This window comes from Euprymna scolopes, chromosome 1 (genome assembly GCF_053919585.1).
Source record: "Euprymna scolopes isolate OS-2025 chromosome 1, ASM5391958v1, whole genome shotgun sequence".
Taxonomy (NCBI): Eukaryota; Metazoa; Mollusca; class Cephalopoda; order Sepiida; family Sepiolidae; genus Euprymna; species Euprymna scolopes.
Window position 1 is genome coordinate 110,124,992 of NC_136482.1, and position 72,089 is coordinate 110,197,080.

The window sequence follows — 72,089 nt, forward strand, 5'->3', positions numbered from 1 at the left end:
GCAAACGGTATGAACATAATACAATTATTGCGGTCTGCACAATTCAAAGGAGTACTAAATTAGTTTCGATTCAAAGGGAAAAAAGTCTTTCTTCTTCTTTTTTCTATTCCCATTCTTTCCTGCTTTTGTGTATTGCTAGTGAAAAAGGTCGTGGCCTAAATGACTTAAAAGTAAATGAAATCTGCATTCAGATGTAACGAACAAAATAATAGGCAATCATTTTCGATAAATAAAAGAGACAGACATTTTTCTCTTTGTTTAATAGGACCTACCATTTATTTTGCTGTTGATGATAGTGATGCTGGTGATGATGATAGTGATGACCATCATCATTATCACCACCATCAGCAACATTATAATCAATGTGATTATTAATCTGCCATTAATCATCAATCCAGAATTGTACGTACGGAAAAAACTAGTACTATATTGAATTGTCAATGGAGTAGATAGATGTAAGATTAGACTATAAAGAACGTTATCGAACGAAAACAAGAGAAGAGATGAATCGAAAAAAGAAGAAAAGTTATAGGCGGAAGAAATAAGAAAAAAAATGAGAAAAAATGCATATATATATATACACGGTCATCCACATACAGTACTGTTTCGCAGCTCATCAGTGCGGCTAGACAGGCAACTACCTCAAGCCAGGATTGAAACCCGACCGTTTATACGGCAGTCAAGGCTTCTAACCATTACGCTATTGGCGGCTGCTTGAACGAGTAGTGAGTTTAACGATGTTTTGATATCGTCCGAAATACCTCCGCTCGATTTGTTTACACAAAGAGCGTCGCTTAAATGCTAATGGTAATTCGTTTTTCACTTCTCAATATGCTCAACTCAAGGTGAGGAGCACTATAGTCACCCACATACAGTACTGTTTCGCTGTTTCACAGCTCATCAGTGCGGCTAGACAGGCAACTACCTCAAGCCAGGATTGAAACCCGACCGTTTATACGGCAGTCAAGGCTTCTAACCATTACGCTATTGGCGGCTGCTTGAACGAGTAGTGAGTTTAACGATGTTTTGATATCGTCCGATATATATATATATATATATATATATATATATATATATATATATATATATATATATATATATATACATATACATATATATATACATATATATATATATATATATATATATATATATATATATATATATATATATATATATATATATATATATATATATATATAGGAAGCATTATTTTTCTGTCATATAAATAAAATTGACGTTTTTTGTCTATTAATTCTATTTTCGATCCTTTCCAACTTCCGAATAACAGTCTTCACGTCTGGCAGAAACTAGCTGATGTAATCACCATATTTATCATAAGTCCGAGTGCTTTCCAATCCTTCAGGATTCATTGTCAGAGATAAATTAATCTAACTGGTTTTGAACAATTTATAAAGGTTTTTTTCTTCTTCTTCTCTTCGTTGGTTAATTATTTTATTTGTCCTTTTTCCATTTTTGTAAAGGTATTAAAACGAACAACGCTACAAACACTTCAGGACGTTATTACTATTGCTAAAGTATATTTTTTTAATAGTTTTTTGTTTTAGATTTTATTAGTAATGCCTCTAGTTTTTCAAATTTCCGCTTACCATTAGTTTATTCAAGTATAGATGTGTTGTCAACTAAAATTTTTCTAAATTGGGGCAGGGGACAGAGAGGTTGGTTAGTCAAGCGGTTAAATATAGCGCTGTTTTTGGAGCAATGCATGGTTAATCTCCTCGACAAAGTGGTGATAGTCAAACCTATATATATATATATATATATATATATATATATATATATATATATATATATATATATATATATATATATATGCTTCCACTTTTATTGTCAGAGAAACAGTCTCCCAAATGGCATTTGAACTCATATACTAAGTTAATCCTATCAAGCATCTCAGTCGAAAGGGAGGTGTTATTAGTTATAATCAAGTTAAAGGTTTTAAATTTATCATAGTAAATGATTAATTTTATTTTTTAGGGTCTATAGGTTGCACATTTCATCAATAATATTTCTAATACTTTTCCTTCTATTCTATAATTATAGTGTAGTTGATTTTTGTAATAAAGTCTTATATGTGTAGTAGGTGTAGGCGTGGATCCTGTATTATCAAAGTTAATATTTTTTAATTTCCCAAAATAACTCTGTGCTTAATTTTACTCATTAGCTACATAAAAACAACATAATTCCATATCTAAATGTAGATTGCAACAACAATGAATTCTCTACTTCGACCTCTAAAAAACGAATAATAAAAATCCTTCTACATTATTTAATTGAGTGCCCCTATCGGTATTAAATTATTTTAATTAATAACTTACTAACCCGATATACTATTCCTGAACTATTTTACAACAGGAATTCAACAATATTAAACAAACATTAGTAAATAATGGATATCCCAACCATGTTATTGGTGCCAATGCTTCTGATCCGACATCATGCAATGGTTTTTCTCTTCCCTGCAGTCTCTCTCCCACAGAAGAGACGTTGCAATCCTGTCTTTGTTTCATCGTTATTTCCATGGCAAGCGCTCGTCTGAGCTCCAATCTCTGGCCTCCTCGCCAATCTTTCGCGATAAACACCCGTCTAACTGAAACCACTGTCATTAATTTTCCCCACTCTTTATCTCTGTCTAAATCAAAGCGTAGATTCCATGAGCAAAGCTTCTTTCTTAGAAGTGCAAAAATGTAGAACTCTCTTCCGTTTGTCTGTTTCCCACCTGATTACAACGGATGTCTTCAAGTCCAACATAAACAAATTCCTGATGAACCGCTCCCTTAAGTAAGACACTTTATCAAATCTCCAATACTAACGATTACTACGATACTATGCCATTGATTACTGTACACGCAATAACCCTTATCCCCGAGTGGCTTCCGGGCCTTGATAAGTGGTAACCTCCATGTAAAAAATATACACGTTGTGAACCAGAGTGTTGTATTGCAGGAAGAATACAACTTTACTGATCTTGTACCACCTCTTAATTTTGATAGCTTCTCCTTATTTCCTAAAAAGTTAAGCATAATAGCCACCTGAAATTGTGGTACCTTTTGCTATGAAATCTGTCATCATTATTCCGTCTTGGCCTCAGAAAACGGTGAGTATGATCTTGCTAGTAGAGCGTTACACCTTTGCCTTCTTGAAATGCTTTCACTTTATTGACTGGGCTTTGGTCTCTGGATAGACTCATTTTCTTGGCACATCTCGAAATTTATTTTCGCGCACTCAATGTCTTATCGTTTTGGAATGATGTCACCAACCTGGGAATCCATTTGGTAACCACCTATGCGATGCAAATGGTCATGAATGATAGTTTCCACAGACCATGTACTTATCCTAACGTCTTGAGCTATTTAACGAATAGGTGTGCGTCAATCTTCCTAAATGGAACCCTCAACTTGACAAACAGATGCCTCCTAAATGGCAGAAGGTCGTGACCGGGTCTTAGAACTGTTTCCAAAGATTTCCGAACACATTTGAATTCACGATATCAACGTTTAACAATGGGGCATTATTGCCATACGCTTCTTTAATTTCAGCAAAAGTCTCCTGTGATGTCCGTCATTTGAAATACAAAAACTGGATCACTGCGCGACACTCAACAAGATTCATTTCACACCTTACTCAGTTCAAATACTTCCGAATCGAAAACCGTAATTAGTTCAAAGCCGTAATTTTCAACATTATCGATACAGATATAGACATAAAAGATTTCAATCAGATCAGATAGCTGAAAGTGGGTCAGGAGCATTACTTATTAACGCTCCTCATGTATGTATATATATACATATATATATATATATATATATATATATATATATTATAAATGATTGTTTCATGCTTTGTCAATGATCTGGCTGAAAGACACAACAAAGAACAAATTTTAGAATACGTCTCTACACACAACACAAACAACCCAGAACTATTCACACAGATAACAAAAAACCTATACAGTTCTGGGTTGTTTGTGTTGTGTGTAGAGACGTATGCTAAAATTTGTTCTTTGTTGTGTTCTTTTGGGGTTCTTAGTTGGTCTATTGGATTTTTTTCAGCCAGTTCAATACCTTTCTGTATTAGTGGTAGTGGATATCCTCTTTTCCGCAGTGTTATTTGTAGTTCATTCAGTCTAGTTGAACGGAGGTGTCTGTCTGTTACTATGGTGCAGATAAAAAAAACCTTATCCTCCTCAATCAGAACGACAAACTAAACAACATACTTAAAACAACAAAAATAATAAAAAGCAAACGCCAACCCAAAAACTTAAAACACATCCTAACTTCCTCAAAACTCGTCCCACATACGACAAAAGGAATTACAAAATGCAACAAACCGCGATGTGGAGTATGTGACATAATAATAGAAGGTAACACATACACATTCAAAAACTCAACACAAACATTCAAAATAAAAAAGGATCTAAATTGCACCTCCAGAAATGTAGTATATGCACTAAGATGCACAACATGCAACAAATCCTACATAGGCGCCACCAAAAATTTCAGCAATAGAGTGGCCTTACATAAGAGCAACATCAAAATTGCAGATAACAGACACCTCTATGTTTCAAAACATGTACACACAGGCAGTGGAAATAGCTTCAAAATAATGCCAATCTTCCAAACAGACAATTATTTTTATTTACTTACACAGGAAAAAAAAACTTCATCACCAGACTCACTCCTGAACTGAACAGAACCTAATATCATCACACAGAAACATGAAATGCAAGGTACACTCGCATGCACATCCATACACATGCATATATACACACCCACACATAAATCAGAACCGACACATTAAAACACACACACGTGCGCGCATACAACCACACACAGACATAACACCCCTATCTCTAATACAACACACTGAACAATACCAACCCTACTTAACCTCGAAACCAACAACACTAGGAAACACCTAGAACCATGGTATAATATCTGTTCCAAGACCTCGCACCCTCCTCAGTCAGTGGAGGAGAACCCCCTTATGACTGAAACAACTATCATCCCTTCTATCATCCCCCTCCCATACCTATACCCCCTCCAATTGCCCCCCCCTCTGGGGAAGAATTTTTCCCCACACTAGGAACTGATCCTGGGTCTGGCCATACCCACATGGGGAGACAAATAAATAGAAACTTAAAAAAATCCCCTATACATATTTTAAATACACCCCTCTTTCTAAACAAACATAATATAAGGAATACCCGAAAAGACTAAAACGAAAAATCACAATACTAAATTCCAAGAATCCAAAAAATAAATATCAAAATAGAATGAAAGCACCCCTACCCTTATTTCAGAAGAGCTGGTCCCCCCCTCCTCGCACATACACATTAGTAACGACCTCGGACCACAGTCACCTTCCTAAGGAAACAAATAACCTCATAATACTATAAAACAGTATACACATTCTAAAACCAATAAAAGTAAACACACACACGCGCACACACACGCGCACACACACACACAAACACACACACAAACACACACAAACACACACACACACACACACCCTATCCCACCCTAAAGGAAAAGAAAAAAACACTAGCAGAAAGAGAAAGTGACTACAGCCAGGTCAGCGGCCTTGACAAGCCCAATAAAAGAGTAATAAAAATTGAACATGCCAATGAATAATAAACACTTACAAGCCTCCACCCCTTGGAAACACTTCAAATGAACTACGAAAATTGCCAGTTTTACATTTCCAACACATTTGAAAATAATTTCTGACGAGGACGCTTCACAGAACGTCTGATACGCGCGTAAAAACGATTTCAATGGCTTAAAAACATTATTACAATGATCCAAACATAATTGTCAATGAAAAACCAAGACACGGAATAATAAAATAATGTTAAAAAATACACATTGATGGTGACTACTTCCTTTATTTAAATATATATATATATGTATATATATATATATGTATATATATATATATATATATATATATATATATATATATATATATATATATATAAATATATATATAATGCGAGAGGAAGAAGAAGAGAATGGGATATTTTTTCAATTTTTCGGAAGGTCCATCTTGTCGAAGTGCTTACAGGGTTCGAATCTTGGCTTATCCTAATCTCATTTTCACCTAATACTCTTCTTGTTTGCATGGAAAGGGGACAGCCTTTCCCGGTAACAAAAAGAAGGGAGAAAAAAGGAAGTAGTAGAAATGACTACAATCAAATACAAGTGAAAAATGACAATGAAGATATCAGAAATCCATCTTTCAGGCAATATTAAAATTGAGCAGACGGTTGAAATATATATATATATATATATATATATATATATATATATATATATATATATATATATATATATATATATATACAGTTGTGCGCAAAAGTATTCGACCCCTACAAAAATTGTCTTATTTCTTTCAATGGATACTTCAATAATCTTTAAAACCTTCTTTAACGACTAAGTTCGAACAAAATGTATAGTTTTCAACAAAAAATAATAAAAAGTAATTAGTGCTTGATAATATAAATAAATTTATTTACAAAAATAAAAATATGGATGTTGCAAAAGTATTCGACCCCTTTTCATTAATACTTGGTTGAAGCTCCTTTGACCTTGATTACTGCAAGTAAACGTTTCCTATAACATCTAACGAGACTTCTACATCTGTCCACTGGAATTTTAAGCCACTCTTCTTGACAGTACGGTTTTAATTCAATCAAATTAGATAGTTTTCTTTTATATACCGCAATTTTTAAATCATGCCATAAGTGCTCAATTTAGGTCTGGAGACTGGGAAGGCCATTCTAGAACTTTCACCTTATTATTCTTTAACCATGCCTTAGTGCTCTTTGAAGTGTGCTTAGGATCGTTGTCCTGTTGAAAGGTATACCTCCTTCCATGCCCCAACTGGTTCGCAGACGGAACAAGATTTTCTTTCAGTATGGACTGATATTTTACTGAATCCATTCTTCCATCGATTATGGTTAATCTTCCAGTTCCATTTATACTGAAACAGCCCCACACCATGATTGATCCACCTCCATGCTTAACGGTTGGAACGGTATTCTTCACATTATAAGCAGTAATTTCTTTTCACAAAACATAGCATTGCCGGTTGCGTCCAAATAGTTCCACTTTCGTTTCGTCTGACCAAATTATATTATTCCAGTTATCAATAGGCATTTCTAGGAACTTTTTTGCAAAATTTAATCGAGCCTTTTGATGAGCTTTGGAAAGTAAAGGCTTCCTTCTGGCAATACGTCCATGCAATCCGGCACGATTTAATGCCCTACGAATAGTTGACAAGTGTACATCTGAGCCAGCATTCTTCAAATCGTTCTGCACGTCCTTTAGGTTAGATTTAGAGTCTATTGAAACTTGTCTAACAATTTTCCTAGCCCCACGTGTCGTAATTTTTCTTGGACGACCTGATCTTGGAAGACTTGATACAATCCCTTTTACTTTCCATTTTTTGATAATGGACATAATAGTCGACCGTGGTATAGAAAAACGTTTGGAAAATTTTTTATAACCTTCTCCAGACTGGTAGGCATTGATTACTTTCTTTTTAATGTCTTCAGAGTACTCTTTGTTCTTTGTCATAGTTGCAGATTTGTTGACGTTAAAAAAGATTTTTTTTACTTGAAACAATTATTCAATCATTCAATATGGCATTGAAGTTCAATTTGAACTGATTTTAGATTCAGTAGAGTCATAAATATTATTTATAGGAAATAAATACAAGGTCAGACTAAAATAATAAACTTAATTACGCTTTTATTTAAACTTTAAATTAAAGGGGTCGAATATTTTTGCAACATCCATATTTATATTTTTTGTAAATAAATTGATATATATTATTAATCTCGAATTAATTTTCCTCATTTATTGTTGAAAAATATACAATTTATTCATAATTAGCCGTTAAAAGGCGTTATGAAGATTTTTGAAGTATAGATTCAACGAATATTTTTGCGCACAACTATATATAATGTACTAATTTGACCCAATGAGTGACGAATCGTGTTGTTCCTATTTATCATTTGATTTTCTTTTTTTTTTAATTCTCTTTTAACTAATGTCGTGACAGATCTATTGAACTCGACCTTGATTTTCTTCGGGTCATTTCTTTGGTGCCATTGTTGTCTGGAATTATTTTGTTTTGTAATATTTAAACAGTTTTTTGTCGGCTTTTCATTTATTCTTATTGACTAATTTTAAATTGACCTTCCAGTTCTAACACGTCGATATCTTATTTTATTTACATTTAAAATGTTAAATTCAATTCATTTTCTGTTGCTTCGACTGTGTTACATATTAATTTGGAGTTATATATTTTTGCATTTAAGCGTAAAAATGGTTTGCAAATGCGTAAGTGTGATGGACAAGAATCGCCACCAAATTCACCAATGACGTAATATGATTATAGTGGATTGGTAAATTGAATATTGCAAAACAGAAAGACTGATGCTAAGAGATCACATCTCTCCAGAAGTGTCCACAGCCAGTGATTTTTTTCATTCTTTTAGTAGTGTGTCACCATTTAACAAGACGATGATAGGTTGTTAATGAGACAAAATGGTTATCTTATCAAACGGACACTATGGAAGTATTAACATAGACTGCTGGTATGAAGTGCGTTTGATTACTTACATGGCATTTGAGGGAAATAATTTATTGATATTTGATTTGAATTATACCATTTATATATATATATATATATATATATATATATATATATATATATATTTGTATCACGAACGTTTTCGATTCTTCATCGAGTCATCATTAGTTCAAAAAGCAAATGAGCAAAAACGTTAGAGTAAAATTCAGAGTTTCAAAAGGTAGCTGTAAAACAGGCGCTTTTAGTCGGTTAGACGTCGAGAGAACGTTTGCACACTGTTCCAAGAAAGACATAAACAATTTAAGTTTCGTGATATCAGAATTAGCGTCATATGATAAAATTGCATTACGTTAAGCAATTTAGAATATTATTACTTGTGTTCATAATCAATATTATTAATTGTAGGTTGAGTTTTTTTATGTATATAGCATCATATCTATTTAATTGGATAATTGTTTGCGTCCACGCATATTGATATATATTGTAAGTAGTCTACAAGCGATAGATTCTATTTAACCCATAGATTGAATTCTAACAGTTCTAATAATCTTGATCAGCGTAGACTGAGAATAATAGCAATTAATGAGGCTACTGTACACACGTAATTCGATCAGATTAGGACTTTACCGTTGGATTCGGTTCACAGTCCTATTCTGAACATAATTGGAGAGCTAGCGTGTGACTGGAAATAAATATAGAATATACAGCTTGATATAATCAATATGAATACGTTCGGATCCCAATTTACAAGAAAATTATTGATTTGTTATTTATTTTAGTAATGTGTAAACATTTATCCAGATTAAGAGCCATTTGAGGATAAGTGCTAACGAGACAGAATTATTATCTTATCGAAAGGACACTATGGTAGTACTAGTATAGATTGATGGTATGGACTGCGTTTGGTTATTTACTTATAGAGCGTTTTAGGACAATAATTTATTGACATTTGATTTGAAGCAATTATCGAGGACGTAGTTTTAGGAGTAATGTGTTTCACGAACGAAAAGCATTTGCAATGAAGCTTTATCCATGAAAATCCCGCCTGAAGCTAGGAATATAGAAGGAGAAGAAAATGTTTTTTTAAGAGTAATTAAATGCTGAGTACTTTTATATCTTACAGTAATTAAATGCTGAGTACTTTTATATCTTACAGGCATCTGTATTTGTTTGATTTGCAATATTTTGTGGCTCAAGGCAGGGAGGGGCGCTATGATTGGGCACAAAAATAGGCAAGAAAAATGGACTCGTCAGCATTCTTTCGTATGAGCGACTCAATCGATCGGCAATAAACCAACCCCCTCTCGAACGTAGGGGTAATGTCTGAATGGTTGCACCTCCTAGTGATGTCTCATTCCAACAAATAATGATGGTGTAAGTCAGCTCCTAGGTTGCTATAATATCTCAAGCGGAACCTCAGCTTATTGTCACCCTGCAACGGATCCAGGGTTTGCAGAATTATTTATCGATAAAGCTTAATTTCAGTGTCTATCATTCGTTAGTTTCGATGTAAAAATGATAATCAAAGAATTATTTTTTTCCTCTGCCTCAATTTAATGTTGGTTGGTTGTTTTTGTTTTACGGCATATCAACCCTTTTCAGGTTATTTAATGCCGAATCTAGTTATTTTGAGGAATAATTTTTAATGGAGTATATTTTTTTTTAAGTCGGATTCTATTTAACCCATAGTTGGGACCCTAACAGGTACTACCACTCCGGGTCAGAGTGGACCTGGGAGCAATGGCAATTAAAGGGTGGCTCCACACTCCCAAAGGCCCGCAAGGTGGGGCCTCACCATCGGATATAGTTTTAGGTCATATCCAGGACCGTGCCTCAATTTAAATATGTTTAGTGAAATGTTCGTGCAAATGTACGACAACTACCGACCCGCCAGTGTCTTAGAATGGAACGAAATAATGGGCACAAAATTGCCTCGCAATTAGTATACGCTCAATACAGCCATAATGTTTTGCGTCGTTTTGCCAGCATGTGTCTAATGATATAAAACAGCGATATGACATTCTTCGCTATGTTGTTGGACATCTCAACGGCAGCAGCCATAGAATATCAAACCATCAGTTGGCAATGATTCGATCGCTTTGTCTCTTCTGTTGTGTCTGCTCTAGAGGACTCGGAGCGGCCGCAGTTGACGTGCTGTTCCTTCTTTCATGTCATTTGAACTTCTCTTCTGAACGTTGCCAAAAGATATATTCAATCATATTAAAATCTATTGATGTTGGCAAAACCCCATGATTTCTGTCTTCATCTATTTGTTTAAAATATTCGGTTAAAATGGGAATTATTTTGCATAAGTCGAAATATTACCTGTCTCTGGTAAAATTAATTCCCCTAACAAAACAGTTTTGCACCACATTTTTTCTCCTTGCGAAAATCAAGATATAATATTACTAAACCTTATCTCTTGAATCCTTAATCCAATCTTAACCGAAATTCATTACATGATTTTGATTCTAGAAAATGTCTAAGATATAAGGCTATGAGATAGAATTAGTGTTTACTTGGTACGTATAAAAGGAATAGGCGATCCTCAAAATGTATAAACATTTTAATCCCTCCCTTCACTTAAAAATACACCACAATTCAGAAAATCAACCAACTTTAATGAAATTTTCAGTGTTTATTAATTAACGATCACCGAATATAATGAATCCGTTATTCTTTGTTAATGTCTGTGAAAGCGTATCATTTTATGTAAACAAAAAACACCTTCACTAAAGTTAAAGTTTTAAGTACTAAAAACCGTTTAAATTTAATTAACCAATTTTACTGAAATTTTCAGGATTTATAAATTAATGATCACCGAATATAATTTAAAGTTTTAAGTACTAAAAAAACGTATCAATTTATTTTTGCTTTTTTTTTGTTTAAGATAAAGCATCGTAGATATTAACAATTAAAATGTTTTTGTTTTTTAATATTTCAGAAACATTATGAAAAACGCGCGTAAATCCGTGTTAATAAAATCAACTCGAAGAAAACTAATTTCTCGAACTAATGATATTATCATTGAATTAAGCATTGTTTATTCAATATTCTCGCTAAAATATAACATAATTGCAAAAGATATTTCATGTGATTTTAATGATAAAAATTTTCGAAACAATTTCCAATGTAATCCCTATACACTCGTGAACAAAAAAAAAATGGGCCATGATTAAAATTGGAACAAAAAAAATGGGCCATGATTGAAATTGGAAAGAAAACAATTTTTAAAATTTTTATCGCTTGTTTGCTAATAATTAGCTGTTATTTAGTATTTTTCAGATTATTAGTATTAAAGATAAGTCCAAGAAAAGTAAGACGACATCTTGACGAAAAAATTAAAAATCGAATTGCAGGATTACGACAGGCAAATTTGACTAACAAGCAGATTTTCGACATTTTGAAAGGTGGCAACATCTCTTTCAGCTGTGAAGAGAATTGGGCAAAGGTTCGAAATTGAAGGCACAGTGAACAGAAAAGTTGGTTCTGGTCGCCCCAGAGCATCCACAATGAAGGACGATCACAGGCTTAAAATGACCGTTTTGAAGGATCGCAAAAAAACTTATGTTGACCATAGCAAACAACAAAAGGAAATTCTCTTTCTAGAGTGACAATATCCAGAAGGATGAAGGAAATGGGATTTTCATCAAAAAGATGTGCAAAAAAACCTTTGTTAACTAAGAAGAACATCAGCGACAGAAAGACATTTGCATCATGTTATGGTACGAAAGATGCAGATTGGTTTAGAAATGTTTTCTGGTCGGACGAATCAAGATTTTGCTTGCCAGTGATGCCCCTGAACGTTGTATCCGAAGATCCGGAGAAAGATTTTCACCGAATTGCATAAAAACCACAGTAAAACATGGAAACGGAGGAATAATGGTATGGGGGACCTTTTCTGCTGCAGGAGTTGGGGAAATTATCACATGTGATGCGTCAATTAATGCCAAAGAATACATTCAAATATTAGAAAGAGGTCTATTATCAAGCATCCAGAAGTTAGAAATGAACAATGAAATTATTTTTCAACATGATAATGCCCCTGCACACACAGCAAAAGTCACAAAGAAGTGGCTTACTGATAATTCAATTGATGTGATGTTTTGGCCTGGCCAAAGCCCAGATTTAAACCCAATGGAAAATATTTGGGCTATAATATCTCGTGCATTAGTTAGAAAAACTTTTTCCAACAAAGAAAAATTATGGGAAGCAGTACAAAGAGAATGGAATAACATCTCCTCTTCACAGTGCTCCAAGTTGGTTGAGAACATGATAAAAAGAATTGATCTTTTAAAAAGATCTAAGAGCAATTCCATTCCATACTAAGTTTTTATTAAAGTAAATATCTTGCTCGTTATATTTTTTACTCATTTTCGTTTATTATTTAATTGCATTTTGTGTAATGCAGTTTTTTGTGCAATAAATTGTAAATTTCTTTCCTGGCCCATTTTTTTGTTCATGAGTGTATATATATAAAATGAACTCATTTTTCCCCTCTGATTTTAACCTTAATAGGATTAAAAATCAAGACATTTCATGCAAATGTAATATGCACAAACTGTAGCACAATATCTGAGGTGTGTTATAGGCCTATTACCTATCCACTTGCTCGATAATCGTAGATTCCTATATTCTATCTGCTGAGAGTTCACGGCCAAAATCGGTTAAGATCAATGGAAGTGGTAAAATCTTTTCTCTCTAATAAATTCCTCCTTCGCACGCCACCACTTAACACCGTTGCGGAATCGTCCACAATAGTTACGAATGAACACAAGTTTGGGGTTTCTTTATTTCGTAATTCCTTAAAAAAATTGGAATGGAATTTTAATTCTACTGGGTGAAACGCATATGGCGTTAACCGAATCGAAGGGTTATTTATGCCATTTTTTTTCGCTTCATTTCGTTTTGTAGTTGGAATGGACTGGGTCAAACGCACCATGGAGTTAACCGAATCGAAGGGTCATAATGCCATTTTTTTAGCGTTTCGCTTTTCGCTGTTTTTTTGTTTTTTGTTTTTCCAAACACGCCCATCATTTTTCCCTGATTTATGCTTTCTGTTTTTCCGATTTCTTTTTTAAATAAGTTTTACGTTTGTTCGCTGTTTTTTTTTTTTTTTTTTTTTTTAGTTTTTTTAAAGACGTTTAACATCGTTTTAAGTTTTATATTTAAACAGGGTTATTCTTTACTTTAACCCCCCCCCCCTTTACAAACACACCTCAAAAAAACACGGGCAACGCCGAGGTACCCCCGCTAGTATTATAATATTTTTGTAATACGCATGATAGTGTAAGCATCAGTGTACGAATTTTTTAACAATCTTGAAAATAAAAGTAAAATTTAAAAAAATGAAATCCAGGATAACTACGATAAAATAACTTAAAAATGGCATTATTTTAATAACCATTAATTTAGACAAATATGGATGAGTTACATTGTAAGAAAAATACAGACAGGATTTGCTTTCAACTCGCCGTATTCTATTTGATTAATAGTAATAAAGTGTTTGGGTTTTTTTTTTTTTCAATGAATAAATTGCCAGTGTAATCAGTGATTTTAATTGACTTTATCACACTTAAAACGCACTTTATTATTAAAAATTTCTATCAGAATATAGCATTGATTGGGAACAGGAAAAATGCTAAGAATATTTGCATCAATCGATACACGCGAAAAATTTATAGCATAAACAAATAGACAGACATTCAGATAAACAAAAAAGAAAATTTATATTTATATTTGCCCTATATCGACCCCATAACAGCGGAGTTATTATCTTTAAGACTATATCTGAGAAAATTGACCTCATCCTGTCTGCTCATCCTTCAAACAAGACAGATAATGAGGGGAGGTTCTGTCACGATTTCTTCATTACTTATTACCTAACTCAGATTGTTCACGACCCCCCGTGTGCCCGACACTGATGATTAGTATGCAAGACCCCTAAACCTTTTTCTTTCAACTTGCCCTGAGCTATGTTCATCTTCCGTTCTGTCACCCACTGGGTTCTTCCGACCACTCGGTTGTTTCCGTTGAGATAAAAACAAAATGTAATAAGTCCTCCGACATACCTCTCCATCGTACAGTATATCGATACTCTATGGTTGATTGGGTTAGCTTTTGTACATTTATATCAGATCTACCTCTACGTTCCATGTTTAAAAAGAACGTGTCCTCCATAGTATCAGACTTGACGAAATGGTAACTGTCGGTATAGATAAATTCATACCCTCCAAAACTTCTAGCAAAAGTTAACAGCCAGTCGTGGTTTTCTCTAGAATGTGCTGCTGCTATTGTGCACAGAAATCACTATTTCCGTTGCTTCCAACGTAATATATGTACTGAGACTAAAGTTGCCTTCAGGACTGCTAACAACCACTGTAAAAGATTAATAAAGAACGCGAGAGAGTTGTATGCTCAGTTCGTCAAATCCAAAGTAGCTGAGCAGCGGCTTGGTTCCCACCAATTTTGGCAAATAACAAACAGGAACTGAATAGAAGTGTATGCTCTATTCCAACGATCATCAATGGACCTAAGGTAATCTCGTCAGCATCGGACAAGGTCAAACTCTCTGCCAATAACTTTGAAGCTAATTCTACCCTATGCAATCAGAGCCGCCAATTCCCCGTATTTCCTCCTATGGCTGAAAATACGTTATGCGACATGCAAATATCTGTGCGTAATGTTTCCAAGCTAATCAAAAACCTCGATTCCAGGAAAGCGATTGGCCTTGATGTCATTCTTATTATAGTGCTCAAAAGCTTCAACCAAAACTAGCTCTCATACTTACAAAGCTATTTAAGTGTTGACTGAATGAGAATTGCTTCCCAACGCTTTCGAAAACCACATCAGTATTTAAAAATTTAGGTGATCGCTCATCTTCCTCTCAATACAGACCAATCAGTCGCCTGTGCGTCATGAGTTATTTGCTGGAATCTGTGTAAAAAGCAAAAAATAACCTCCTTAGTGGCATGCAACATGGTTTCCGTTCTGTTAGATCTACAGCAGTTGTGGTAACAGTTATATCTCATAGGATAAGCAAATCTGTCGACGGAGGCTTCCGTTATATGGCAATTGCCCTTGACATATCAAAGACCTTTGATAGGGTATGGCATAAAGGTCTAGTGAACAAAATCTCCAGCTACGGTATAACTGAAAATGCATTTTCAATTATAAAATCATTTTTCTCTTACAGATTCATAAAGGTAGTGGTTGATGGGCAGAAATCAGAAGCTCACACTATTAATGCTGGAGTTCTTCAGAGGTCCATCCTGGACCCAACTCGTTTCATGATCCACATAAATGATCTCCCAAATCATATCCTGAGATCATGTGTAGACATTTATGCTGACAACACCACCATCTATGGCAACACTTCAAAGGCCACAACGACCAAGTTCTCTCTGATTCTCTCTCATCTGATCTTGATCATGTGAAGCAATCAGGAAAGAGATAGCTGGTTAACGCATCTAAAACCAAGCTTCTATGTTTACATCAACGTTCTGGTCCCCATCTGGCATCAATCAAAATTAATGACTCTCGTCTTTGAAAGGCTCCATGTTTGACAAGTTTCTAGTTCTGACCTTTACTCATGATCTGAGATAGAACACGCAAATCAAATATGTTGCCAAGGCTGATGGGAAAGTGGTGGGATTCTTCTACAGCTCCAGTAGATATCTCACTGCTGATGCAATTCTCTACCTGTATAAGAGCCAAGTACGTCCAAGGATTGAGTACTGTTATCACATCTGGGCAGGAGCTACTAGAAACAGCTTACCCTGCATTGACAGAGTTCAAAATAGATTTCGTAGTCTATTGAGGGATGCCCTTTCCTCTTCCCTGCAAGCTCTTTCCCACAGAAGAGATGTTGCGAGTCTGTCTCTGCTTTATCGTTATTTTCATGGCAAGTGTTCGTCTGAATTCTAATCTATGGTCGTCTCTGTCCTGACTTTCACGAAAAATACTCGAAACCACCATCAATAATTTCCCTCACTCTTTATCTGTGCCTAAACCTAAATGTGGATTCCATGAACAAAGTTTTTTTTTTCTTAGAACTGCCCGCCTGTGGAACTCTTTCCCGTTTTCCTGCTTTTCAGCTGACTACAATATAGTTGTCTTAAGTCCAACGTGAACAAAGTCTTGATGAACCAACCGCTTAAGTAATCCAATTTACAAAATTTCTACTACTAACGATTAATATGACATGTTCCCTTTGACCACTATACACTCATTATGACTCGAGTGAACTCCGGACCTTGAGAAGTGGTGACTCATTTGTAAAAAAAAAAAGTAAAGACGAGAAAACTCAAGGTGAAGATAGAACTTATGCAGCTACGTACACTGCTGCCGTTATTCACTGGTGACAACAGACACAGGTAAACACGTATTTGAAACATACGTAAAAGTTTTCGCAGAGATTCAAATCGCACTCTATCCATTAAGGCGAGCCAACCATATTCTCATCAAATCACATTTAGAAAAAAAAAAAAACTTTGCAAAAATCAAAAGTTAATTTTATGTATTTTCTTTTTTGTCTTGTGTGAATTAACAATAAAAAAAACAACGGACTAAACGTCTACCGAATTTTGAAACCCCTTAAAAGTTAAGCATAATAGACTCCTGTAATTATGGTACCCTTGGCCATGAAATTTGTCATCACTTCGTTTTAGCACCAGAAAACTTTGAGCATTACTTTGCCTTCTTAAAATGCTTCTAATGTATTTACTAGGTTTTGATTTTTGGATCATAGAAATAGACCCAGTTTTTATCTTGTGTAATCAGTTTTTTGAAAAACTTGGACTTATCTTCTTGACGCATCTCGAAATTGATCTCCGAGCACTCAACACGTTCTCGCTTCTGAAATGCTGTCAGCAACCTGGAAATCCATCTATGTTATATAATTGCTATAGTACAAACCTTTTTGATCATACCGTGATACTTTACAAAAATGCCAGGGTGTTAGACTAAAATCATATGTATATGCATTTGTTGCTGCTGGTTTAATATTATTAGACAGTGCTAATATTCCGGTGAGTTGGAGAAAGGTATATTATACATTAGATACTCAGGTTGGTCTAGTGGAGAGCCTGTAACCCTAAATCTTGCCTAGATCTATAGAGGAGAACATTTTAGGCTTCAAAAACCACTTAATATCTCATATTAAATTTGCCAGACAACTAATATGTATTTAATATGTAATTCTATATTCAAGTAATTTTTAAATGTTATATCTAAATAAATGTTATCTCATTCGGCATACGTAATATTAAGTTGTTTTATTCCTTTTTTTTTTACACAGTGATCACCACTTATCAAGGCCCGGAAGCCACTCAAGGATAAGGGTTATTGCAAGTACATTACGTTAGTGAGGAGATTTGCTGAAATGTTTACTTAAGGGGGCGGTTCATTAGGAATTTGTTAACATTGAAGACATCCAAGTTGTAGTCCGGAGGGAAGCAGGCAGACGGAACAGAGTTCCACAGGCGTGCAGTTCTAACAAAGAAGCTTTGTTCATGGAATCCGCGTTTTGATTTAGGCACAGATATAGAGTGGGGGAAATTTTTCACAGTGGATTCAGCTAGACGGGTGTTTTTCGTGAAAGATTGGCGAGGGGGGACCAGAGATTGGAGTTCAGACGAGCATCTGCCATGGAAATAACGATAAAACAAGGACAGGCTCGCAACGTCTCTTCTGTGGGAGAGAGGTTGCAGGGTAGAGAAAAGGGCATCCCCCACTAAGCCACGAAGTCTATTTTGTACTCTGTCAAGGCAGGATAGGCTGTTTTTAGCAGCTCCTGCCCAGATATGGCAACAGTATTCCATCCTTGGACGTACTTGGCTTTTATATAGATAGAGAATTGCATCCGTAGTGAGATATCTTCTGGAGCGGTAGAAGGATCCCACCATCTTTCCTATATTATTATTATCAATAATATAGAAGAAATACTATTGCTTTGCTTTCTAATTTGGTTGGATTCTGATACCTTACCTTACGATTTTATGATCCTGATATCTTGAAGCGAAGTAGCTGGAAGTTGGTAGCAATGTTTTCTATGTAATTATAATCCAGAAATCTCTACTAAAATTGCATATCTTTCCTCGTTGCTATGTCACGTTTGTGGAGCATGTTACTAGTAGACTATCCAGTGAATAGTTATTAACAATAATGGTATGAAAGTAGTTAGCATTAAGTATTAAACACATTGTGTTGGATTATACTAAGCAGAATGATATCACATTCGTGTAGTTGTGTGCTTGTGTTTATTTCAGGGTACCATAAAGTCTTGAAAATGTATGTCTGTATATATATATATATATATATATATATATATATATATATATATATATATATATATATATAGTTATATTTTTTAGGAAAAAGAATTTCAGAAGAGTGCTATATTATAAGGAAAAAAAAATTAAATAAGAGTGTTATTTTTATTTTCAGAAGTTTAGATAAGATAAGCCATAGGTATGGTCGTTTTCAAATCTAATAATAGGGAACCGTTTTAGGCCCAAAATCAAGCTCTCTGTGTTTAAGCTATTAGGTTTGACAACGACGGTACTGATGACTTATCTAAGCTTGTGAATATATATATATATATATATATATATATATATATATATATATATATATATACCATCCGTAATTCTCGAATTCACTATCCGAAATTTTCGTCAAAGTTTCAAACATTTTTCATCTCTCTGTTTTAATGATGTCATTCAGTGTGCGAAGCTATCCTACATTTTCCGTTTGCGGTCTATTTTGAAAAGGTACGATCAAGTAAGACAACAAAGAAATAAAGGTCCACAGAGCTTTATTACTATGCAAGACCACGATTGCCATTATTTGCTCCGCTGATTTCTTTCGAAAATCATAAACTATGATATATTTCTTAAGAAATTTTCCTTAAATAACTAAAATAGTAACTCTTTTTATTCCTATATTATTATCTCTCTATATAATAAAATGACTGCAGAAATTCCCTTCTCGACCAAAGTATCATAGGTTTGCAACAACAGATGCCACATAAATATTCAATATATCTACACTAATAGCTACTATATTATGTAGCTTTGAACAGCATGTTAGACACATTCAGTCGTGATAATAATATGCTGTATTGTATCCTGTGAGCAACATCATAACGATCGCAACATTTTTAAAGGAAGGTGTCGATATTTTCCTCTCTAAATTATTAGTCCTACCACTGTCACTGGAATAAATTCTACAAGTTCCACAGATTATGTTATTACACCGGCTTTAACCGGCTATTACATACATATACCTAACATAATATTTTTTGTTTCTGATTTATAAATAATAAAGGCTCCCTCGACAAAATCCGTCCATTCTGATTGGCTGCGCTCAAACAATTCTCACTTCATAAACGAACGCTTAGTAATATTACAACATGGCGTCACTAACAGACATATTAAGATTTTAAATATTTGCATTAACATTTCTCCAAAATAAAAAAAAGCAAAAAACAAATTAAAAATATACGGAAGTGTATTTGTAAATTATTTGGTAAATATCCAGATATGCTACAACAGAACACCGACAACTCTAATTTTTTTTATACGTAATTGAGGTCGCTGACAACGCTGATAGTCAAACTTGGGGCAACTTTACCGTTTGCATGGTATTAACCCCTGAACCCACGAACTACTTTCCACCACGCGCCCTAACACCACACCCCCCCTCGCGCCCCCAATGTAAACAGTAAAATCTTCGAAAAATGTTAAATGGTGTTCTAATTGGTAAATGTCGGTGCGTTACTTACGGAAAAACGGTTAACTAAACTGGAGAAGCACCTATTAAGCCACATGAGTTCTATAATTGAATCCACCTTCCGCAAAAAAAGAACGAAAACCATAAAAATATTTGGTGCTTATGTTTTTGTAAACTGCATTAAAAACTACGTGAGACAAAAAAAAAGGTCCCCCAATTTGTTGCACTTTTCTTTAATTGTAAGTCATTAAAAAATGTCAATCCGTAATTTTTTTATTGATACGCCATGTGAGAAGGCAGTTTGCTAGGTGAAGCAAGCCGTCGTTTATGCTGCAGTGCGCGCGTAGCGTAAACGGAAGCTGCAAAATGGTGGAAAGTAGTTCGTGGGTTCAGGGGTTAATACCATGCAAACGGTAAATTTGCCCCAAGTTTGACTATCAGATTCGTTGTCAGCAACCTTAATTACCTATTTAAAAAAAAAAAACAAATTAGAGTCGTCGATGTTCTGTTGTAGCGTATCTGGATATTTACCAATTAATTTTTTTCCATGCGATTTGACGACATTTACAAGTTAGAAATACGGAAGTTTTTTTTGGGGGGGGGGTTGTGGGCAGTGCACGAAATGTTCTGAACTTATTATTTGCCAGCTATTTTATTTCCGCAACTTATTTCTTTTAATAAATTTCAGTAATATTTTTTATCAAGACAAATCGTAATAAAAAACGCGATTGTTTGAAGATAAACTCTTCAATAAACAATTATATATGAAATACGTCAATTTAAAACATCACAAACCTACACAAGCACACAAATTATAGATATAATGACGTATAATAATGTTATATATAGGTTTCATTATTATTATTATTATTATTATTATTATTATTATTATTATTATTATTATTATTATTGTTCGTTGTTAAGTCTTATTAAAAGTGCTTCTTAGAGAGAGAGAGAGAGAGAGAGAGAGAGAGAGGGATGTTGTAAGAGAGATTGTTCGTTTCATGATGCGATTCATATATATTATTTAAAAATGTTCATTCTTAGATGTGTTGAAGAAGGAAGCTCTTAAAGTGAGGAGACAGTGTTGAGACATTGTGTAGACAGTCTTAGTGTAGATATGAGATATAGAGTTCACATTGTAGATATGAGATGTCTATGTAAAGACATTTTATAACACAGATATATAGACAATAATAACAATTTTCACTTTACCTTTTGGTAGAATCACAACACAAAGACGACGTTTATAAAAAACACATGATGGGTTTATTTCTTCTCACGACCGACCGTGGATTTCATCATCAAGAATTCAAAGCTTCACATTCTAAGTTTCAAAAGTGACCGTCTCGGTTCTAGACGTTCGAATTCCAAACTGCAGACTAACGTCTGCCGTTCTCAAACTCCCTCTGAGTTTCTCCCCCCAGTTCTCCTAAGTTTCTAACTATATCTAGAACTTCCCATTTTTCCATAACGTCATACACATGTTAAAACATGTGTCTTCTTTCACGTGTTCTGGACATGCGTGTCCAAAACTTTTTCCTTTGTTTACAAAAGGAATTATGAACGTATATACCATTCACTGGACAAAGCGGGGGGGGCAGAGCGGTACCTCTAGATATATCTAAGGCTTTTGACAGCGTATGGCATGAGGGTCTCCTCAGGAAAATTAGATCATACGGTATCACTGGTAGAATACTTAACATAATTAAATCCTTCTTAGATAAGAGAAAAATCCAGGTTGTCCTCGACGGTCGTGCATCTAAACAATATGATATAAATGCGGGGGTGCCACGGGGTTCTATCCTTGGACCTCTATTGTTCCTGATATTCATAAATGACCTCCCCGACAAAACTGCCTCTGAGATGGGTATATATGCTGATGACACTACACTCTTTGGCAGGCACGACAGGAAGACGAATGAACACATTTCTAAAGAAATGGCAGAAACACTAGAGGATGACCTCCAATCTGTGGTTGAATGGGGACAAAAGTGGTTGGTCGCGTTCAATGCTGCCAAGACTAAACTAGTTTCATTCAATAATTACAAGAAACCCTCTCTACCACCTATAGCAATGACCAACGACTCTTTATCTGAGAGTACACCTTTCAAACTGCTTGGCCTAACGTTCACAGGAAACATGAACTGGAACAATTACATTGAAGGAATTGCCAGGGCCGCTGCAAGAAAGGTGGGCTCTCTCTACCGTGCTAGAAAACTACTAACACCCGAAAGTATCCTGTACCTCTTTAAGGCAACCATTCGCCCATATATGGAGTATTGCTGTCACATCTGGGCTGGTGCATCTGCTACTAGTCTCTCGCTCCTTGACAAGGTTCAAAAGAGAATCGCAAACCTGATAGGCCCTGAACTGGCATCTAAGCTTCAGCCTCTGTCCCATCGACGAAATGTTGCATCCCTCTGCCTTTTCTACAAGTATTTTAGTGGCGAATGCTCTGACGAACTGCAATCACTTGTGCCTCCACGATGTGAGCACCCTCGACAAACCCGACAGGCTGCTAAATCCCACCCCCACACTGTAGAGATCCCTAGATGTAAAAGATCTTTTTACTCCAATAGTTTCTTCCCCAGAACCGCTAGACTCTGGAATTCCAACAGTACTGACGTGCAGAAGTTCAAGTGTAACGTGAACTGACATCTTCCTGCCCAAATCCCTACATAGTACCCCAGTAGTTGTTGCCCCTGATAGTAGCCCCCCTACAACAAAGTGGCAATTTGCCTTGTTTGGGGTGAAAATGTAATTAAAAAAATAAATAAAAAAAGTAACCTATATTTCCAATATGTTAAAAACATGTTTATTAAATTATCTTGTAGCTGCATTCTTTCAATTGAATTTTCATAACAAAATTGACAGTGCACATTCTTTTCTTGAAACTATTTTATCTCTAAGCTAAACAATGGTTTGTTTTACATTCCATTTTCTAATTCTCTCTCGTAATCTATTTCTAAACCTAATTTACGAGGTTCGAATTTCGTCTATTCTATTTCATTTTCATTTTAACTAAATCTCTCTATTTTTATACTTACATGAAAAGGGGACAGCCCTTATCATGTAACAATAATTCTGAACTAAATTGAAGAGGTTAGCTACTACATACTTGCGTTTTTATTTTTATTATGCCGAAAAAAAACGTTTATTGAACAAAAAAATCCGAACTTATTTTTTTCAAGCAATTACATTTAGCTTATGAATATTTGCGTTTTTTTTTTTGCATTAAGAAACAAGAACAAAAAAAATAATAATTAATTTAAAATATACGGAAGTTTATTTAGAAATTATGCTACTTTTTCAATGCGATTTGACGGCATTATAAGTAAAAAATACGGAAGTTTATTGAACGAAATAAAACGAACTTCTTTTGAGCCAACTGTGTTATTTCCGCAATATATTTCTTTTACTAAAATTCCGTAATTTCCCATTTTTCCGTAACAAATCATAATCACAAAAACGCGATTGATTGGAAGTTAAACGATTCAATATATACATTTATATGAAATGCGTCGATTTAAAGCCTCATAAATCTACACAACCACACAACATTTAACTATTATGACATATAATTAACTCTGAACTAAATTGAAGAGGTTAGCTCCTAAACATTTGCGTTTTTTTTTATTATTCCCAAAATAAAAATGCAAAAGTTTATTGAACAAAATAAAATGAACTTATTTTTTTGCCAAAAATTTTACGTATGCAACATACTTCTTTTATCATATTTCTTGTATTAAATTGAAGTGATTAGCTCCCTACAATTTTCGTTCTTTTTTATTATTATGCCTCCTAAATACGGAAGTTTATTAAACGAAATAAAATGAACTTATTTTTGCCAACTATTGTATTTCAGTATCTTATTTCTGTAATTGTTTTTTCGTAACAAATCGTAATAAAAAAACACGTGATTATTTGGAAGTTAAACTCTTCAGTATATAAACACATATGAAATGCGTTAGTTTAAAACATCAGCAATCTACACAAGCTCACAAAATATAACTATAATGGCATGTGAAATACATAAATGTTTATATATTTACGCACACACTGTTTGTTTTTTCCAATTGGTCTTTTCTGTTTCTGAAAATCTGGCTATAGTTATCAATTTTGCCTTTTTTTAGCACTTTTTCTGAAAGAATTAGCTTTAAATATTTAGTAAAGTATGACAACCCAATTAGGGTCAGCCTTTGGACACGTTTACTCTTTTTGAGCCTTTAAAACACGCATAAATTTCAGGTTGCAAATTAAATTTAAAAAAGGGGTTGGTAGACCTGAACAATGCTGCCCCATCATTTTGTTTTTACTGATTGGTAAATTTGATAGACGATTATCAGTACTAACAGGTTTAAATTTGGAATTATAACGTTCGACTATTGTGAACACCGACTTTTAGGCCATTCTCGTTGTTAATGCTGTCATTAGCATTTACATTTTTGCTTTTCATTTTTTCGCATGTTTCTACGGCGCTTTTCATAGATTAACCGCTTAGCTTTCACATTACCAAAATATCTTGGAAAAAAATTGAATACACCTTACACATTTAAAGCCTAGGTGCAGCATTAATAACTGACGTGGAAAACAAAATGTGTGTTCAATTTATTAGAACGTAATCATTACAAATTGATCTCCGACTATTACAGTCATTAAAAATACCACCTTAAATTTCTTTTATACTTGAAATTTAAGCCTGTACTCGGTGATAATCGCCGGAAAAAATTAAAGACTATGAGAATGATTATTCAGGTCCGCAGCAGTGTTTTTTTTTTTTTTTTTCGTGTAATTTAATGTTGACACATTAGGTGAAAGCACAGAGTAATCATATAATCAAATCTCCATATTAAGAATGGGTTTATAGATTCTAACGTTGTTACTTCGGTACGGTACATTCATTTTGCCCACAGCCGCCAGTGCCCGCTATTTTACTAGGCCGGCAGTGTCTCCCACTAACAACCATAGTTTAATTGTTTGTTATTTTACAGGTGGTGTATAGGGCATATTTTCACCGGGCAACGCCGGTACATGGGTCCTGTTTGTTATGAATAATATAGGAGAGATCATATTTTGCTGTCTAATTTAAATATGCGTTTACAGTATGTATCATGATCATAGAGACCTCAGAAGTCTTATAGAATGCTTGGCTAAATACGTAGTAAGAGAAAGCGAAAGAAATGCATAAATATGTGCGTAAGAGAGGGGTCACTTGAGTTATCTGCAAATTACGAATAATTAGAAGAAATGGATACAAAAAACTCATTAAATTATATATAGAAAAAAATCTTTAGAGAAACAAATTTTAATCAACTCCACTTTTGTATTATGATTGAGAACATTCTGCAAATTGAATAAAGTTTCATTTTCATGAATGAATAAATACTTATGAAAATAAGTTATAAACAAGACATACGAGACAAATTAGAAATTTGTTAGACTCTATGTCACACGGTAATTAAAAACATACCCATCTTCGCCCCACTCCTCACAGAGCGAAAGGCATCGAGCTTTTGGGGGTAGAGGTCACTCACAAATAATTTTCTAATTGGGCTTCGTATTTCTCGAGTGCGTGGTTCAGTGGGGGAAGAGGTGGCTGGTTACCTTTAATGCATCCAAAACCAAACTGCTATCCTTACATCATCAACGCTCTGATCCCCATCTGGCATCAATTGTGATGGATGGCTCTCGTCTGGGTGAGGCCCCGTGTTTTGACAAGCTTCTGGGTTTGACCTTTACTCCTGATCTGAAATGGAACACGTACATCAAGTCTGTTGCCAAGGTCGCTGGAAAGATGGTGGGATCCTTCTACCGCTCCAGAAGATATCTCACTACGGATGCAATTCTCTATCTATATAAAAGCCAAGTACGTCCAAGGATGGAATACTGTTGCCATATCTGGGCAGGAGCTGCTAAAAACAGCCTATCCTGCCTTGACAGAGTACAAAATAGACTTCGTGGCTTAGTGGGGGATGCCCTTTTCTCTACCCTGCAACCTCTCTCCCACAGAAGAGACGTTGCGAGCCTGTCCTTGTTTTATCGTTATTTCCATGGCAGATGCTCGTCTGAACTCCAATCTCTGGTCCCCCCTCGCCAATCTTTCACGAAAAACACCCGTCTAGCTGAATCCACTGTGAAAAATTTCCCCCACTCTATATCTGTGCCTAAATCAAAACGCAGATTCCATGAACAAAGCTTCTTTGTTAGAACTGCACGCCTGTGGAACTCTGTTCCGTCTGCCTGCTTCCCTTCGGACTACAACTTGGATGTCTTCAAGTCCAACGTTAACAAATTCCTAATGAACCGCCCCCTTAAGTAAACATTTCAGCAAATCTCCTCACTAACGTAATGTACTTACAATAACCCTTATCCCTGAGTGGCTTCCGGGCCTTGATAAGTGGTGATCACTGTGTAAAAAAAAAAAAAAAAAAAAAAAAAAAATTCCTAGCGTCAGTTCGAGATAAAACGTGTTGAGCGCTTGAGGCTCCGCAATTAGCCGCAATGATACACTACAAATTGAAAGCCTACATTTTTTTGTGGTTGTTGTTGTTAAAGGAAAAGATAATTACTGAAATACGATTTGTGCGGATGCTTTTAAAAAAGGGGGACTGTTACATCTTGTTCATTCTAACAAACTTTTGCAATCATTTTCATGTCAGTATTTATTAAAAGGTTGTTTTTGTATATCTTCTATATGATGAAAATTAGTCGGAAATTACACACGTTTATTTTTTTAACATCGGCATAATTGCGATAATTATACACTGAATATGCTTTTTTAATAATTGAACATTTAATGAAATTCAATAGCGTAAACTTAAGCAGTTTTTTTTTTAATATTTCGAGTTTCATTACACAAGAGCGATACTAACGTAACAAGATTCTCTCTTTTCCCTGTGTTCGTCACATGATTAGCACTCCCACTCATCTCTTTCTCTCTTTCTCCTTCTTTTCTCTCTCTCCCCCCCCCCTCTCTCTCTCTCTCTCTCTCTCTCTCTCTCTCTCTCTTTCGAACGTATTTTTGCGATTTAAAAAAATAAGCAAAAATTAACGTAAAAAGACTCTTTGACAACACCAGGAAGTTACAGATGATAAATAAATTATGATCTATGTGTCTATGTTGGTGGTTAGGATGTGTCCTGGAGATTACTTATAGTCTTACCTTTGGTTTCACGTTAAAAGAGTTGGCAAATAGGTTTAAAGATACATCTCGAGAGAGGAGGCACAAAATTACGTACGTAGGTGACCAAAGTGTAGTTCGAGAAGAACGTACAGTGTACTCTGACCAGTTCTTTTCAAGTCACTGAAATCAATTTCAACGAATTCAAACTTCACGCTAAAAGCAACCTGTTTAATGTTTGAGGTTTGTGATATTGACTTCTTCATTTGGTGTTTGTTTGCAAAACTTACTCCGAAGTCTAACTACAGATAAAATCATCCTAAACAGCATTATGGTGTTGCGGACATGATGTACCAGAACCCTGATCGAGTGATGGGAATAATCTTCACTTACCGTATCATCGTCAGAAAAGAGCCGTTTCTGGCTGAAGTATAAAATCTGAAAGTGAGAAAAACAAGTACACGTTATGCATTTCGACAACGTTTGAGTAGTGTGCTTTGCGATCCAAAAAAAAACATATACAAGTTTAATGGAAATCGTCACAAAGCGTTTTAGCATTTGTAGAGCTAAGATTATATATATATAATATTATATATATGTAACATTGTCCGGGAATCAACACGCTGTATACAGTCTACGTCGCAAAGGAGACAGAATAAAAGAGAACTTTAACTCCTTTTTTCTTTGTAACAACGATATTTATTTTCTCGTTGTAATGGCAATGAATCACCCTTGTAATCGTCTTCTCTAACGTGATCTCGAACGTCAGCCACCCTCTCACGTGATCTCGAACTTTTGTGTTCCAGGTCGTTCATGAGATCCCGAACGTTATTCACGCCTTTCTCTGACGTGATTGCCCCCTTTCTCCTTTTTATAGTCTTTTTTATTTACCAGTGACGTCATTTCGCATGCATCTGCATATAGTCGGTCGCGTTATATCACATACTAGTCTGAATGCCCGGCGTTGCTCGAGTGTTTGGGGGGGGGTGAGCAAAAAAAAAAAGGTAGGCTCGAACCCGTACCGCGAAGGAGGAAAAGAACATGAAAAAAACGTGACGTCGTTGTCGTTACGTCCGTAATCAAAATATCGAAAAAAAAAAAAAAACTAACGTAAGGCAAACGAATATTAAATGTAAAAATCGGAAAAACAAAAACAAAAAAGAAAACAGAAAAACGAACGTTAAAACTAAAAACCAAAAAAAAACACGTGAAAATGGCTTAAATAAGCCTGTTTCGATATTAAAATTTAAAAAATCGGTGGGTACCCGGGTGTTTTGGGGTGTGTGCGGTCGGTCGGGGGTGTTAATGAAAACCTAAGAATAAGCGAAGTAAAAAAAAAAACAACTAGAAAAACGAACGTTACGGAAAAAATGGCTTAAATAACACTGGTTCAATATTTAAATTTAAAAAATCGAAAAAAAAAAGATATTTAGATAATGAACCAACTTTCTAACCAACTGAGCTAACACGACGTACATGAAATTTAGTCAGTTCTTCAACTATTTAAACTAAATCAGGTCGTCGTCATGAGAGGACGGTTTTTGTTTATTCCCCCCCCCTGTAGAAAATTTTTATTTCAGGGTGAAAAAATTAACGTTTTTTGGCCAATTTTTCGATATTTTTCGGGTGAAGGATGGAGCTTCAATATGATACTAAGTTTGTGAATTTTTGTTCTGTCTGTCAATAGTTTTTAGCGGACACACAAACACACATACATACATACATACATACAAACATACATACATACATACATACATACACACATTTTCGCTTTTAAATATATAGATGTTGCTTAAGTAAAGAATACGAAAAGTGGAAAACTATATATAAAGCGTCTTTTTTGTTGATAGTCTTGTTTGCGTGAGTGATATAAAACAAACAATCGAATATTTAATCCACGAGAGTGGATATAAGCAAAGAATAATACAAAATGAAAAGTGAGACTCGTACAGGATTCGAACCTCTACCTCAAAAGAGCGCCATACATGAGCGTCGGCTTGATCTACTTGACTAGTAAGACATACATCAAGAGAAATGCTGAATTATACAAATATACGTAAATCGTCGGAAATAAATTTAAAACAACATAAAAATGAACTATTTGTACAATTTGTTTGCTTATTCAGGGCGTACGGTTCATTTAATCTCTGATGTAAAATTTCCACAAAAGGCCTACACTTCCTTTTTACACCTTTTGGGTAGAGCCAGATTAAAGTAAATATAACCAACATTCTTTCGCGATAGAGGTCAGTGTGAAGAACGAAGTAACGCGTACCTTGTTTCGTTTATTCACAGCAGGTGTGTTTTTAAATTTTATAATGATCGGTAAATCGATTTAGGAGTGAATCCTGTAAATGCAAAGACATACACATATAAAAAGGTAACTGGGTAAAAAATACTATACCCGTCTCAGGCTGGGTAAAAATAGATTCTCGCAACAGAACAGTTTTGTACCACTTTTATATACCTTGTGCATATAAAAATCAATATTTAATGATACTAAAGCTTAAGTCTAGACTCCTTATTCTAATTTTTAGCAGAATTATTTTGATTCTAGAAAATATCGAAAACGAAGACTTGCTTCAATAGTCTCAAGAAGTAATTTGATGCATTTGTTTTTTTTTTTAAATTGTGGTTGGCTTGCCCCATAAAATGCCTTTAAAATTCTCTAAGAAAATTTAAATCTAGGACTTTCACGAGTATTTTTCCTTTTTAAAATGCATGTAACGATAGATCAGAGATAAGCTCGCAACGTCTCTTCTGTGGGAGAGAGAAAAAATGGAACCGTTGCGCAAACATAACCATCTATTTGTACGTGATTGGTAAATTCCTGTACGATTTAACTTATCATTATGAATTATGAATTATGTATTCTTGGCAAAGGGTGAGCAACCTAAATACATTGTTGTGTGCGTGTGTGTGCATGTGTATGTATGCATATGTATGTGTGCATGTGTATGTATGCATGTGTATGTGTGCATGTGTATGTGTGCATGTGTATATGTACATGTGTATGTATGCATGCGTATGTGTGCATGTGTATGTATGCATGTGTATGTGTGCATGTGTATGTATGCATGTGTATGTGTGCATGTGTATGTATGTATGTGTATGTGTGCATGTGTATGTTTGTATGTGTATATGTACATGTGTATGTACGCATGTGTATGTGTGCATGTGTATGTATGAATGTGTATGTGTGCATGTGTATGTGTGCATGTGTATGTATGCATGTGTATGTGTGCATGTGTATGTGCGCATGTGTATGTATGCATGTGTATGTGTGCATATGTATGCATGCATGTGTATGTGTGCATGTGTATGTATGCATGTGTATGAGTGCATGTGTATGTGTGCATGTGTATGTATGCAAGGTTATGTGTGCATGTGTATGTATGCATGTGTATGAGTGCATGTGTATGTGTGCATGTGTATGTATGCAAGGTTATGTGTGCATGTGTATGAATGCATGTGTATGTATGCATGTGTATATGTGCATGTGTATGTATGCATGTGTATGTGTGCATGTGTATGAGTGCATGTGTATATGTGCATGTGTATATATGCAAGTGTATGTGTGCATGTGTATGTATGCATGTGTATGTGTGCATGTGTATGTATGCAAGGTTATGTGTGCATGTGTGTGTATGTATGTGTATGTGTATGTATGCATGTGTATGTATGCATGTGTATGAGTGCATGTGTATGAGTGCATGTGTATATATGCAAGTGTATGTGTGCATGTGTATGAGTGCATGTGTATGTGTGCATGTGTATATATGCAAGTGTATGTGTGCATGTGTATGTATGCATGTGTATGTGTGCATGTGTATGTATCCATGTGTATGTGTGCATGTGTGTGCATGTGTATGTATGCATGTGTATGTGTGCATGTGTATGTGTGTATGTGTATATGTACATGTGTATGTATGCATGTGTATGTGTGCATGTGTATGTATGCATGTGTATGTGTGCATGTGTATGTATCCATGTGTATGTGTGGATGTGTATGTGGGCATGTGTATGTATGTGTATGTATGTATGTGTATGTGTGCATGTGTATGTGTGCATGTGTATGTATGTATGTATCCATGTGTATGTGTGCATGTGTATGTATGCAAGTGTATGTGTGCATGTGTATGTATTCATGTGTATGAGTGCATGTGTATGTGTGCATGTGTATGTATGCAAGTGTATGTGTGCATGTGTATGTTTTTGTTTTTTTGTTTTTTTATTACATTTTCACCCCAAACAAGGCACATTGCCACTCAGGTGTAGGGGGCTACTATCAGGGTCAGCAACTACTGGGGCACTATGTAGGGATTTGGGCAGCAAGATGTCGGTTAAAGTTGCACTTGAACTTCTGCATGTCAGTACAGTTAGGGAAGCAGGAACCTGGAATGGAATTCCAGAGTCTAGCGGTTCTGGGGAAGAAACTACTGTAGTAGAAAGATCTTTTACGTCTAGGGATCTCTACTGTGTGGGGTGGGATTTAGCTGCCTGTCGGGTTTGTCGAGGGTGTCTGCGTCGTGGGGCCACAAGTGTCTGCAGTTCGTCAGAGCATTCACCATTAAAATACTTGTAAAACAAGCAGAGGGATGCAACGTTTCGTCGATGGGACAGAGGCTGAAGCTTAGATGCTACTTCAGGGCCTATCAGGTTGGCGACTCTTTTTTTAACCTTGTCTAGGAGCGAGAGACTAGTAGTAGACGCACCAGCCCAAATATGACAACAATACTCCATACATGGGCGAATGGTGGCCTTATAGAGATACAGGATACTTTCAGGTGTCAGTAGTTTTCTAGCACGGTTGAAAGAGCCTACCTTTTTTGCAGCGGCCTTGGCAATGTTTTCAATATAATTGTTCCAGCTCATGTTTCCTGTGAACGTTAGGCCAAGCAGTTTGAAAGATGTACTCTCAGATAATGAGTCGTTGGTCATTGCTATTGGTGGCAGAGAAGATTTCTTGTAGTTATTGAAGGAAACCAGTTTGGTCTTGGCAGCATTGAATGTGACCATCCATTTATGTCCCCATTCCACTACAGATTGGAGGTCATCCTCTAGTGTTTCTGCCATTTCTTTAGATATGTGTTCATTTGTTTTCCTGTCATGCCTGTTATAGAGTGTAGTGTCATCAGCATATATACCCATCTCAGAGGCAGTTTTGTCGGGGAGGTCATTAATAAATATCAGGAACAATAGAGGTCCAAGAATAGACCCCTGAGGCACTCCCGCATTTATATCATATTGTTTAGATGTTCGACCGTCGAGGACAACCTGGATTTTTCTCTTATCTAAGAAGGATTTAATTATGTTAAGTATTCTACCAGTGATACCGTATGATTTAATTTTCCTGAGGAGACGCTTGTGCCATACCCTGTCAAAAGCCTTAGATATATCTAGAGGTACCGCTCTGCCCTCCCCCGCTTTGTCCAGTGAATGGTATATACGTTCAGAGATTACAGTGAGAATGTCAGCTGTGGAACGGGCTTGTCTAAATCCATATTGTTTGTCAGTCAGAAGTTTAGCATCTGCAAGGTGCCGGACTAGAGCCTGGTTAATTATGGTCTCAAATATTTTGGCGAAAAGTGGGAGGAGGCTAATGGGGCGATAATTTGATGGGTCAGTTCTTTCGCCAGAATTCTTGAATATTGGTACCACAGACGTTATTTCTAGCTTCTAGCTAGCTTGTGTGCATGTGTATATATGCATGTGTATGTGTGCATGTGTATGTATGCATGCGTGTTGAAAAATCTTTACTAAACAACTCAGTTTTTGGTCTAAAGGCTTGAAACTTAATATATAATATAATATTTGGATCTGTGGAACAAATTCGATTTGGTTTTAAACTGTTTCAGACATCAAAGGCAAAAGGATTTTCCTTGGTCAATATGTAAATAGTGAGTCGGCCATTTTGTTTATTCGATTTGATTTAGGCTATCAATTGTCAATCATCTACAATGTCACAAATCTTGATTGCGTTGGCAATCGTAGAATGAGATAAAACAAGAATGACAAATTCCGTATAATTTTTTGTTTCTATTCTTATGTCAATATTACAGTCAATATGTTACAGGGTCGATCGTTGATAATGGTTGTCCTTACAACTAAAAATGGAGACACGCGCGAAAAGGATAACGGTACTGACAAATAAGAAATGACAAGCACAGATGAACGGTGTAAAAGATCAAGATCGTATTTTTATTTGCATCAATAAATTTGGCAATAACGTGAGAAGAATTGAAGGAGTACAGTTCGAAGACATTATCAGAAACAGGAAGGTTAACAGAGCGGGAATAAGGTCACTGGAAATAGGAAGGTTGTAAAGACAAGAGTGATGTCTCTGGAATTTAATGAAGTGATTTATGTAGGTCTGGTCCATGTAGACGTGACCTGGCGATGAATCTTCATGAACTGGTACAGAGCCGGGCGTCGATAATTACTGGGACAAGGGCCGGACCTCGACGAGCATTGACACTAGAACCCGAAATTAACAGGTGCTGACTGGAACTAAATATGACAACCTGGAACAGGCACTGCAATAACCAGAGCAAGAACAGGATCTAGTTGAAGGAACTGGAGCAGACATCGCTATAGGAAGGAGCTGGGGTAGAAACTGCTGCAGGAAGGAGCCGAAGCAAGAGCCACTGAGAGGAGCTCGAGTAGGAGCCGCTGGAAAATTCTGAAGCAGCAGGAGTCAGGGAAAATCCTGCACGAAGAAGCTGGAATACATGCTGCGTAGAGAGAGCTGGAGATGCGGGTTGGGGCACGAGCTAGAGCAGGAGTTGCACAGCAATCAAAGCTGAGAAATGATAACATGATATCTGACAAAAGGTCCGTGGGGTGTGATGCGGTTGGCAGCAAGGCTAAGAGGTAAACACCCTTAAACAGCGCTGAATGAAGAAACAATCTTTTTTTTATAGTGGTTGGCGACTGTTACTGGTAAAATCCTTTGATGAGATCTAATTGATTAAATCGAGTGATGAAATGCGCAGAGTAAAAGATCTATGTTCGTTTCTGTAACACAAGTTAAGGCATTCAACAATTAAATATCCAGTTTTATTAGTACTGCCGAGTCATACAAAAGATAAGATGTTCAATAATTAAACATCCTGTTTTGTTAAGTGTGTCAAATAATAAAATTAGTAACCTCAAGGCTAAAATACTTTTTTTTAATTTAGTAGATTATCCGGATGGCAGCTCATTATGTAAACAGCTGTAGTCGTGTTGAATAGATGACATGTAGCAGTAGTAGTTTCTCTTTTTCCGAGTGATGCAGTCTTTTTTATGAGCAGCAGTTGCAACAGTTGTTAATAATGACAACACACAATCACTTTAACAACATTTTCTCTTTGAAATTAAATTTATGTACCCCGTGGCTCTTCCTTTAACCCATCTCCAAACGCTTTCCCAAATATTTTATTTCAAGGTTCAAAAATAAATGAAATATTTTATCAGCTTATCTCCTACATATCATGGAACTTGGACACTTGCTTTTCATTCTAGTATTTTACTTATCGGATTTTGTACTTTAGCTGTAATTTAGACGGGAATTTATGTTATAACACTATTTTGACACGTCTACATACAATGTTGCTACAAACGACAACGACACAAATAAGCCGTAGATGAGAAAACGGAAGAGGGTACAACGGCTGAAACGTTGTGAAAATAGAAACTAAAACGGCGAAAACTATTCTATGCAGATTAATGGTGTAAACAGACTAACTTGTGTAGTACGATTCAGTCAGAAAATGATGCTTTCGGCTATAGTTCTTTGCGAAAAAGCAGTATGAGATATTCATGCAAAGATCTGAAAGAGAAAACGAAATATAGCTTTTTTCTTCTTCTTTTGCTTAATCTTCAGTACACATGAAAATGGAAAGATTCTAATTAAAACTGGACATAAATATTTTTTGAGTCAGAGATTCGTTTAGCGTAGATAAACGTCTAAAAAATATTCTTACACGCGCGCTTCGCCCGCATGCTGAAATACACTTACTTTCTCGTTCATGCATACACACATGCACACACTTTATTTCTGCAAACACACACACACACACACACACACACACACACACACGGCAAATGCTGCTTGGTAACATCAAGAATGGCAGCACCACCTTGAGCTACCGAAACTGTGTTATCACCCTGGTTAGCGGCTGATGAGGGCAGGTATCGCACATACTTTTACATGTTATATATATATATATATATATATATATATATGTGTGTGTGTGTGTGTGTGTGTGTGTGTGTGTGTGTGTGTGTGTGTGTGTGTGTGTATCCTTAAAAAATATGTGCATACGTTCTATCATTTTCGTCAAACATTAATAGACGGTCTCTGATATTTACACATACACTTACCCTCTTTTTTATATGCGTACACATTATCTTTTGCTTTCTTTCTCTGCCTCTCACGCATACGCCTTTTACACACACACACACACACACACACACACACATATATATATATATGTGTGTGTATGTATGTATATGTATATATATATATATATATAGAGAGAGAGAGAGAGAGAGAGAATCAATCCGTTAGTGATGAAAACAGCTAAAGCATTAAGAAAAATCATCCAGTGCAGAAACCTATACGCATAACTTATAACGCAGGCAAATCTTAAATTAAACTTAACTGAAACAATACTGCATAAAAAAAAACAACTATAAACATGAAAAGAACATTAAACGAAACAAAATGAACTTGAGGGACAATTAAGAATAAACATATAATCACACGCACATTAAAAATGCGTTGGCATCAATATTGTTAGGAAGGATGGAAAAACTGGGTCAGAGAGCACTATCAAAAGTTTAATTTTAAGGATCCGAAGAATACTGAAATCCTGAATGAGGCTTATTGGCACTCAAATTCCAGAAACTATCAACGACCATTGAAAAAAATAAACAATATCAAACGCTTGTTGCGAGAATACAAAGTTATTTACCATTATTAGCGAAAGAAGTGGGAGATGTTAGAAATTTGGAGAAATTTTCTGTAACTCAAACTCAAGGTAACACCAAGTACATAATGTATCTATTTCCAGAAACAATAAGTTTAGTGTGACTCAATGCTTATCAAACAATAAATTTTACTCGAATTTAACGATTAATTACTTTGTGAGGTTGACGGTGAGACAACATCTTGAGACGATATTCGAAACAGCAAGATTTGATTATTTAAAAAAAGCCGGCTCGGCAAGAATTTGTTAACATTGGGCATTGGGAAACAACCATTGTGTAATCAGTTGGGAAGCATCTCCGTGGTATTGTGTTCTGTAGATCGATATTTCTTAGAAACAAATTCTGCTTAACTAAGTTTCGTTTAGTTCAAAATACATAGAGGAAGGAAAGAACATTATTTATAATGGTTGTAGGCAGACAAGTTTTTTGTGGTTGTTTTTAGGGGACTCAGTCTCGGTGGGGCACCTACCATTAAAATAACGATAAAATAAAAAAAAGACTAGCAACAAGTCTTCTGTGAAAAAAGATGTATGGAAGCTGACTTCAATTTGGTCGTCTTCAAGTCCAATGTAAACAAATTCTTGTTGAACCGTCCCCTTAATCAATTACAATCGTACTGCCGCGTGAGATAATATTTTTTTGTTCCGTCTACTCTTCCCTCGTGAAGCTACACCTTTCTCCCTCTATGTACAAAAGAAAAACAAAAAAAGACCAAACAAACAAAACAAAACAACCGGAATTTCCACGAACAACTTTTGTTTTTTGTAATCCAATTTACCAAATTTCCACTACGAGCGATTACTACAATATTATCCATTGACACATACTGTACACTCATTAAGACTTATCCTCGAGTGACTTCCTGGTCTTGATAAGTTGTGACTCCAGTGTAAAATAAAAGAGAGAGAAGAGGACATCGCCCATTAAGTTTCGAAGTTGATTTTTACTCTGACAATACAGGAAAAGAGATCTGAGCAGCGCCTCTCCAGATGTAGCAGTACTTTATCTTATGACGTATCCGACTTATACCGTATCTTAGGACGTATCTGACTCATACAGCGTCAGAAATAATATATTTTCTTGAATGGTAGAATAATCTAACCATTTTTATCAGCGGTCTTAGAAACAGATTTGATGTAACTCTTTTATTTCCGATCTGGAATAAAAAAAAAAAAGGAGTCCAAGAAGTTTATCAAAGTTGGGGGTTCCTCAACTAGAGGGTCATCTATTTCAGCTGGAGTAAAGTGAGGATCCGAGAATTTGTAGTAAAAGGAGAGGTTTGATTTTAGATGTATTAAAAGTAACCAGCCATTTTTTCCACATTGCAGGTCAGAAGGAAGAGAATCACTAAATGTTATGCAATAGGTGTTATTATAGATGACTTGTTCATATTAGGGTGTTAATATTAGTGTGAGATAGACACAGATCGGTATATATAAAAAGGGGCAGGATACATTTAAATATAGAGCCGGGAGCATGTAATACACATTGAGAGGGGATAGATAGAAGAGATATTGACATATATACAGTCTGAATGGAAGTGTTTCTATAAATATTTTCTTCTTTAACACATATATTTTTGAGATGATGATTCTCAGTCTTTTATCATAATGGAGGAACATTCATTATCTCTTGATACTGAGAGGGAGGCACATTCTTAAGATGATAGAGACCCATTCTTAGATGAGTTTATACACAAAGTTCTTATAATACAGATGAGTGGAACACAAGTCTTATAATAGAAATTCACAATACCTTTCTTGTTGAATGACATTACGCGAAGACGACAGTTACAAAAATATGGTGATATTCGTTTATTCCATTCGACCGGTCAATGGATTTGCATCAATGAATTCAAAGTCTCTACATGATTTCCTTCTTTTACCTTCGCTTCCAAGGCGGATGTCAGCTCTGTCTGTCCGACCCTGTCTGACCTCTGACTTCTCTCCGACTCTCTGACTTACTGACCGACTGACTTACTCTAAAGCTCTAACTATATTGAGAACTCATGACGTCATTGCATGACCAAACAACGTGCATACCGATCCCGTGGCCCGACACGCCTCACGTGTCCAAGCATGCATCGCTCCTCACATGTTTACAAAGACCGATTTCTCTAACCTAATTTTCCGAACCCACTTTAAAAATATGTTTAACATTTTCTATTGTTTGGATCTAGCTAACCTACTTTTTAATTTCATTTCATTTCATTAACACAATTGCATCATCACATTCTTTTTTCAATAACATTACTTACAACGTATTCCTTTACAATAACATGCTGTATTATTTATTTTAACTTATGTTCGGAATTATCAATTCCAAATCTAGCTTCCTAGGTTCGAATTCTCGGCTATCCTATCTCGTATTTACTCACTTACAAGAACAGGCGACTGTTCCTTAACATAATATTTTGATCACTAATGCTCTTCAACATGCTGTCATAAAGCGTTGTGTCGTCTGCATAAATTTCATCTAATGGTCTCAGAATGTGGGTTTAGAAGATCATTCATAAATATTAAGAAAACGATCAAGCTCAGAATTTGTCTTTGAATCACACTGTTTTATACTGTATGTTTAAAACATGTCTATCAACGACGACTTTTATAAACCTATCAGAAAGAAAGGATTTGATTGTTGAGAAAACACTAACATACAAACATAAGAGTCAGATTCTATCAAACGCATTTGATATGTGCTGTAGCCCGGAAAGGTTACTAAGAAAGAGTTAGATACGGATATAGTTTAGGAAAGGTATTTGTATGTATAAGACAGAATACAGAGTTGGAGTATTCAATGCCAATATGGTACCTCTCGTTATACAGTGTAAGTCAACACAAACATGAATGCTGACAGAAGGGTACACGAAATGATCTGGTCGTTTTTATAAGAGATACTCTCAACGATATTAACGCCGTCATTGAAAGGGACGATAGGGGGTGAAGATAACTGCGATAATGCAAGCAAGTATACATGGAAAGACATATAGAATAATCTAGAATTTGCTCTTGCGAAAATCTCTTATGTGAGCACAAATTCCATGTCCACAACGATCTTGAAGTTTCAATGATTGAAACAGACTAAAGATTATTTAAGAGGAATAATACAATATAGACGTTTAACGAGTATTTGTTTACATTAGACTTAAAGATGATCACGTTTTAGCCGATCATTTTTATCATAGGTGAGCCCGCCTAAGATACAGACAAGCAATTCTTGAGCGCTTCTGTGCATGCCGCTACAAAAGGAAATTCCATTGCTGTGGTTGTAGCTAGGCGAGTCCTTGCTACAAATAATTTATTGGAGGGCGATCAAGGATTGAAATTGGCGAGCATCTACCATGAGCATAACAATACGGCGCAGAGAGGTTAGCAAAATCTTTTCTCTGCGAAAGAATATTAGTATAAGTAGACATATTGTAAAGTTCGGACAGAGGGGGCGTTAAGAACACTCGTGGTAATTGTGTAACAATACACGGTGTGAGATAAATGGTTTACGAAAACATATACAGGTTAGCAAGTAGGAGTTATGTGGTTGAGAAATGAATAGTAGCGCAAAGAATAAAGTGTCACGTTTTAGAAGTTATGGAAAATAATGGCGCGTGGCAACCTCTCACTCTCTCTCTCTCTCTCTCTCTCTCTCTCTCTCTCTCTCTCTCTCTCTCTCTCTCTCTCTCTCTCTCTCTCTCTCTGTGGAATGTAAATAAAATTAAAACTAAGTAAAATATAAAACACAAAAAAATATTATGTAACATTATTGAGACACTATGCTACAATTACTACTACGAACAACACAAAAAACAATTGTATATGACACATGCCCGGAATATTTTTTTTTGCGTTGTGATAATTCGTCCGCTGTGTTCCAGGCGACTTTTTTGGAGCCGTGATCTCTTCGACTCAAGTTAAGTTGCTCAAGAAGAAATCAAAATAGAAATTCCAGTCCTTATTTAATTAACTCCCCACGAGGGGACAGATAAACACAAAGTTGGATTATAATTTGGGGGGAAGTCCAACTCCACAAAATGGTGCACTCTAAATTTGAACTAAAATAAAAATTGACTGACACAAAGGTTTCTTGTTTGCTTATTGAGGACAGAAACGTTGAACAGATAGTACATTTTGCTCTTAGACAAAATGCCAAATAAACTGTAGTTCCATTTATATAATAGTTCCTGATATATTCATAAGAGCTATTTTCATTCAAATAAAATATTCAGTTCCTCCTATTGTAGTTCCGATTAGTTGATTTCTCCTTGGAATTATTTTATTAGCATTTATGGTTATTATAGTTTTCAACAAACGAATCCATTGCCCATTCTGTGTGCGCTATACTGATTAAAGAGGCGATAACAACTAGCAAACTATCAATCTCTGAAAACTATAAAACCAAAACATAAAATAGATAGAAACTGAAACTAGAACTAACCATCCCGGAGGTCCTGGAAAGTTAAATTTCAAGTATTAGCACATCGACTGATAAGATAATGGAGTTTCACGAGTGAATAACATATGTTTCACATTAATTTCGACTTTGTCTTTCATCGCGGATGTACCTGCCTCACACTTGAAGAATTAAACACAAACAGCTTCATTGTTAGCTACAACGGAAGCTGGACGAATTAGATTAAGTATGGGATAGGAATTATAATAACCTTCAGAACTCTTGCTCAGTTTATTCAGTGATATGTTTTAGAATTATATATATATATATATATATATATATATACAAGTAAAATTGTTTGTCTGTCTGTCAGTGTGTGTACATTCCCATACCAAACTAATCTGACAATTTTCAGTCTACAGACTCGAGATTTGACGTTAGGGGTATTGAGATTTGGGAAGATCGTTTTAATTGGTTTTCGGCCAAAATTTTGGCTGTCGAGAGGTCAAAGTTCAACGATTTAACCTTTGAAACTCTACCAAACTCCTCCGCCAATTTTGGGTCTAAACCCTTGAAATTTTAGATGTAGGTTACTTGAACATGGATTAAAATTTTTAATTTGATTTAAACCCAAAACAATAAATTTTAAGAGGTCTAAATTTGGCTGCCAAGAAGGCAATGTTGAAAGAGTTTACCTTTATAGACTCTACCCAACTCCTCCGCCAATTTTGGGTCTAAACACTTGATACTCTAAATGTAGATTACCTGGACATGGGTCAAACTTTTTATGCACATAAAGTTATGAACAGTACATAGCAAATACATAGCAAAGCTGGGCTTAACTGCTAGTGTATATATATATATATATATATATATATATATATATATATATATATGTTATGAACTGTACATAGCAAATACATAGTAAAGCTGGGCTTAACTGCTAGTATATATATATATATATATATATATATATATATATATATATATATACACTAGCAGTTAGTTAAGCCCAGCTTTGCTATGTATTTGCTATGTACTATATATATATATATATATATATATATACACACACACACACACTAGCAGTTAAGCCCAGCTTTGCTATGTATTTGCTATGTACTGTTCATAACTTTATGTGCATAAAAAGTTTTATATATATATATATATATATATATATATATATATATATATATATATATATATAAACTATCAGGGGAAACCCGATGTTGTCCGTGATTGAATGAATATCACAAAATGTTCCACTCTCCCATACTTTAATTGTCATCGAAAGCAGTAAAATAATCCAATTTTTAAAAAATCGATCGATTGCCTGATCTAGTTAGGAATCTCGCAGTGACTTAGTTCACAATAAATTGTAGTCTATATTGCATCAGAATCTATTGTTGATTTTTATAAAAATATCTGCAAATAATGGGTTCACTTGAAGTTTAAAATGCAAAAATCAAGTATCATGTTTCAATTGTGCTCTAAACAGAAACATTTTGAAAGCGCCCCTGTCTTAGCAAAGAGCCAACTTTTGATTTTAGGAAATTATTTTTTACATAATCACTTAAATTAAAGTTAAATATACTTAAGTCAAGTATCATGGTTCAGTTATGCTCTAAAACGAAACATTCATTTCGGGCGCGCCTTTGTCATATCTAAGAATCTACAGTTAATTTTAAAGCTAAGCCTTTCTACTTGTGTGATGATAAAACTTGTAATGTTAGGTTGTATAAAAGTGTTAACTTTATCCAAAATCGGACTTCCTTTTTTAATCGTTTTTTTTGGGGGGGGTTATTATCGATTTTCGATGTTTATCAGGTTTAAGAACATTTCCAGGTACGTCAAGTACCTTCACGTGAAATTTCAAAAATCGGCCAAGCCGTTTCCGAGTCCATAGGGAAAGTTTTCTATCTCTATCTTTTTCACACATGCACACGCAGAGTTCCTTTTATATAATAGTTGAAGATGTATATGCATAAATTTTTTTAAATATCTATAGCAATTAAGCTACACAAAATTTTCCGAGTTTCATCCTTATGAAGAATTATCAGTCTTTTCTATGAAATCGTTGTTATTTCGTGTTTTTATCTATACGCGTGGTAGTGAGTTTACTAGGCAACCAATCAGATTTTTTGTTATTTGTTACACGTCTATGTACCATCATAAATGGACGTGCAGACATAGATTCACTTGACCTCTACACCACATCTTCCTTTATTCGACTCTAAGTGGAGGTAGGTTTCTCTTTTCTTTGTGTTGGGAAGTGACCTAGCTCTGTTCTGGTTGTTTTTTGCTTTTATTTTATTTTATACTAGTTTATTTATTTCTTATTTTTCTTTATATCTTCTTATTTATCTTTTTTTTATTAATTATTATTATAATTATAATTATTATTATTATTATTATTTTATTATATATATAATAAAATGATATATAATAGTTGAATATATATATATATATATATATATATATATATATATATATATATACAAGGTGTTCCAAAAGTCTTGGGCACATTAAGCAGATATGGAACACCCTATATATATATATATATATATATATATATATATATATATATATATATATATATATATATATATATATATACTGCCTCCCTACTCTCTGACCTACAACCATCCGGAATGGAGATTATCAAAAAATCTAGCAAAACAGTACTAATCAGCCAAGACACCCAATGGACTGAGAAGAACCAACCCGGATCATTTGACCTCTGAATGGGATCTCTGGATTCAGCAGAAGCAACCGACCTAGTTGGTCTCTTTATTCTATATAATCTCACAAAAACTATAGATAACAAAAACATAAGACTATATAGAGACGATGGCCTTCTCGTAGTTGAAAATTCAAATGGCCCTAAATGCGAAAAATTGAAAAAAAAACTGTTAACTTTCTCGATATAACTCTCAACCTCTCAAATAACTCATATGAACCTTACACTAAAGACAATACTTACCCACTCTATATGCACCCACTATCGAACCACCCAAAACATATCATTAAACATGTCCCTACATCTATCGAAAAAAGATTTAGTACTAATTCTTCTAAACTTGAAATATTCAACAAACATAAAACATTTTATCGATGGCATTACGAACATGCATGCGTAACGTAGTAACTATTGGTTCATGTTTTAATTTTCAGCTTTGCAACAAACATGTCTTCATAGGTCAGGCATTAATGTCAAAGGAAAAAGTAAATCGTAAGCTAAACGTTTTGATTTCGATTCTCGGTGCTGGCGCACGAGTGATTTTTTAATCATTACTATATATTGGGTCGAATATAATATAATAATAAATACGAAATCTTCATTAATTAAAATGCCATATTTAAGCGTATTTTACAGACAGACAATACCGAGCCGCCTGCTAGTATATATATATATATATATATATATATATATATATATATATATATATATATATATATATATATATATAGTAAGTTATAAAATATATATGGCGATTAAGCTACACTGAATATTCCGCGTTTCATTCACTCTAGGACTCTTCAGGCTTATGCGCCTGAAGAGTCCTAGAGTGGATGAAACGTGGAATATTCAGTGTAGCTTAATCGCATATATATTTTATAACTTACTAACTAGCTCTACCTACGTATTGAGCACTTTTGAAGTAAATACTTAAAGTTTACGCATAAATTTATACTTTCGTATATTAATTTTATGTGAGTAAATTAAGTAGTTATGTATATATATGTGTGTGTGTGTGTGTGTGTGTGTGTGTGTGTGTGTGTGTGTGTGTGTGTGTGTGTGTGTGTGTGTTCATTTTTCGCTATCGTTTTCATTATACGTGTGAAATACCAATGTGGATACTTTTAGTCAATCATGAATACTCTTTGGTACGAATATGACATTTATGCAATTTTATCGCTGAACATCTGAGATGTTGTGCTTCTCAGCTAGACTCTTGTGTGACGTTTCACGTCTCCAATGTACCCGTTCTTTCCCACGAGCGCTGCGCGAAGAAAAACAAAAAACAAATTTACAATAACACTTGTAGCGTCAAGAACTAGCTCGTATGTATATTGTATAACAATCAGACCTTTGACTCTTGAGCAATCTATTAGACCGAAGTTCGATGCAGACACTTTTATAAATAATACAAAGAAAAGTTAGAATAACAAACGTGTGACTTCCTAAACAGACTGAAAGTTGTGATATAGTGAAATCAGTGATGGGATTCAGCCGGTTCGCACCGGTTCGTGCGAACCGGTGCTTAAAACATTATGAGTTCGGCGAGCCGGTTGTTTAAATTACTTAAACCCTTATTAATAACTACATTATAGTAGATTCTTTATTCTTATTAGCATTTTCTTAGAACCTGTTCTTAAAAAATGTGAATCCCACACCTGAGCGAAATGGTATGTTTATGGATGACAATTATGCTGCACCTCTTCCCGGATTGATCACTGTGTTAAGTGAGTTCGCGAATTACCAGTAATGAAAATGCAAATATTTATGTAAAATTGAATTGAGCACTTTCCGATATTAATATTATTTAGATTATGATCAGAACTTCTTTTATAAGAATTAAACAACAACAGAAGCAAAAGCTGGCGCCTGTCTTTTATAAGTATGAAACTCGTTGTAGTGCTGGATTGAGTAAGTGATTCGTAATATTTAGAAATACATGCCTGTTATATACATTTTGTTAATGTACAGCAGTAAGCAGTGTAAGATATCGTTTAAACAAATACCATTTCATTGATTTTTAAACTTTTGTATGTTCTTTTGTAAACTCATATATATATATATATATTGCAACAACAGATGCCACATACAAATTTATTATGTCTAAACTATTAGCCGCTATCTTATGTAACCATAGAAAGACATTTCGACACATTTAGTCGATATAATAAAATCGTACATTTCATCCTAGAAGCAACACCATCGAAATGACAGCATTTTTAGAGGAAGTAGTTCCTATTTTTTCCATAAATATTAAGTCCTCTTACCGGAAGAAAATATAAACATTCTACAGATATTGTGCTTGCACCATTCGTAACTGGACCATAAACTGATAGATATAACATAATCTTTCCATTCCCCAATCTAAAAAGAATAAATTCACCCTCCTCAAATTCCACCCATTCTCATTGCCTGGGAGCTGACAATTCGATTATTCCGAAATCTATATCTTAATACATAAACGAACGCTTCAGAACTTTTACAAATATGGCGGCACTCTCTACAAGAAGCAATCGTTTTAAAATAACAGAAACCTAATAGCCGCTCATAAACAGAAAATTAAATAATGATAACCTTATACTAACATATGTACGCATTAACAACACGCTACTATCCCCCCCCAAAAAAAAAATAAAATCCTGAAAAATATGTACGGATACTTTTATTATCTCTTTATACTCTTTTAATTTACTTTAATGTGGGCGATTAAAATTGCATACATATTTTGCTATGATTAACTATATTTCATGTTACTTATCTATCTATCTATCTATCTATCTATATCTACATATATATATATATATATATACGTTGAATACTACCTGACTATTTACTGTTTATACCCGCCTATGTGGTATTAATAGAACTTCAATTCCCTTAATTAGTGCTAATTACTGATAACCTGGAGATTGAGTGCGGGGTTAAGGATGACTTTGTGACTGGGTTATAATCTCTGAACTGGCAATAATTTAGAAAAGCTCACCAATTCAAATAATCCAAATCTGTAAGTAAATGTAAGCTCAACAACTTCCATGGGGTACGCCTATTCTTTAATTATTTATGGATTTGCAATGTTTTAAAATCAAGTTTCATAAAGTGGGATTTATTGATTATTTTTTCAGGTTGGAAAAATCTTATAGATAGTTTACATTGGTCCCTATAGAACCTTAATCTCGAGTTTTAACCGTTTTAATTTCTAAGCTGAATGGATAAAACGATTTCATTTCTTAGGTAAATATATTTTAAAAGCAAGAACAAGCACAAATGTATAAGTCTGCTATGATAAATATTCCAGCAGAAAGATCAGTTATTTAAACAGTCGGTTTAAACCATTTAAAAGTAATATATATGGCCCAATGTTGTGGCAATATCATTTTATTAGTTACCTGTTTTTATATATTAATCTGATTGGCAAATGATTATCTCCTTTGTAACTACTTTTTTTTATTTTAAACAAATTAAAAAACCAAAACAACGTTAAGTCGTGCTCATTTATTTTGAACGTTTTTTTTTCTTATTGTTGAATATTCAAATAACTGATTTTACCTGGCATGTTACCATGAAATGAACTAATATTCTCTCTCTCTCTCTCTCTCTCTCTCTCTCTCTCTCTCTCTCTCTCTCTACATTCTCTCTCTTTCATTCTCTCCCTCTCTTTCTCTCTCTCTCTTCATATGTATATCTATACTCCTATAAATTCGTTTGTGTGTGTGTGTGTGTGTGTGTGTATTGGTATTTATATTAAACCCCCTCTTTTGAATTTATCTAAAACGAAAATACAACTTTCTTATATGTGGGTTGTGGAATTGCATTCACTAGCAAAATATCTAGCCTATTTGCATATTCTTTTAAAATTGATTTTAATTAATTCCCTATTAGTTTATTCGTTTTTTATGGGATGATCATCTTTAGTTAACTATTACGTGTGATTATATTCATGCAGATATTTTACATAATTTGTACTTGCATAATATTTGCGTGTAAAGTTTATAGTAAACACAAAACTGTTTCCATATATATTTATGTAGGCGTATATATTTTTGTTTTACACATTTTGCCTACCAAACTCCTCCTAGAGTTTTTGGTCTACAGAAATGAAACTTCATATATAAGGTATTTGAATCCATGCAAAACTTTATATTTAAGTTTTACTCGGGAAATATCGGTGCAAAAGTGTGAAAATTATAAAAAAATGAAATTTACAAGGTTAAGGTCGAACGCCGGCATTACGAATGCATAATGTAGTAGCTATTGGTTCATGTTTTAATTTTTAGCCTTGCATCATAAATGTCTTCATAGCACAGTCATTAAGGCAAAAATAAATCACGAGCTGAACGTTTTGGTTTCGATTCTTAGTGGTGGCGCACGAGTTTGTTTTTTTTTAATCATTATGGCTTATACATACATGCATACATACATACATACATACATATATACATTCATAACTCTCCTAAACTAATAAACGAACTATTGTGGATTACACACATTACACAAACACACACACACACACATTTGCTTATCATTATGGCTTATACATACATACATACATACATACATACATATATACATTCATAACTCTCCTAAACTAATAAACGAACTATTGTGGATTACACACATTACACATACATACATACATACATACATACATACATACATACATAACTCTCCTAAACTAATAAACGAACTATTGTGGATTACACACACTACACAAACACACACACACATTTGCGTCCAATATCTATATATCTATAAAAGTGAAAATATCTGTCTGTCTGTGTACACTTCCCTAACGTACATACTCACACTTTTTATATATACATATGCAGATAAAGTTATGAACAATACATAGGGCCCGATTAAAGCCGGGCGGAACTGCTAGTATGTATATACAATTTTCATTTTCATTCTCTCTCTTTATATATATATATATATATATATATATATATATATATATATATATATATATATATATATTGTATATATATATATACATGTGTATATATATTTGTATATATATATATATATATGTGTGTGTGTGTGTGTGTGTGTGTGTACCATTTTTCTTTTTCATTCTCTCTTTCTTTCAATTATTTACATCATTTCATTTCTCTCAATACAACATGATATCATGGGGGATATCAGTACATAGATTATGCGCATTCACTCTTTACGTACTTTATTCACTCTTCCTCTCGCCATCTAAAGGATTCGTACACGGATAAATTGTGCACAGTAATTGTAAGCAGTTCTCGTACAATATAGATAGTAATAATAATAATAATAATAATAATAATAATAATAATAATAATAATAATAATGCGAATAATCGGCGACAATGTTTAATATATGAGTAGAAGTTACCAAGGCAACATGCTGAAAAAGTCTGTGATTTTAGAAATTTAAAAATTGCTCATCATACTACTACGCGATCCCATAGTATTTCATAATCATATGAACTTGTATTGTATCTATCTTCTGAACAATCATCATATCAGTGAAAGAAGTGACTAGTTCGCTTGAAGCCTTGCCTTGTGTGTATATAAAGTTAATTTATACAATGCAGAAATACATTCAAACTTAAGCAAATTAAGCCATGTAACGGAAGAATATGTAGATTCACCTTTTATGAATATAATATTCTTTATATTTTATACTTGTAGTTTGTTCTTTCTTGCATCAGTATTGTCAGGTGGAAGTTTTGTATGGTATGATATTTCGGAAATTTTCCCTTCTTCAAATGTGTGTTCGACTTTAGTTCAAACAGGCGTACGGGAGTTCTTGTACACGTGAGGTGTACATACTGCGCTTGGTATTCTCAAATGATCACTCGCCTAGCACTGACCAGACTAAATGTCGCTGAACGTGTTAGATTTAAATATATGCATATATATTATCATTAGAACTCACTGTTTAGTACGGATATGAAGCATTTAAGTAAAGAAACATTTGCTGGTCATAGTAACAATCCTGATACTGATGCTGATCATGATGTGATGATCATGGTCACGATTATGATGATACTAAACAGTTTAAGTTAGTGTTATTTCCTATTTCCGTAAACTTAGAATGTTATGTCTACACAGGCAAAGCAGATAAGCTAAACATTTCCTTTTTGGTAATAGAAGAAAATGTCCACAGGGTGCGGGATGACCATCACTTGACAAAACCATCCTAATAAGTTCCCCCGGCAGTTCGACACGTGGATCCGCTCCTATAATTCACAAACCGAGAAATATTGATAAAATGTTCTGATATGCAATTCAGAGGCTATTTATAACATTATCGACTAAACAAGTTCAGTGTCTGCTAGAAGAAATGTAACATTCATATATCCAGTTAACGAAAAAGACAAATGTACACTATGGAAAACGCCGCACAAAAAAAAAAACGGCAAACAAATTTTATATATATATATATATATATATATATATATATATATATATTCGTAAAGGATAGAGTAATTACTGTAGTGAGAGAGCTCAATGTGTAGCAGAGCAAATATAAAATTTGAAAAATGAAATAGATATTTGTCCGATCATATTATAAACTTATTTCAACCCGAAAGGGCTTTGTCAAATTAGGATGCTAGTCAGGGTTTAACATCTGGGTTGAAATAAGTTCATAATGAAATCGGGTTAAGGTTTTTACTGTTTGTTTTATCTTTTAACTTCAATCAACTAAAAAAACAAAGTGCAACAAACCATTTAAAAATATAGAAAGAATTGCATATACTGAATAGTCGTCATAGACGATTTTAAACCTGACAACATAATCGTGATATATATATATATATATATATATATATATATATATATATATATATATATATATATATATATGCGTGTGTGTGCGCGTGTGTGTATGTGTGTGCGTGTAACAAGAAAATTAAGTTTATAGAAGGCGGAACAGTGCAAAAATGTGATGGATAGACTCAAACTGATGCAACAAGATATAACGGTGGAACCAGATATGCAGTTTCATTTTTATTGATCAAGTTGATTAAAGGGGAATAACTAATGACTGTATTGATCCGTATTTGTTTCTAGTCTTTTTTCCTTCAATATTTCTGCCATCGTAAGGATCTCTTCTCTTTTTTAATATTAAAAAGAAAAAATTATTTAATTAGTTTTTAAAATACTAAAACGCCTAAAATGAACCGCAGAAAAAGAATGACAGGACCGCAAAAAATCATTAAAAGTAAATAAATAAAATAAATGAATAAAAACTAGTCCATAATACAAAAAAATAAAGGATAAATATTAGTTAAAGTTATAAATAATATCGAATATCAAAACATGTCCGATAATAATAGTAAAAGATATTAAAGAAAAACATAATGGAAACGCCCAACGATCCTAAGAGAACCGCAGAAAAAATATAAACAAATAAATAAAATGAACGAATAAAGACTAATTAATAATACAAAGATAAGTAATTAAGGGTAAATATTAATATAAGAAACCGCAAATAATTTCAACTAGCAACACACGTCCGATAAATTATGCATCTGAAACAGATAAATTAATTTTCAATATTTGCGAACCTGCTTCATTTATAATAAAACATTTGAAAGGCAAACCCACGTCTGATGAAGAAAAGACATCCCGAAATATAACTAACTGACCGTCTGACGCAAGTAAGAACATCGTACATGTAAAATATTGTATACATAAAAAAACATGTGTACATGGTTATACATATACACATGAATTGGATCAATAAAAGTGAAACTGCATAGCTGGTTCCACTATTAGATCTTAAGTTGCGTCAGTTTCAGTCTATCCTTAACACTTCTTCATTTTTCTGCCCGCTATAAAACTTAATTTATTGTTATATACACATTAAACAAAGCTTTAAGCAAACTACTTTAACATATATATATATATCGTACATATAAAATGAAATAATATACATATATATATATATATATATATATATATATATTATTTCATAGCAAACAAATATATGTACATAGAAGACCGATCTCTGGACAAAAGAAATAGAAGCACTTGATTAAATCTCCGATCCAGTTCCGAGCGATGAGTTTAACTTCATTCCTAGCACTCGGACATGTGGTTAGTTTGCTCTGCTCTGGCTTGTTCAAAGGGCAGGGAGTCCACCATCGAAGTAGTGTCACCCAACTGTCTCCCGTCAAATGTCAAACTCCTGGGGCCGATGACTTCTATATTATATCGAGTCGGGTATAGGCAAAAGAAAGAAAACAAATACCTGTGTCCTCATTAGAGCTTCCATGCATACAGTTATTGATGTGAGCAAGAATGGTAGAGGTTCGGTAGGCTAGCAGAAAGCAGAAAAATACAAAAGTAGAAAAATGATAGTTGAATTTTATTATTTTTGGTGGAATCCGGGGTTTTTTCCATAGAACAATTAACAACTGAACGACATATATCAGCAAACGGTCATTCAATATTTCTATCATCGAAAGGCTCAATGAAGCTTAAAGACACAAGGCCCTTCAGACTGAATGTTTATCGGAAGGCCAGTCGGGGCTTGGAATACAACAACGTTTGGCTAAAAGTCCAATATAGCGGGTATCTACTGATCATCGTCGTTTGTTTCGGGGTGCAACAAATCCAGTCTCATAAAGTTCATCACGTGACAGATATTGCCTCGTATTTTTGTTTTCTCCTCCTTTCATGATCTTAGTGATCCCAGTCTTGTGCCATTCGTTACAGGGTTTCTTTGCCACGCCGTTCGACCGGCGCCTTGCTTTGACGACCAGCACAGTCGAACACATTCGCTCACGACAAATTCAAAAACAATATTTTATTATTATGAATTCGTTGTTTTCTTCTATTACTAAATAGTAAAAAAAATGTTTAGCAAACTTGAACATGATAGTCAATGTCCGTATGCTACCACGTCAATACTGTTGTCCGAAAGGACAAAGACGAGACGAAAACTGCATATAATATGATCAATATCAAAAGACGTCCCGATTCTTTATACTGCAGGCAACAGCTTTTCTTATTATGTGATAACATCAGCGTTACTCGGTGTTGCCAGATGTCGTATATATATATATATATATATATATATATATATATGACAAATAATTATGTTTTATACCTAGATACACTATTGTTTCACGTTTTTGCAGTCATCCGTGTAGCAAATGACAATTGCCGCTGGTCGAAGGATTCGAACCTCATCACGAAGCTACCTGCAACGTTACCACTGGGCCACGATAATCAAAGGAAATATAACATTTATAAAGCCAAATACAAGCATGATGTTATTAAAACGGTCTAAAGTGATCGAGCGACCATATATATATATATATATATATATATAATGAAAGAGAGAGAGAGGAACACAATGAGATATTTTTTCGATTTTTCGAAAGGCCCATCGAATATTCTCGTCGAATTGTTGCATGTAGTATTTGTAAGTTATATACTCCATGCGTCTCGGGTGTTTTTAATTGATTTATTCAATTATCTTGAAGCGATGAATTAATCTGGTATGTTCATATATGTGGAGTTCGTCGAATAGTACGGTGATATTTTAAATAAACTCAGCAAATTATTTACTCCTCCTGAAGATGATGAAATGAATCAATCGAATGTTCTCGCAAAGAATGTAACATAAATCTATGGATACTAGATACAGCCATTAAACAAGAATACTCGATGGACCTTCCGAAAAATTGAAAAACTGGAAAAAAAAAAAAACCCTCATTAAACTTTTGTCCAATAATGTGCGTCTTTATAAAAACACAAACACAATATATGTGTGTGTTTGTGTGCATATATGATTCATTTCTCCCTATATATATATATGTGTATGTGTGTGTGTGTGTGTACAAGAAATAAGTACTTCTCCCTCTCTCTTTCTTTCTCTCTCTCTCACTCTCTGTCTCTTTCTTACTCTATCTTTAAACACGCCCTTCCTCTGACTGCCACTCTCTTCATGGTGTGCAAAGATGAAAAACCAATAAAAAGAAAAGAATGTAAGAAAGGACAAATTTCATCAGTTGCTAACTGATTGTATGACTTAGTTTTAATGTTATGTCTCGAACATTTACCAGTAATTATGTAGAAATTATGTTTTAACGCACTATACACTTTTTTTCTCGTGGTCTTCACTTTTTTGCTTCAGCAGTAAATAGTAGGTTTTCAAGGAGACATTGGGGAGATTGCAAACGTTTCAATATTTTGGGCATAAATTTACTTGGTATTATCACAAAAATTTGAACGATTATGTTTATAGACAGGAGTGACAGAACGAACTAATTAGGTACCAGAATCCCTGTATAAAATATACTGAATCTTTCAATTTTTCATTCATAGCTTTTCGTCTTGATACTAGAAAAGAGCCACTGCGGCTCTTGACTGGTTTAATACTACCATTATTTGCCTGGAATTATTTACAATCACCGAATTGATGCTGCCAACTTTTGCTTAGTACGACTACATGATGGAACGACAAAACTCTCGCCCTAAAGAAAACAGCACTACCGCTTTATTTTAAAACTTTTATTGAACAAAATCATTTTAGTTAACTTGATTATGTAGTAGAGTTAAAATCTATTCAGTGCAGCCACCTTCAGCCTCAATCACCGCCACGATACGGGTCCGGAACTGGGAGCATGCCTTTTCCACCAGAGCCGGCTAGAGCTCTGCGAATACTCAGCGGATGGCGCCGATCAGGCTGGCTTTGGTGTTATGGGAGGTAATGTTGGTGATGTTCTCGACGTATGACCAAACGAATTTATCCAGCGAGTTCAGGTCTAGGGAGAAGGGGGCGAGTGAGAGAAGGGTACAATGTCGTGGCACTCCTGAAGCCAAGCGGGGGTCTCTTTGGAATTGTGAGCCGGCGCCGAGTCCTGCTGCCACACACAGGGTATGCCAGTAGAACAGGCAGAGGGATGCAACATTTCGTCGATGGGACAGAAGCTTAGATGATAGTTCAAGACCTATCAGGTTGACGACTCTCTTTTGAACCTTCTCTAGGAGTGAGAGACTAGTAGCAGATGCACCAGCCCAAATATGACAACACTACTCCATACATGGGCGAATGGTGGCCTTATAGAGGTACAGGATACTTTCGATTGTTAGTAGCTTTCTAGCACGTAGAGAGAACCTACCTTTTTCGGAGCGGTCCTGGCAATGCTCTCAATGTAATTGTTCCAACTCATGTTTCTTGTGAACGTTAGGCCGAGGAGTTTAAAAGATGTACATTCAGATAAAGAGTCTTTGGCCATTGCTATTGGTGGTAGAGACGGTGTCTTGTAGTTATTGAAGGAAACAAGTTTAGTGTTGGCAGCATTGAATGTGACCATCCATTTTTGTCCCCATTCCACTACAGATTGGAGGTCATCCTCTAGTGTTTCTGCCATTTCTTTAGATATGTGTTCATTTGTTTTCCTGTCGTGTCTGTTATAGAGCATAGTGTCATCAGCATATATATTCATCTCACAGACAATTTTGTCAGGGAAGTCATTTATGAATATTAGAAATAATAGAGGCCCAAGGATAGGCCCCTGAGGCACTCCCGCATTTATATCATATTGTTTAGATGTATGACGGTCGAGGACAACCTAGATTTTCTCTTATCTAAGAAGGACTTAATTATGCTAAGTATTCGTCCAGTGATACCGTATGATCTGATTTTCATGAGAAGATCTTCATGCCATACCCTGTCAAAAGCCTTAGATATATCTCGAATTACTGCTCTACCCTCTCCTGCTTTGTCCAGTGAATGGTATATACACTCATAGATTACAGTTAGGATGTCCGCTGTGGAACGGGCTTGCCTAAATCCATATTGTTGGTCGGTCAGAGGTTTAGCATCTGTAAGCCGAAAATCTGCCATACTGACAGGAGAAATAATAATAATAATAATAATAATAATAATAATAATAATAATAATAATAATAATAATAATTTGGCGAAAAGTGGGAGGAGGCTAATGGGGCGATAATTTACTGGGTCAGTTCTTTCGCCAGAATTCTTGAAAACTGGTACCATAGAAGAAGTTTTCCAGCAGGTAGGAAAGCAAGATTCATTAAGGCATTTGTTGTAAAGTTTAGAGAGACTGGAGCTACTTCGGCGGAGCACTTTTTTAATAGTACAGCCGGGATGAGATCAGATCCACATGCTTTTGAAGTGTCTAGATTTTTTATGATAGCATGCACCGAAGAAGGGGTGGTTTTCAGATCGTCTAGTGTGGCGTCTGTCCGTAAAGAAAAGTCAGGGAGAGGGTGGCAACAGGGTCCAGTGTGAAGTTGGAGGAAACCCGACTGGCAAGCATGTTAGCCTTCTCGGTTGCTGAGCAAACAACCTCATGATTGTTGGATAGTGGGGGAATTGTTAATTGCCAATTATTTACTACACTGTTTTTAGATTTTCCAGAAGTCACGGGTCAGATTTTCTGAAACAAAAAAAGAAAACCGGTTTTCATCAACCGGAAATGGAATCATGTTGTCTCTTCTAGGGCGACAATTTTATCGTTCCACCTTGTACAATTAATATTGGCAATAAGATAATTTTTTTTTCTCTACGATAGTTATTTCTTTGCCATCCTTTTTGGGGTAATTTTTCTATCGCAAGAATGGCTCTTCACTTATGGCCAGGTCAAAATATTTTAGATGTGTCTAAACTATTATATAGATTTCATTAGGTAAAACAGTACGCACAAGAAAACTTCTAAAGTTTTCAAATGAAACAGTGATATACAACATAAGTTGACGGTAGAAAACAAAACGTCAGAATAATCTCGAACAGGTGCGTCAAATTTGAAGCAAGTATCGACAGAGTGATGAGTTCAGTAATACAAAAAGAAGCCATTTTGTCTCAGACAAGATTGGTTGACTACACGCTCAAGAATTCGCATGCATTGTTTAACAGTTGTCCATAGAACAATTACTGATCAAAATGCAGCAAGACATCCAAAGATCAATGAGCCTATAAGAATGACAGACATTCGAATATAAATAGGTGAATTATCCGACAGCATCGAAAACTTTGAAGTCAGCGTTATTTTGAACACGAGCCGAAAATCTGCCATACTGAAAGAAGAAATAATAATAATAATAATAATAATAATAATAATAATGATAATAATAATAATGATAATAATAATAATAATAACAACAACAACAACAAAGACAACTGAAGACGCAATATTAACTACGCCCCCTTCCTAAAATATATATATTTGTTTTAATGGAAGTGTCGGCCTCGACTGGCACCACATCAAATCGTCGTGAACGGTCAAGAAAAGATGGAAAGACCAAGGAGAGAAAGCACTCAACTGGATGAATGCGAAAAGTGCTGGGGGGTAGTTGCTACCCAAATTCCAGTGCAGATCAATAGTTGTTGCCAGCTACAAATCAACAGTAAACGGCTTTTGCGATAACGCAAAATTATTTGCAAAGGCTATCGAAAGACGTGAAGAGTACTAAGAATCTGGAGAGATTTGCTATCACTCAGACTCCAGGGAGCATGACCAGTTATCATCAGTGATTGATCACTGATCATGGCCTATGTTAGAACTTCTAGTGAGTAATAATGATAAAGTAAACATCAATAATTATTTTATAATAATTTATATTTTATATTGAGGAAATTAAATTAATCTATTTATTTGTTTGTGTCTTTTTTCCAGACATTTTATTGTGTTTGTATTGTTTTTCTTGTCTTTTTTTTTTTTTTGTAACGAAATCTCCATTCCATTTTAAGGATCTGCTTCCACGTTGTATTTTCTATAACCCAGGTTCGATATCGCATCATCAATGCGAACTGGTCAACGGACACCAAAAAGGGGTTTGTTGTATCGTTAGTATCATAAAAGCGGTACCATTGTATGATCGTCTAAATGTTGCTGTCTATTTGTGACATATTCATATCTAAGTGTGTGTGTGTGTGTGTGTGTGTGTGTGTGTGTGTGTGTGTGTGTGTGTGTGTGTGTGTGTGTGTGTGTGTGTGTGTGTGTGTGTGTGTGTGTGTGTGTGTGGTACATGTATTTTGGGCATACCTTAACTTCATTCGTCGTTGATTTTGTCCACCTGGAATTCATCTGGTTCTTGGAGGGGAGACTGGGAACCTGCTTTGGACGAATATTCATTCACTCCAAGACGATGATTGGTTTTATATAGTTTTTATTCACTTTCCAGGTCTCAATCGCAGATATTAGACTAACTGAGGGCCGAACGAGACCATGGCATCACTAATGATATCGCTTTGTGGAAATTTGAAACTGAGAAATATTATATTACCTTCATTGATACTCGAAGCCATCGCGATTTCATCAAAACCATGATTACAGGAACATCACAGGCTGATTGTGTCGTTTTGGTTGCGGATGCTGGTGTTGCCGAATTCGAGACTGGTATTTGTAAAAATGGCCAAACTCGTGAACATGCTCTTCTTGCCTACACTCTTGGTGTGAAACATGATTTGTGCCATCAACAAAAGTGGACACTGTCGAATACGCCTAGGCCCGTTTTGACGAGATCGTCAAAGAAGTGAGAAACTACATTAAAAAAATCGGTTACAATCTGTTTTCCCCGTGTCCAGCTGACACCGCAACAACATGATTTACTCGAACTCAAAAATTCACTGGTACAAAGGATGATCCGTCACCAGGAAAGATGGAGATGTCAGTGGTGTCAGACTCATCTAGGCATTGGCTGGCATCATCCATCCCCAGCGTCCCATTGACGCCTCCTTCGTCTCCCACTGCAAGATGTATACAAAATTTGTAGATATTGGAACTGTGCGACTGGAGTCCTTAAATATGAAAGATAGAACTCGGACTACGCATCGCACATTTGTGTTTGTGTCGACAGCATTACACTACTACAGCTGAACCCTTAACTACAGCGTCCCCAATCAGATGTGAGTGATCATTTTCAATGTCCCCGCCGGAATGCTTCATAATGGGAAACTAGAGTAATCCCACATACATACCATTTAATTTGCCTTAATATGGTCCCTTATTATTCATACTGCTAAGGACAATCAACTTCCCACGTGTGGGCAATTGACTCTATAATTCCTGTATGGGACCATAATTTCCTTTCTTAATCCGTTACATAACTGCGGCATTCTAATTATTGTTTTTTCCTCTTTTTCCTTCCTTTGATTCATAACATAATGACCTTTTTACCATTATATATACATTATATATACACTTTACCTTTCCGTATGTGGGGGGGGGGATCTTTCCATTTCTCTGGTTTATAACAGCATAAACCGCAACCAGCCATTCAAATCTCACACTACGAGTCGGTTCATGCTATGAACACAAAAAAAAATGTTCAATATAAACCCATCTCCGGTGTTTCAGTGAATTCATCTCAAAATCATAAAATAATTTACCGCCTATGTAAGATCAATTTCTTCTAAACGCCTAGTTTAGTCGTATACACTGACCACTAGTTTTCAAATTCAATAAAACTTAGTTCGTTTTTTTTTTAAGAATTATACGAGACAAAATATAAAACTGTAAATTCCGACAAAAAAAAACAAGAAAAATATATAATTTTATTATAAGATTTCCACTAGATTACATTAAATTTTAAAAAAAAACAGCAACAGAAACAAAAATAATATTTCCAGTCCATAATTTAAGGAAAATAAAAATTTATGCGAACAATTTCCTCAACATAAGGAAAAGAAAAACATTCTATTTTACAAAACTATTTTCAGAAAATATATTTCTTTTGGCTCTTTTTCTTGAATCAAAACGAACATGCCTATCATAAAACATCACAACAAAACTTCTAACGTGTGTGTGAAATTCTTTTCAGTTCACCGCAATTCAATTCGTAAGAATTACATCTTGTATCAACACGATAACAATATATATTTAATCTCAACCTCAACGTCGGTAAATGTTGCCACATTGCAGTTGGCAATCCATTGGAGTCCCCAATTACTTTCGGCGCTGCAGAAAACTCTCTGGCAGATGTTGAGAAGATCAAAGACCTCGCGATGCTGGTTAATTCCGCCTTTAAACCTTTGATTCATTGCATTCAGGCTGCTAACAAGGTAAGGAGTACTCTTTTCCTCATCAAGCACTCCTTCGCCAACCTCTATTTACGTATCGCTCGTCCGACCTCTGTTGGAGTATTTTATCCAGGTATCATCTCCATACCTGGTTCGTGACATTCAGCATCTGGAGCGAGTGCAAAGACTGGCGACCCGGTCGGTGCGAGGTTTTAATAGCCTTCTTCCGAGATCCGTCTGCAGCGGCTGAACTTTTTCTCACTGAAGCGCCGAAGACTGAGGGACGACCTAATTTGGGCCTATAACCTCCTTTATGATCATTACGGCCTTTCTCGGAATGTTCTCTTCACACCGGCGCCCGAATATGGACTGAGAGGACACGGCCTGAAGCTGTTTTATCGGATATTTTGGCTAAACCGATGCAACGCCGCATTTTCCCTCCGCATATCTACTATATAGTCTGCTACTTGAGGTTATTACAGCGTCAACAATGGATCAGTTCAAAACAAGTTGGACAGGTAACTGTCAACTGTATTAAATTCGCAGTGCATCTCCTTCTCTCGTTTCTTCGTTTTCTTCTTTTTTCCTTCTTCCAGCGTCCTTCTTAACGCCAACGAAACATGTAATGCTTTAAACTATGCCGAATAAAATTGAATTGAATTGAATTGAGTCACACTTCCAGATAAGTTTTCGAGAACACATTTCTACACACTCCCGTTGATTGATTACATTATTGGATCTTCTGACGTTCTCGATTCCTGAATCTGTCTTTCGGATTATGTAGAGACTATATTTCCATCAGGTTTCACTTACCAACAAACATTAAACTATATTGCTGTTCCGAAACTCCAATTGCGTCATTTCTGATGTTTACAAATTAGGCAAGGGTTATCGCTTATTGTTTTTCAAATTCTCTTATCAAATATTTATCTTTTCTTTTCCAAAGCTGTCTTTCTATTTTCAAACTGCATAGTTAATCTAGCTAACATACTCGACTCTTCGTTACCACATAGCCCCAATCTCTTGCACTAAGTCCAACTGACCAGGTCATAAAATCATGTAATCGGTTAAAAATATTCCTCTAAAAGAAACACAGCGGATTTAGTTTTTATAGCAAGAAAAAGAATTTGGCTAACTGCCCTAAAACGCCAGAATGACTGAAAAATTACGTGCTCATTCTACATTGAATCTATATAAGAAACTGTTCCCCCAATTCAAATTCTAAAATATTTTTTTTTGTTTTGTTATTCTCCATTTCCATAAAGTTTTTCACTGTGTTCACACATAATCGCCTTAAATAGTAGAATCTATTTATTTATTGTGAAAGATGGGATTATTTAGCAGTGGATGTCAATCTTGAATATAACGAAATATATTTTTTTCGTAATTTTATAAGTGGAGGGGCATTACTAAATAAATGTGGTTTGTAAACATTAAGCTCTAAATGAAATGTGTAGAAGGCGGTACAATGCAGAGGTAACGGGAAGACACAAGCTGAAGCAGGTGAGAAAGTTTTATTAATACAACTTACAAATACATGTTTACATATTCATGTATTTCATATAACCATTATATTTAAATTTGCACCGTGATCATCTGGGAAAGTCGGTCTGGTGGTATATCCTTGTTATATAATATTTCGAGAAAGATCTCTTCGTCAGATATTTATTTGACTTTGGTTCAAACGTGCTGTTATAAACAGTAACAGTCTCGCAGCAAACAATAGCCCGGAACTTGTTGATAGCATTTTAATTTAATATAAATTCTTATATTTTTGTTCATTTCTTTTTATCTAATTTATTTATTTATTTATTTTATAATAATTTATATTTTATATTGAGGAGATTTAATTAGTTAATTTATTTGTCTGTGTTTCTGCGTTCTAGTTGAAGGGGGGACATAGATTTTGAATTAAGTCGGTTGGTAAAGGGAGACTACTTGAGGAGCTGATCGAAGGGAGATAACCGTGTTCGGCTTTTACTAATTACAGATATTTCTTCTTAGTTAAGTGCATAATATTGCATTACTTTTTAAATATATTTATTTATTTACTTATTTTTATTTTTAGTAATATTATTCCTATTCTGGGTAGGGTATTTTATTTAATTCGTTATGTAGTATATTTATGGATTCTTATATCTTTAATTTAATTATATATTAATATTTTATTAACTATAATTATTTATTTATATACCCAATGTGTTATGACGAAATAGTTAGAAGAATAGTAAAAAAAAAAGTTTTTCTATTTTTTTATTTGCTTATTTTTTTATTTATTTTAATTAGTTTGAATTTCTGGGCTTTTTTTTTTTGGTGTATTATGTCTTATTTATTATTTGCGATTAATATTATTAGGCTAACTCGGAGAAATCAATTAAGTCATATTAGGCCATATAAACTTGCATGAGCACATATACATGCAGCCGCGCACTATGTCTAAATCAAGTGCATAGACTACATATACATGTAAGAGCATATATTTACGCACCCACGCACATCCATCTATGTATGTGTTGGTCTGCATTTAGCCCACATGCACGCACCATCTAACTCATATATCATAAACTTGCTATTTAATTGTTATACATTGTTATTATTATTAATGTGTAGTAATCTTAAGTAAGGATTGCTTATTTAATATTTTGTTTATTTATTTATTTGTTTTGGGTTTTTTTAATTCAATTTTGGTTTTATTTTAATAATAATAATAATAATAATAATAATAATAATAATAATAATAAAATAATAATAATAATAATAATAATAATAATAATAATAATAATAATAATAAAGATAATCCGCACAGCAACAATACACGGCACACAGTAACCTATCTAGTCACTGACTTAACTGAATCTCTCTCAAATAGCGAGAAGGAACTTCTCTCCCTTGGGCCTAAATTCATCACCACACAAAGAATCAATAACACCACCAAAATCAACAGGGAGACACAGTTCTGTAGGACAGCTTACCACCTCAAGTGGCTGGCAGCCATCAACCACTTCGCAAACGATAATCGCAACCCCAAGTTCCCTGTATACCAACTCGATCATCCATTACACCAACCACCAAATAACAGTGAATTAGACATCAAACTCACACGTCTAAAACGAAATATTTTCTCCATACTACAACGCAAAGAGAATAAAATTATACACAACCTAACAAGATCGCAACGAACTACACTAGAAAACCTAAGAAATAAAGCTCATCTTCTTACCCTCAGGGGAAAGAATTCTGGGTGAATATATACAATATATATATATATATATATATATATATATATATATATATATATATATATATATATATTGCGATTTCTAATCACTTGAAGGATAAACCAAGTAATGAAGATAAAGCTATTATGTTCGATGTAAGATTTCGACAAAATTCACACGCATCGTTAACAATCAACCATAGATAGCATTAAGAAAGAAAAGATTAGATGCAATTAATGAACGTATTGGAGCAAGATATTGGCGAATGCTGCAAGATCAATTGGATTATGATAAGGAGAAAATCCAATTTATCGGGTGCTCATGAAACCTTTAGAGTGAGCGTGATTTCATACACTCTCAGAAAATAGCCTGTTAACTTCATCAAATTCTTAAGCAGACACAATAAATTCACACACACACACACACACACACACACACACACACACATATATATATATATATATATATATATATATATATATATATATTAAAAAATGTTAATTTTAAGTTATTAAAAAATTATCATTATAAAAATTAAAAAATTAAAAAATTATTATTGTAATATATATATATATATATATATATATATATATATATATATAGGGCGGCAGATCTAGGAAAGAAGCTTTGTTCATGCTATTCACGTTTAGGTTAAGGCGCCGATAGAGAGTGGGGAAATTTTTATAGTGATTTTGGTTAGACGAGTGTTTCTTGTAAAAGTTTGGCAGGGGGGGGGGCATAGATTGGATCTTAGTCGAACAATTGCCATGAAAATCATGATAGCGCAGAGACAAGCTCGCAGCGCCTATTCTGTGGGAAATACGTTGCAGAGAAGAGAATAAGACATCACTCATTAGATTACAAGACTTCGGCCCAGATATTACTCCATTCTAGGACGTACTTGGCTCTATACCTCACTCATGTATTTTTTTAATATTTAGTCAGATTTTATTTGTAAGGAAAAATATCCTCATGCCAGGTTTTCCTAACAAATCCTAATACAGGCAGACTTTAGACACACGAGGATAGTGACCTACAGGTATTCTAGTTCTTTGTGTGTATACAGAAGGAATTGTATCTTGAAAATTATTGACAAATTGGCTGGACCCAAAAATATGTAGTTTCAATTCTACCGCGTGACAAATTCATGCAGGGCTAATACAATTTAAATCATCTGTGTAAATAAAACTATATTTGCATGCATGTGTGAACATATTTAACCGATAAACTTTTTAATTACTGGTCTTACATCACTGAAATTAACAGGAAATAGTAAAAATTCACTAATGCTATAACGATTAAAATCTTTGTTTGGATGAATAACACGTACAAACATATGTCGGCAAGTTCAAATGCAGCATGTTCATCATGTATTGCATTAAAGTATATATTAAAAAGGTCAGATCAAGCTGTTTTCGAGTTACGAAATGCTGTACAAGTTGAAGGTCAAGAATCACAGGTGAAACATGAGATACCAAAGCATCAAAAACAGCATGATGAACTCTTGGACATCCTTACACATGAGCATTTCCCGTGGGTTATTGGTTTGTAAGTTCATCTTGAGAATCAGCTAAGAGTGCCTTTTGATGGAGAAAATTCATTAGAGACTGATTTTAACCCCCACCTTATACAACTTTGACATATTTTTTAGCTTTGGCAAAATGATGACTTTGCAAAGACATTTAAGTATGCTGAATTGCCACATTATTTTTGGAATAAAAGTACAAAGACATGGAATCGTCGCAAGAGAGGCATTTTGATGGATATACTTAATGAGCATGGCATGGTTTCAAGATCTTAGGCCATTGGTAGGATTTACACAATAGTTTCAAAAGCTTTTATACTTCTGAACGAAGAGAGACGACCAACTTTATTCCAAGATCTAAAAGTTGTTGATGGCAATCTATGCTCGACATTCAGAGAAGCTCTTTTTGTCAAAAGACTTTTGGAAAATGATAACCATTTACAATTAGCCAAATAAGAAGCAAAGATTTCGCAATCAACTGCAAACATGAGATCCCTATTTGCAATAACGGCATGTTTTTTACAAGGTGATCACCACTTATCAAGGCCCGGAAGCCACTCAGGGATAAGGGTTATTGCATGTACAGTACGTTAGTGTGGGGATTTAATAAAAGTATCTACTTAAGGGGGCTGTTTATCAGGAATTTGTTTACGTTGGACTTGAAGACATCCAGGTTGTAGTCAGGTGGGAAGCAGGCAGAGGGAACAGAGTTCCACAGGCGTGCAGTTCTAAGAAAGAAGCTTTGTTCATGGAATCTACGTTTTGATTTAGGCACAGATAAAGAGTGGGGAAAATTTTTACATTGGTTTCAGCTAGACAGGTGTTTTTCGTAAAAGATTGGCGAACAGGGACTAGAGATTGGAGCACTTGCCATGGAAATAACGATAAAACAAAGATAGGCTCGCAACGTCTCTTCTGTGAGAGAGAGGTTGCAGAGAAGAGAAAAGGGCATCCCCCACTAAGCCACGAACTCTATTTTGTACTCTGTCAAGGCAGGATATGTGTTTTTAGCAGCTCCTGCCCAGATATGGCAGCAGTATTCCATCCTTGGGCGTACAAGTAATCCAGCACAGCTCTGAAAGAGCTTCAAAAAATCATTGTCATGATTATTTTAAAATTATATTGCAGGTGTATGAATAATCCAGATGCTCAAGTCGCTGATTTTATTTTCAATCAAACTTTGTACTATTTGGAAAACAAAGTCCTCATGGTGGGATAGCATGTGTTGACAGCGTATTGCTTGCCAATACTAGCTCATATTGATAATGGGCAGCTTTGTCGTGTGTACAAACGTGAGATAAAGTACAATCAGGAGGATCTGACATCTAGGGTTAATAAAGGCAGAGAGGAATGCTTATACAGCTTTTTTTAGATGGTGAATGGTGAAAGAGAAGATCATAAAAACGTCATGTATCTTGGTACACTTGGAGAAATAGGGAAAATTTATTTTTAAAAAAAATTAATTTTTGCAATGATTAGATCAGAAAGAAATATCGAGCTAGCAACTGCATCAACTGGGATTGAGGCTATGTATTTTGCACATTTCAAAGTGCATATGGAATGGATGAGCCTACATGTTCTCTTACTCGAAACTCTATTGTGGCCAAAGTAATACGAGACACGGAAGTAATAATTGTTGATGAAGTACCAATTGCTTATAAAAGTGTTTTTAAGCAATTGATTGAACATTATAGGATATTACTGGTGTCAAAAATCTAATGTGTGGTATTCCAACTCTATTATCAGAAAACTTTGGTCGAATTTTACCTATCGTAAAAACAAAATGAAACAAAGGGAAACATTGGAGAGATATATTTGTAAAGGACCTAACAACAAATGTGAGGGCTTATATGATTGGATATTTAGGATAAGCAAGCTTTTCGGGTTTTGTACTTACAATTGGGGAAAGACGTCTTCCTTGTCTAGAAGTACCTGATACAATTTTAATTCCTGAAGGACTAGGCAAATGTATTGGGAAACTACATAAGTTGAATGCAAGAGTGTATCCTGACTTAAACTTGAATGATTCAGATTCGCTTGCTGAGCGAGTAATTGTTTCACGACTAAATGTCAAGGTTAACAAGCTAAATAATTGTCTAATGGCTGAATTTCCAGAGCAGGAAAAAACCGTACAAATCTATTAGCAATACAACAGATGAGGATGATGATGATGCAAAATATCTTACAGAGTTCTTGGATTCAATTGAGTTTTCTGGAATGCATTCCTACTTTTTAAAAGTTCAATTTGGTTGCACAGTCATGATTTTGAGATTATTAAACCAATCCCAAGACAACAAATAGAAACAAGACATGCTGTAACAAGAATGCATGACTTGATTCCAAATATTTCTCATTTGTTATATCTCCCGTTTTTTGGAAATACGGTGTGATTATGAATATCTCCATTATCAATCCTTATGCACTGTGAAATCTACTTTATATATGAAAACCAAAGAGGAGAGATATAACATATAAGATATATTTGGAATCAAATCTCACCTTTCTGTTGTTTCGGATGATTTAAAATCAGAGCAGTAAGTTTTAGTCTCCCCTCCAACAAGGTCATAGGTTTGGGGGAAATATCAATTTTTTTTTATAATTCGTATGCAAAACCAGCAAAACAAATGATTATGATTAAAACATTTTATGGGTGAAAAAAGTGCCAAAACCAGGCTCTGGAGGATGAGTAATTCCCTTAATGTGCAACCTTAAGGGCAAATACCACATAGCCCACCACACAATTCAAGTCATTACCTTTCCAACGATCCTTGTTGAAATCTGATCTATAGTCGATGAGATTTGGAACGTATAAAATTGCCGAAAAGGGTGGTATATCTATCTATATATTAGAGGCCTGGCAAGACCTCAGTGAAGACAACCGAATCAGCAAAACTGAAGCTGACCTGCAGGACACTGTATGTACAAATGTAAGCAAATTTGGGTATATTTGATTGGTTTGGAAATATAGGTTCATTTTTACCAATTGTCATCAAATTTTAACTATAGAATAGTATTATAATCTTCAAAAAGTTTGCAAATTTTCGTGTATTTGTTTCCATAGAACCAAAGATATGAGCATTTTAGTATTTAATTTGGCTACCAACACACACACACACACACACACACACACACACATATATATATATATATATATATATATATATATATATATATATATATATATTCAAACTGGCGTAATGTAAACATGTTATAAGGTATTTACAGCTTCTCTTCCAATTTCGGATTTTTAATGTCAAAACGCACTTTATCTCCTTTTGATGGATTGATTGCTGCTGCTTCTTCTGATGAGTTAAGGGCAAAATAGATTCACTGATTGACATAATAATTAAGTGATTGATTGTGTGCTACGAAACAAATACTGTCAAGATTTGTAAATGTCAACTGAATTAAAGGAATAAATTGTAAGATGGTCAACATCATGAACTTTGGAATGTAAACTTTTATCATTCATTCATTATATTGCTCTGTAATTACATTGAGCTTCTTAAATCATGATTGGTATATATTATAAGGAAATAAAGTATATTTTCACAGAAAAAAATATATATCACCTTTTTGTAATTTGTGCTCATTTTTGCATAATGTATTAATCACTATTAATAATATTAATTAATTAATCTCTATGCGCTTTAATGGATATCATAATACTTAGTCTGTTGCACTTTATTATGACAAAGGTCTATACAAAATTACATCCAGATCAAACTAGTAGTTTTCGAAAAATGTAGGACGGACAAATACACAGACAAAGAAAAATATGTGTGCGCGCTCGCGCGCGTGTGTGTGTGCGTGCGCGTATTTGTTTTCTTTCACTTACAGCCTATTCAACTGACTTTACGATCATAACGACCAAATATGTATGTACGAAGCTGCTATGCGTAATGGTTCTATATTTAAATTCATTGCACGCAAAAGAAGTAAATACAAAGTTGGGGGGGAGTCGTGAAAATTCTGATCCTTCCGATATTTGTGAAATTTTAACAATAGACGTTAGCCATAAAGTAATACAGATTCTCTAAATTTCAGTATCTTTGGAATATTTTAAAAGGTATTGTTATAATCTCAAATTTAAAATACAAATATTTCAAACTAGCATCTCAGCCCGGCTTTGGTCGGTCCTATGTGCTGTTCATAACTTTATGTACATTATATATATATATATATATATATATATATATATATATATATATATATATATATATATATATATATATATATTAAAAAGTTTAACTCATGTCCAGGTTACCTACATCTGAAATTTCAAGTATTTAGGCTCAAAATTGGTGGAGTCTGCAAATGACAACTCTTTCAACTTTGACTTTTAGGCAGCCAAATTTTTGCCCAAAAACTGATTAAAAACCTTTATGTAAAATTTCAAATATTTAGAACCAAAATTTGCTGAATAGTTGCTAGAGACTTCAAACGTACAAATATTTTGAACTTTTACCCCTCGGCAGCAAAATTTTTGGCTAAAAACGATTAAAAGGTTTGCCTTATGTCTAAGTACACTTTATATCAAATTTCAAATGCTTGGACCAAAATTTGGCTGAGTAATTTGCTAGACACCGCAGAGGTCAATTTTTTAACATAGACCCTAATTTTAACCCCTTACATTTATTGTTTTGAGCTCAAATCAAATTAAAAAGTTTAATCCATGTCCAAGAAACCTACATCTAAAATTTCAAGTGTTTAGATCCAAAATTGACGGAGGAGTTTGGTAGTTTTCAAAGGTCAAATCGTTGAACTTTGACCCCTTAACAGCCAAATTTCTGGCTGAAAACCAATTAAAAATATTTTTCCAAATCTTATTACCATTTATGTCAAATTTCGAGTTTATTGGCAGAGTAGTTTGGTAGGGAAATATGCACACACAGACAGGCACAGACAATCTCACTTTTATAGATATATAGATATGCATTGAATATAATCCATAGTTAACATAAAGCAATAAATCGAGATTCCCTGACTTCCAATTTCTTCTTAAGAGTCCATTAACTTACGCTTTGATTTGGAGACATTTTCTAGAATCAAAATGATTTCATAGATTTTTACTGAAATTAGAATAAGAATTCTAGAAATAAGATTTAGCATCATTATATCTAGATTTTCATTTTCGTAATAAGATATAAAGTGTTGAAAAACTCTTCTGTTCGGGGAATTAATTGTATCCGTCCTAGAACGTGTATTCTTCTAGTATAAATATATTTTTCCACTCAGCCCACCATCCTCCCGTCTTCCTCACACGCAGGTGATGCCGTTTGTTCAGTCACTAAGGGGCTATTACAGCGAACAACCTCCATATCTGTTTATATTGTGCGTTTTATTAATTTATTTTCTTCAAAATAACTTCGAGATTCATACCAAGAAGAAAATAAACACTTGGAAAAAATTACTGTGGTTAAACAGTTAAAAAAAAAAAGGTGGGAAGAACATTAATGCGATTGTGCGCGATATGCAGTTATCTCTTTTGACTGTGTCAACGATTTTCAGAAACAGTTAAAGAATTCGTCACGTTTTGAAAGATTCTGTACCTATGCAATCAATAGTAATAACTTATTCTTTTCATTGTTTTGACTCTTGAGTATATATCCGTTAATATCTTATAAGTTTTTATATAGACGGATGTGGTTCTCGGTTGATTAATTGTGTCTAACTGCGCCAGATGTATACCCGAGAGTCAAAAAAATGAAAAGAATATTCTATTGTCACAACCCTAGTAATAACGAAGCAACCTATGTAATGGGGAAATTCTAGAACGCTTGGATCAAATTCAAAAACAGAGAGCGTTATGTCTTTGTAAGGCTTTGAAAGAATGTCTTGAAATTTTGAAAGTACCGGGTGGTTTAAGAGATTCAAAAACAGATTCCAATTACAATGACTAGAGAAAGAGCGATTGAAGATGAGCCAACTTGGTTGAAATAATTACTGATTATCGCTATAGCAGATATTAAATTTAATTGAAACTGGGTTATATTGGAAATGAATGTCAGAACTCACTGACATCCAAAAGAAGCCTAGAGCATGCCAGGATTTAAAGTTTATAAGAACCTGCTAACTTCTGCTTGGCGAGGATATCGCGACATTCAAACTGAAGCCTTTAATTAATCCATATATTTGGCCATAGAATTCAGTTCTTTTCGTGAATATGAATAGTGAGATAAGATCCGAGTCGTTTCCAAAGTTTACACGCATGTTCAGATTAGCATTGTAATGACAACGTCTATCCTATCATTTACAATATAATCTATATATCGTTGTTCTCGAGCGTAAATTCGATTCGGATAACGTTTCTGTTTACTTGGCTACAGATATCAGTTGAATATTTCCAACATATAGGATGACTTTTATTATATCTTGATACAATACTAGGATATTCGATATTTCAAAACGCATTTTCCTTTTTCTTCGTTTTGCTAGCGATGTAATTGTTCCAACTGGTAGGAAGAAGGTTGTGGAAAATATTTGGCACGATCATTGTGAAATGTTGCTCTCAGATGAAAGGAAACGGAAATGAAGCAAACATTTTACGACAATGTGCTTCAAGTGGGAATATTTTGAATTGGAGGAATTAAATTGAATCTTACATCGTGACAGTCATTTTAATTAAATTTCAACTCACAAAAATAGAAAATCAATTTTCGTTCGATGATACTTTAATAAGCTTGTGAAATATAGGGTTGTAGTTCTAATATTAGTTTTACGAAGACAGAAAACAGATAGGCAAAAAGAGAGTGAGTGTGTGAGAAATAGAGAGACCAAATAGATAGATTAGGAATATTTCCATGAACAGTTTTTCGTTTGTTTACATATAACAAAAGTTAATTTTTTAATAAGTTTGTTTTTCTTTTCAACCTCAAAATACGTTGCCTCATTTTCATTACAGCGTACAAGTTTTACAATTTGCTAAAAAATAAATTTGTATAATTTGATAAAATATATATATATGTGTGTGTGTGTGTGTGTGTGTGTGTGTGTGTGTGTGTGTGTGTGTGTGTGTGTGTGTTTTAGAATTTGATAGGATTACAGACTTGTATAAATGTTGTACGATTTGTTAGAACAGTTAAGATGCTTTACAATTTGTTTTCTGGTGCTAACAGATCAGGCTGTCTGGAGATATTGGCTTCCTGGTTCAACGCAATGTTTTTGTTTCTTCCTTTTCTCTTTGCAAAACTCAATCATTTTCTGCAAAGGCAAAAACAACAACAATATTCAATCCGTATCTTCTCTTTTCACCCTCTTTTGCTCAGTTAGCAGGGAACTAGAATATTCCAGTTGCTCCTCTGCAGAGGATAAAAAAGTCCCTCATGACACCGCCTGTTTGTCGTACGTGACGATCCGTGATGCTTTGGGGCGGGGTTGTGGTGATTGAGCAGATTATGACCACAGCACAAAGAGGACATGGCTCTGCAAAACCTCACTTTGGCCCTTACTTGGGCTATATAGGAGGTCAGAGAGGCACGATCTGATCAATCAGCTGGTCATTTGAAGCCCCATCATATACAACTTACTCAAAACCCAATAATCTACCTCCACTTCTACCCAATAATTTTTTTTATCCCTGAATATATTATGACAAATAGTGGCTGGAGTTCAATCAATTAAGATTAGAACTCAACACATAAGTCTTTATTCATACATATGCATTTTTGAGCTACATCGTGAACAGGAAACAGGAAGTGCGTGACAATTACTTCCCAAAAGAGTATATTTTCTACATGGCCCGACATAGGCAAGGCGAATGGGTTTTCTCCTTACGATGTCCTAATTT

At 34.6% G+C, this 72,089-nt stretch overlaps 1 pseudogene; it reads left to right on the plus strand.

The window, feature by feature from the left end:
- The first annotated feature begins 34,235 nt into the window (after positions 1 to 34,235).
- LOC145281211 (elongation factor 1-alpha-like) lies at positions 34,236 to 58,354 on the plus strand (annotated as a pseudogene).
- Positions 58,355 to 72,089: the final 13,735 nt, after the last annotated feature.